At 43.0% G+C, this 72,089-nt stretch overlaps 1 protein-coding gene across 2 annotated transcripts; it reads right to left on the reverse strand.

The window, feature by feature from the left end:
• Positions 1-1,323: 1,323 nt before the first annotated feature.
• Positions 1,324-52,334, reverse strand: SPTLC1 (serine palmitoyltransferase long chain base subunit 1). 2 transcript variants are annotated; one of them, XM_025984127.2, is made up of 15 exons: positions 52,034-52,334; positions 49,280-49,387; positions 46,941-47,035; positions 38,222-38,315; positions 37,557-37,629; positions 31,330-31,462; positions 24,365-24,494; positions 20,587-20,676; positions 14,223-14,330; positions 11,993-12,088; positions 11,552-11,648; positions 10,469-10,523; positions 7,303-7,420; positions 4,321-4,394; positions 1,324-2,735 (listed from the first exon to the last, which is right to left on the reverse strand). In XM_025984127.2, exons 1-15 carry the CDS (start codon positions 52,088-52,090, stop codon positions 2,642-2,644), a joined length of 1,422 nt encoding a protein of 473 aa, XP_025839912.1. In that variant the 5' UTR covers positions 52,091-52,334; the 3' UTR covers positions 1,324-2,641. The 2 variants fall into 2 exon arrangements, with proteins under 2 accessions (XP_025839912.1, XP_025839913.1); XM_025984128.2 differs by lacking the exon at positions 52,034-52,334 and adding an exon at positions 51,385-51,515.
• Between the last annotated feature and the right edge of the window lie 19,755 nt (positions 52,335-72,089).

The raw sequence follows: 72,089 nt of genomic DNA on the forward strand, positions 1-72,089 counted from the left end.
CTAGCTCATTATCTTTACAAGGCACGAGGTAGGAAAATGAAGTTTAGATCTTCTCTACAGCATAATCCATACCGTAGGTGTGGGTTATGGATGATTTGATGTCCTCATAAGGACTGTGTTTTGGGTTGACAGAGATAACTGAGATATAGGTGGCCATAAGTGTCCTCATACATTTTGTCTTCTGGGACACTAAGGTTTTAATGTCCAAGAGGAAAGAGGGCATCAGGCCTGCACATCCAGTGATTATTGTCCTATTCTACAGATTTTTATTTTATTTTTAAAAAGATTTTATTTACTTATTCATGAGAGACAGAGTGAGAGAAAGGCACAGACACAGGTAGAGGGAGGAGCAGGCTCTACACAGAGAGCCTGATGTGGGACTCGATCCCAGGTCTCCAGGATCACGCTCTGGGCTGAAGGCGGCGCTAAACCGCTGAGCCACTTGGGCTGCCCTTATTTTACAGATTTAAAGATGCACCTTTTCCACACACATTTTTATTTCTGATATTGAAATGTATCCTCCAACTGGCATGTTACATTTCCGTAGTACATAAAACAAATGCACACGGTCTCATTAGTGAAATTCTAGATTTGAAACAATGCTCTCTCCTATCCCAACTTGTTCAGAGCCCCACATTTCCTGAGTTGGAAGCTAGCTATAGACGACAGAAGGGGAGCAGTCATTTGGTTCTTCCCACCCCTGTGGGAAACCAGTCCCCAAATGGTTTCCATGCTGCTTGCCCCAGCCAGGTCATGAACAGAGCCTTACAGAACCTTCTCACTGCTTCTCAGAGAAATGTGTGCCCTGCTTCAGATTTGAGAGTTTTCTCTCAGTGTTCTGCCTCAGTTTTATATAACTTTATTGTTCCAAGCATATTGTTTTTGTGGTGTATGTCACTGGGTGTTGCTGTGTAGTTTTAATAGAAAGACTTTAGTTTTATTTCGGCCAAAACGCTGATGTGTCCCAAGGGCTCAAGTTGTTTCCACCACCTTTTCCAGAAGCTTCTGTCATTTTTAAAACATAGCAGTGAATATATATCTAGATGTTGAAATGTTGATTCAGAAAATATTATAAAAATAGCTGAAAAGTTGCTATCACCACCTGCTAATAATGAAAACAACGGCTCAACCATCTGTGTAGTAATAGTGGCCGAGGCTCACGCCAGTAGGAACCCAGGGAATTCCAGATACTATACACTGAAGAAAGGTACTAAGAAATTTAATTATTTCCTAAACACAGACACCACGATTACTCTTCTATGTATGCAGATAAGTTAAAATCAAGAGACTATTCTGTTGAATAGATTACACATGCAAATAGACTGATTGTCAGGAATGTAGGTTTATTTCATTAAAAAATAAAGCAAAAAGATTCATCCCCCCAAGAGTACTGTACCCTTTAAAGCAGCAGCAATCACAAGGCACATATGTACGAAATACCTCAAGCAAAATAGAAACAAAATGTTAAAAAATATGTTATTTAAAAAGATGTTGGAAGACCATTTGTTAATATGAACATAGACTGTAAAAATGGCATTCTTAAACATATTTTTTAGAAGTTTTATTCCTTCACCTTTACTAAGAGAAGAAACAATGATGTAATATTTACGCACTACCTTGTGGCACAGAGCACAAACGTTTACACCACCTAACCTGGTTTGCTAAAGAAAAAACAGCTAAAGTACAGCTTAAAAACTTTATTTTTAGTGTGTTCACATTTTTAGATATTTGAAATTCATAAGCTAAAAAGTTATTTTCCTTAGCTTAGAAAAAGACTGTAGTTATATGTCCTTAGGCAAACCCAGTCCACAAAAGGAATACATTCAAGATATTTTAAAATATCAAGGACATGATTTCTATTCTAGCTAGGATCATCACAGTAACCCTCTTCCTAAAACAGATTAGAAGTCAACACATAAATGTGAAGGTCAATTATATTAAAATAAAGTAGAATTTGATTTAAATTATTGCTCACTTAGGAGCAATAATTCTCTGGTCAGGGCTGTTAAGATTATGTATTAAGAAATGGTGTAACATCAATATTTAGTGTATATAAAAATTCTAGGATTCAAATATATTATAATGAAAAGTTCATCATAATCACACAAAAAGTGTTTCCTTATATATTAGCCACCACTGAGCTGCACGGAACGAAGGCTGAAAAAGATGCGGTTGAATTAACTCCTCGAGAACAGGTTTTGTGTCCTAGATGGCGAAGTGTTCCTCCTAGCTCTAGTGCTGCAGAGACATTATTCTAGGAAACGTTAAGGAGTGCTTACACGCTCTTTACTATTAGAGGGAGGAAGATAAACTGAAGCTCCGTTTTTAAACAAACAAAAAAAAGAATATAAAATACTAGTATAAGAAAACATTTAAATAGTACTAAATCGCACAATTTAAATACTAGTTATATGCTGTCATTAGTTTTCTTCTTTAAAAAATCAGTTCCTGGGCTTTTAGATGTGTTTTCTTTTTAAAAATAACCAGCATCCTCCTCCTGGTTGGGCGCCAAGTCCACACCCATGCCGCCCGGTGGCCACCCCTCCAGGTACCCACAGGCCTCTCCTAGGTCACAAGGAAGTGACACAGAGGCCTGTGCGTGTGCCGTGTAGCAGCTGCCCACCGGGCGTTAAGACCCAGCCTAAAGCAGCACAGCCTGGGCCACCTCCTTGATCGTGTGCGCGGCTCTCTCCAGTTCTTCATCTGTTTGTTCCACTGTGACCACAACCCTGATGCTGGGAAATAAGGACACAGAAAACCGTCAGAGGGGCGAGTCTATGGCAGCTGTATCTGAAGTCAAGTTCTATTCTACTGGAATATGGCCCCACCCATCAGAGGGCCTACTGTCTAAAGCCACTTCCTCACTGCGCAGCAGAGCTGGGTGGCTGTGGCCAGGACCCTCCGTCCCAGAGCCTGGACACTGGCCAGTGACAGACGTCTGCGGCTCCCAGTCCCACTGGTGGGAACCTGGGGGTAGAGCTCTGCCCAGGGGTGCTGGGACCCCTGCCCTCTACATCATCTACTGCTCGGGCAGCACTAGGCCCCAAGCTGCAGTTCAACATCTCTCAAATCAAGGAGTGTGTGTGCGCCCACACTCATACTTACAATTCAGTAAGTCATGTGGAAGTTCTGTACTACTTTGAGGCAAGGCAGAAATTTTTAAGTTTTTAGGAAACTGAAGACAAAAACTATCAGCTTGACAGGGCAGTTCTACCTCTCTTCTCCCAGGCCCCTCTGCAAAAGTCGGTAGCATCCGTTGGACATGTTCACAGAGCTGTGCCAGGTGGCGCAAAGAGCCCTGCGGGCACAAAGCAAGTGTGGCTCCTGTTCTCCCACAACACAGGATTACACCTTCACCTGGGTACGATCAGGAATGTGAGGGCAGGATCTTTAGGGCGTCTCTGAGCCGCTGCCAGTGGTCTGCCGCCAGAATCCCGGCCTGGCCCTCCATGTGTGCACGGTGCTCGGGACCCCAGGGCCTTCCCTGTTCTCCAGGGCCCTCTCGTACATTCCCCCTAAGGTTGTGCTCTGGCTCCCCAGAGGCAGTTGAGGGTCCCCATCCCACTGTGCAGCCTGCAAGAAGGAGGATCGACGAGTCTGACATACCTGATCTTTCGCCTTAAGCTTCACCTGCTCTTGGAAGCCTGAGTCCCTTCCAGCCCGGAATGACTCGCGCCCTCCTCCTGTGACTCACCGACCTTGTGCTATGACCCTGAGCACTTCGTGTTCTGGGTGTCTACCCCCTACGACTACACTTTAAGTGCTGATGAACAAGCAACAATTTTCAATCAAGAGTCCAAGTACCCTCCTCCTGTGTATGGCTTCTTGAACCTCTCTAGATTTTCCCCACTGTTGCTGTTTTCCTTACTTTCCATCCATCCACTGGATGGTTTGTAAGTGTTTGCCAGATGTGGTACCACACGGCCTCTAGCCGGCAGTGGGGTAAACATCACCACCCAGATGTGCCCCCTGCACCAGATGGCCGTCGTGGCAGATGTGGCTGGACCGGCGCGTGCACCTCAGGGTCTTGGCAAACCTCTGCCGATCAGAACTGCGGCCATCCCAGTTCAGTCCTGGGATCTCAGACACTTCTCTGAGTTAACTGGGAGGGTACAGCGAGTCCTGGCAGGGCTTTAGAGTTAACAATTTTAAAATGGCTGGTTTAAGAGGAAAAAACATGATGTACTAGACTTTAGTACAGTACCTACTCTTCCTTATCCTATGATAGTCTTTCAAACGTTTTCAGAACAGAATGTATTTTATACAGAATTCTGAAAGGAGGAAAAACAAAAGTCAGGTCACATTTTAACGTCCACCAACCTTGGAGGAGGGAGGCACTTCTCTTCTTTCTCCAGGTAGCGTGCCTGAGTTAATGCGATGCTTCTGTCCATGCACTGTATGAAGAAGAGGGACACATTTGCAAGCTTGGTGGCAGACACTGTGCTCACTACGACAGGAAGGTAATCTGAAATGCTATCCTTAACGGCAGCATTAATTCATTTTTGCAATTACAGCTGCGAGAAGGCAATACCGAAGATGGTAATACCAGGACAGTCCCCAGCAGCACCAAGTGGCACGGACGTTCTGCGGTGGCGGCCCTCACTCTGCACTGCCCAGGGCCACCGCCGCAAACCGTGTAGCTGCCAGGCACCGTGAGACAGGGGTAGTGCCACCGAGACTGAACTTTTAATTTCACTCAATTTAAATTTAAATAGTCACACATAGCTAAGAGTTTGCATTTTAAACAAAGTAGTAGTAAGACACAGGGAAATAGTACCAGCAAAGCCCTGGAAACTAACCAAAAGTTGAATTTAATAGTAACGCCAGGATAGTTACAGAGACAAAGCGCTCACACTTCAAATGTTAACAATTCCTCTGATTTCCATGGGCTACCTTCGAGCAGGTGCTACCAGGCTAAGAGTCTGGTGTTCCCCCCATAATTTGCATAGCTTTTCCATACATTAACCATTTGTCAATATTTAAAAAAAAATCAAAACATCTCTATCAAAATAAAGTATAAAAATCAGATTGAAGTAATGGTTTATCAGGTTTTTTTTTTTTTAGATGAAGAAAATGTTTTGGAATGAGGTGGGTGTACTCAAAACTACTCAACTGTATTATCTTAAGAGGGTGAATTTTTTGGTACGTGAATTATATTTAAAACAGCATCAGTCAGAGCAAGGGACTCATAAAAGTAAGGAACAAGTATTCCCAGTGCTGGGCAGTGAGTCTGCTTAGAGGGCCCCACTGTCTGCCACTGGGCTGCTTTCCTGCTGCCTAAAAACAGCACACAGAAAACAACAGCAGGCGACAATGACAGACTTCTATTGATGCTACATCTGGAGTGTACTTGGAGAACCTAACTCCTCCTGAAAACATCTGGACTGGCTCTGTTCCTAGGCCTGGCTAAGAAATGTTATAAACCATCGTTCAGTTTATAAAAACAGTGTCTTGTCAAGCAACAAGAACTTGGCAAGAGCTCTGAGTTCTTTCTGCAAAGCTCACACGAGAGTCTCTGCACCGCAACTGTCTCCTCAGATACTGACCAGGGTGTGAAGCAGAGCTGGAGATGAGGACACAAAGACACTGTAAGACTTCTGTTCTTTGCGTAAACGCAGTTTCCAGGCTATATTTTGTCCCTGCCTGGAGCCCCTGCTCCCTGATTCAGCTCTCACAAGGACTTCTTGGAGACGGTCAGCCTTGGGCCGGGGCTCAGATCTGGCATCTGTGAGCTGTGCAAACTTTCGCCTTCTCTTCTGTTCTGAGGACAATTCGCACAAGTGTGGCCTGCATATCCGATGCTTCTCTAACTTGCCCTCTTCAGTGTCTCTGGTACAAGTAGAAGGAAGACCCTACTGCTGCAATCTCTCGAGGAAAGAGCGGAGGGCGAGGTCATGTGGAATAATCGCCCTGGCAGCCAGGGATGGCCTGGGTCTTGTGGCATGGAGCAATGCAGGGGGCTGTCTTGAGGGGGGTGGAAGGAGACTGGGGTTGGAGGGCAACAGTGATGGGACTTGCGGCTCCAAGAGGCTGCTCTACAGCAGCTGGTGTCCGGGACCCCAATGGGCAATCTGCTTAGCGCACAAGCTGTGCTGTCACACGAAGCCAGTATGATCGCTCTGACTTTTACTGCTGTGTCCATTTAGCTTGTATTTAATTTATAAACTATTTCAGTGCCACGTCTGTGTAAGAACCCTAACCACAAGGATGCTGTATTTTCTTTAACGTCTCTACACACTTACGTGACATTATAGTAAAAACACTGAGGTGATAAAAGCGCCTGTGAGGTGTTTCTTCCTTTGAAAGGAGTCTGTCTCTTTTCGTGCTTGCAGAGCTGTACCCAAGGGACATGTGTGGCACCTCTGCACTCAGAAGGTGTCGAGACTCACTCCAGCCGGACTGCCCATGATTCACACATTCACTTAGTGAGGAATCTCAGGGTCTGGGTTTGGTTTTGTTTTATAAGACGACGGACTCCAGAAGGCCACAAGCTGCTTGAAGCTCTCTCTCCACTATCTGTCCCCCTAGGTGATGCAGTTCACACACCGTAGGAGGCAGGATGCTAGAGCAAGCTGTGTAGCAGAGGCCAGCGTTGCCTGGTCTCCTCGTGGAGCAGCCATGTGACTGGGGAGAGTGGCCTAACCCGCTGGCCACAGCTGGACAAAGGCACACGACAGATGACAGCCATCACCCTGATGCCTGGAGCATGGCCTCAGAGCAAGAGCCCCTGGAAGGAGCCATCAGGACAGGGAGGCAGCACAAGCCGCCTTTCATCCTTGTGTGCATGCTAGCAGTCTGGAGGAGTCTCGTCAAGGTAGGGCTGCCCCGGCACAAGCTCATCGAGCTGCCACATCCACACCTCTCTGAGGAGGAGGAGGAGGAGGAGGAGCTGTGTGGAGGCAGGGGAGGGGGGCTCTAGGAAACACAACTCTACCAACACAGAGGGGCAAGCGGTCCTCCCCAGGGAGGCATATCTTAGTCAATAGCTAAGGTACAATTAGTAGTAAGATCACTTTCAGGAGATAAGCATGTTTAAATCAACTTCCAAATTAGGCCTGGGAAAGATACGGTCTTTCTTCCTTTCTGGTAGTAAGAGTATTGTGACTGGTCTCTCGGCTATGCTGGGGGTTCACCCTGGAGAGCTGTCCAGGGCTGTGTGTGATCGTTACTCATAATGTCAACCTGGCCCACACGTATGAAAGCCTGGGTTTGGAAATGCTAAGCGAATGGGTTTTCTGGAAGGCTAAGTATTTAGACATTTCAGCACTGTGTGGATTAAGGGTAGAAGAACTACATACTTACATGATTTACAATCTCCTGAAGTAGTTTAACATCTTTTTCTCGAGACCCAGTGCTGTCTTTTAGCTGCAGGTGAAATGCTGGAGAAAGGGACTCCCCCACCACTTTTAACCCAGAAATGCTGAAAGGAAACACACACACACGCAAGCGTAAGTCCCTTCTAGGCACAATGATATCCCACGTCTAAGTAATTGTATGAAGTCTGCATTAATGAGTGGAACAGAGGCTTGTGGCTTTTCTGGGCAGAATCATCTAGCGACTCCAGTCCTGACAGAGATAGCAGAAATCCAGCTCTGGTAGGGCTCGCTCATCTAGGATGCATCTCCAAGGCCACTTCTGTGAGTGTGGCTGTGTAGGTGCTCCCTGTCCTGGTGGACAGCTCTGGCTCACGCTGCACAGAAGATGAGAGTCATCCCCAGGCTCCCACCAGGAGGCCTGCAGGCTGCTCCCTCCCTCCATAGCCCACAGACCCCCTCCTCAACCGCCTCCTCCCCATCTCCTGCAATGACCAATAAGCCAGGTCCCAGCCTGAGGACTGCTTCCTGGGGCCTCCCTCCCAAACCATTCCCCTAGAGAAGCATCTACACCATGGTTTCTTATTACTGTTTCCTTCATGACCACTTATTATTGATACTGTTCCCTTGTTCATTATCTCAGTCTTTAGTTATATCTTGCCTTTCATAAATTATGCTCATATTGTATAGTTAGTTCCCTTATTTGTGTGTTTACTGTTCAGTTTTACTTGAATTATGATTATTTTCATCTTTCTTAGGATTAACAGAACAGACATCTGCTTCTGAGGGAGGGAAGAGAGACTTCTTTAGGAGTGAAATCCTGTATTTTCAAATGATTTTTATAGATGTCATGAGAATTGCAGGTCAGGTTCCCTTAAAGTCCATTTTTATCCGATACGATTAATAGTTTGATTTCTGACTTATCTCCTAGGCTACAAATGGTGACACATGACTTTGAAATTGAGCTAAGCACTTTTAAATTTTTTAAACATTTAAAAAAAGATTTTATTTGAGAGAGAGAGAGAACACGAGCTGGGGGGGAGGGGCAGTGAGAGAAGCAGACTCTGCAGAGTAGGGAGCCTGACCTGGGGCTCTATTCCAGGACCTTGGGATCATGACCTGAGTTGAAGGCAGACACTTAACTGACTGAGCCACCCAGGCGCCCCTAAGCTAAACATTTTAGATAAACTCTGTTTAGCAAGCTTCACTTAGAAAGATTTGCTTTTCCCTTAGAATAAAATTAGCACAAAAAACACTTCATAGCACATTTGATTCCTTAAGTCATTTAGGATTCAACAAACTTTACTGAATGACTGTGTCATTCAGTACGAGTACATACACACCATACGAGGTGCCAGAAGCCAACTTCACCTGCCTTTCAAACCACCAATGAGCACTATAATTTGTCACTTTTCTTTAAATGTAATGCATCCTACTAGACCTCTCAATAAACTAGGCTGCAAAACAGTGCAGTAAAACGTACTATAATAAAAGGGATTTACTCCAGAACGCAAGCATAATTTAATACCAGAAAACTGTAACAGTGTAATTCAGCATAAGACATATCTATGATTTTTTTTAAACGTCTTCAAATCTAGGAATAATTTGATAAATACTACCTATAGAAAACTTAAAGTATGATGCTTCATACTTCATGAAGAAATGCTTTCATACTGTGAATGACAGAAGAGGTGTACCGCCACTACAATGGAAGAATCACTAATGTGCTAGCGACTTACACCAATGCAGTAAGACAAGAAAAGGACCAAGATGTCTAAGAATCTGGAAGGAAGAGAAAACCATTATTCAGATAACAGGACTTTTATATATGTCATCATAAAGAGAATGAAACGAACCATTAGAATAAACAGGAGTTTGGAAAGACTGCAGGGTATCAGATCCCAAGGACAAAATGCAAACACCAGAGAAGACTAGCTACAAGGAGAAGCTGCAACTGGCTAGCAGCTGGAAGGGAAGGTGGGGTCCAGGGAAAAAGGTAGTTAGGAGGCTAGAGGATGGAGTGTATTCAATGCTAATCAAATGATTCCAGAAAGCATGACAAGAGGAGAGACAGCCAAAGGTACCGGGTCCTTGAGGAGAAAGGGCTATGATACCACGAGAGGAAATTCCTTCTTCGGCTGTACCTGGAGGAAAGACTGGTTCGGATGGATGGCTCTGTGTGTACAGGTTTGTGAGGGAAAAAATGGGAATCTGTGTGACAGCAATGAAGCCAGGCTGTCGTGGACAGTGGGCGGATACAGATAGGGAGTGGGGAAGGGATTGAGGGACTAGGGACTGGGGAAGGGGGAAAGATGGGGAAGAGAAGGAAGGTGGAGGGCTGGGCTTATAAAATGAAGACAGCAACACCACTAGACAGAATGAAGGGCATCTGAGGTTGGTGTTCCTGAATTTATAATGAGTCCAACATGCTGCGCTGTATTGGGATATCAATATTTCATAAAACAAAGTAACTGGAACCAACACAAATATCATCTCCTAACCATAAATCATGCAAGAACTTTTGTTACTATCATGTAGACACACCCAGAACTTTAATTATTTCTGCCCCGACTGTATCTGGAACAGCTGTGACCTGCTCATTTACTCACTGCCCTTGTCCATTAGAAGTACTCTTGTGTAGTTAAGACAAACAAGTAAAAACGCCTAAGGTTCATTTCAATTTCACCTGTTGTTCTTAAATTAATATAAGAACAGTATTTTCTAAAAAATAGGGCCTGTATGAATCCAACGTCACCTAATTCCATAGCGTATAATGATTATCATTTTATCTGTACGGATGTGAAGAGATTCTCCTGTGCGCACCTGAGTTATTTCTGGTGGTAGCATGTTTGGTGGTTATTTTCATCTTTGAAACAAATATATTGCTATAACATTAATGAGCTTTTAACCTTTTTAGAAAAACAAAGTCATGGTTCTTCAATGACAAAATGGGTCCTCTGGCTTCAAGCCCACAGACAAATCTGGCTGAACAGAGTTTCTCATTTCTTAGTTGCAGTTCAGCTGAACTGACCCAAGCCTATGGGTCTGAACTGACCCTGACTCAAAACCAAAGAGGTGACATTTAAAATTGTTCATGAGTTAATTAAATGTGGTATAGACAGACTTTAAGTTGGTTGACAATATATAAAACTTACCCTTGTAAAGCTTTATGAATTCGCTTGCACTTTTCCTTCAACACTGAAAAAATACCTGTACAGAAAAAGATGCACTTGAGAGTATATCTGCAACATCTGATACTACTAAAGATATTTTTAAAGATTTTAAAGTTCAAGTTCATCAATTTAAAATGCTGCAAAGCCCCCTACAGACTCCTAGCACACAGGAACACTTCCAAAGGCCCAAGCCTCAGTCTTCGACATATATCCTAGCACCTCCTCACCCACTTTCAGTAGAATCTAGGATGAGGTTTTCCACAACAAAACAATTGCTCTTGTTCTCATCAAGATAATCTGGCTAATAAAGGGTATAAACATATTACTTATTTCTGGACCCTTAACAATTCGGTAAAAGATACTGTAGGAACGTTCACTATCTTTTCCTTGCTATTTTCACTTTATTCATGGAAAATTAAAAAACTAAAATATCTAAGCAAGAAGCAGGCCTTCGGACAAGCAAGCGTATGAATGTGTACCCAGAAACACATTTCCTGATTCTCTGAATTAAAGCCATTAACAATTTACAAATTTAAAAAAAACAGGTAAGGCTTGCTTTTTCATTTCTGTTTTAGGCTTTGTGAGGAGGTACTAACAAAGCCTAAAGGCACATTTGAAATTTAGTCAAACTGGCCCATTAAATAAAGGAGCTTTAATGGTTGGTAAACTGGGTTTGGCTTTTGTATCGACTAATGAATCAAAGGCTGAAGGGAAAAACTGGATAAGCTATAAATTATATGTACTGAGCATCAGCAGCACACTTCAGTTAACTTCTCAAATGACAACCAGCCCAGAGCTGACTCCTCCTCCTGGCATTTCCGCCCATCCTGGGATCCAGTCCCACTTTGGCTTTGGCTCTGCCTCCTGGGCTGGAGAAGCTCTACACTGAATCTCAGGCAAGACAACATCTTGACTGCCATTCTCCATATAAACACCAGGTAATATCATTCACATGCACAGGTCTGTCTGGTAAACACTTTGCCTCTAGCTAATTCCTCCAAAAGCACACCACAACCAGGCTGACATAACTGCGATGTCTGCTGTCCTGGGTTCAGAAGATTATACCTGGATTCTCCTCCATGATGTTGAGAGCCTCCATCGCAGCAGCAGCCAACAGCGGGGGTAGTGAAGCTGAAAAGCAATATCCCTGGCCAGAAAGTCGCTGAGAAGAAACAAACAAGTTAAAGACATAAATATGCTTCTCATTTTTGTGGGCTAGAAAACCTAAAGGCACCAGATCTGCATCACCTCAGGTGAAGGTGTAAAGATCTATGCATGTATAAAAGTTATACATGTAACACAAATAAGGCTTTTTAAAAAAGAGATAATTTCAAATATAAATATTCTGAGTGATTCTACAAATTGACTTTTAAATAAAAATTGTGATAAATTAAGTCAGAATGAAATTCTGGGATTGGAAGTTATATGCTGAGTAACTTTCAGCATGACCAGTGGAGCAACTAGTTTCAGTTTCTGCTTTTGTTTTTAAAAAGTTTAAGAACCCACCTGGTGGTCAATTACAAAAGATCTGCCACAGCAGAAACCTCCAATAGAAGCCAGGGAATTCTCCATGTTGGCGCTGATAAGATCAATATCATCAATCTGCCAAAAAAGTGGGACAGTGGTAGTTATTCTTCAATTTAAAGAAAAAATAGGGCAGCCTGAGTGGCTCAGCGGTTTAGCGCCACCTTCAGCCCAGGGCGTGATCCTGGAGACCCGGGATCGAGTCCTACATCGGGCTCCCTCCATGGAGCCTGCTTTTCCCTCTGCCTATGTCTCTCTCTCTCTCTCTCTCTCTCTCTCTCTCTCTCTGTCTCATGAATAAATAAATAAAATCTTAAAAAAAAAAAAAAAAGACCCCTGTCAGGCCTAGAGACAAAATTTCAGCATTGAGCATATCAACACCTTGGTTCAAGCAAATTACCTTCATGCAAATTAAAAGATAAATCATACAAAATCTATTGCTACAAGGATGGATGTTTCAAAATGCACCTCTGAAATGGTCTCACTTTACACTTTTTGGCCAATTCATCATGCATGGACAATTTATTCACAGTGGAAGGAGGAAGAGAAATTAAAAGATGAAATCCAAAACTGCTTAGTATTAAAAATATTCAAAGGTACAAAATAAGATCATTTCCTTGCTTAAGTAGTAGTCCAGCTGGCCTTTCCCTAAAAGGTATTTGAGATAAATACTAACAAATCTATCAGAGTTTTGAGCATTTTACCCCTGTATTAAACTTACCTTTCACCTTTTCAAAAATAAAATCAATTACTGTGTGTCTTGTGGGCTTCTGAGTCCCCATTATCTTCTCAACTCCATGCTCTGCTGACCCTCACCTTCTGCTCCAGCACTAGCACCTGGTGCATGCTGGGCACACAGCAGCCATTCTAAAGCACTCACTAATGGTCATGATCACAAATGGTCTGAGCACATCTGGGGGTTTCTAAATGGTCCACAGACCCAACAAGGAAATCTGTGCAGTCTTTTTTTTTTTTTTAAAAAAACCTTTTATTATGAAATATTTCAATCACACATGGAAGTAGAACAGAGTATAAGTCCCTCATCACCAGATTTAGTAATTACCAGCTCATGGACAATCCTGTATCATGCAGAGCCCCCTGCTGCCCTCATCATTTTTTTGTAGCAAATCCCAGACTTCACATGGTTTCATCTATAAATATTTCATGTGCATTTCTAAAGGATACAGACCCCTTTAAAAACATAATCACAAAACTATTTTCACACCTAAAAAATGAATAATTTCTTAATATCGTCAAATATTCAGTGTTCAAATACCTGCCTCACAAAGCTTGTGTTTTGCAGTATTTGCTGAAATCAGGATCTAAATATAGTCCATATATCCTGCACTTTTCCTCAGTGCATTTACTCACCAAACAGCAGTCTGTCTTTGAGGAGTATGCATCAATCTAACTTCATATGATATTTGGTCTGCTCTCCAGTTTTCTCTGGACCATATGGGCAGTGGGATGGAGATAATCTAAGGTGATTTTATGTTTAGTTCAACTTTTTAACATAGGTTGTAAAACTTTTATGCATAGGATTTGCAGGCAAGTTCCCTTCAACTCAACCAGTTACACAATGGTGGGTGAAGACAGATCCTATGGACAGGCTGGCACTGCTCCTCCCTTAGGCTCCAGGGGCATAAACCATTAAGACTGGGAGCAGCTGCGACTCATTTCCAATCAGCAAAAGAACACATGACCAACTCACTCCAGTTGTCTGGGACCTTGAGGCTTTGTGTAATCTGTACCAGCACTGCTTTAGACACTCTCTCTCTCTCAAGAAGTCATAACTAATACCCTACACAGAAATAAGGGAGAATTCAGAATTATAAATATTAGAAAGAACATTCTTTCACTGCCATAATATTTTCTCAAGAACTACTTTAGGGAATTCTTACTGATTTTCAGAAAAACACAGCAGGCAAATTTACCTGTTTCTAGAGAAGAGACATTGAAAGCTAAGGTCAAATACTACCAGGTAAACAGACCACAACTGTATGAGTAGCCACTGTGAGTTATAGGTTCTGAGGGAGGAGAGGCCTCTGATGTGGCTGAGCTGATCCTCTACAGGCTCAGCAAAGTACCAGATACTACACCGCATGACCCTGCACACTGATGATGACCATCATCTTGTGCCCATGAAATGTATGCAGCAGGACGAACTGCATGTTTTCTATATGAGGAAATGTCCCAGAAAAGGAAAACTTACACTGATTCCAAAATGTTCTGTGACTCCTCGACCATGCTCCCCCAGGACTCCAAACGAAAGGCTTTCCTCCAGAAAGATTCTTGCTTTGTATTTGTATTTTAACTTAACCTAAGCGGTAAACAAAACACAACTTTAAAATACTGATGATTAGCACCCTAGAGGTTGTACGAGGAAGAACAAAGTTAAACAAAAAATGAAAACGTAGATCCAACACTGTTGGATTTGTACTTGTGCATTTGCTGACTGGCTGAAATTTCTTTGTAATCTATATGCAAGGCAGAGGGGGAAGCGGCAAAAACTGCATGTTCCCAGCTGAGTGTGACGACTTCTTCAGCTCATATCATAAACAAGTGTCCTTTCCAGGGTCTCTTAATTGCCATGTTTTTTGCATTTTGTACTTTTTGCTAGTGATTTTGTTTTAGGATGGCCCTGCACACAGCACTGAAGTGCTGTCTAGTGTTCTTAAGCTCCAGAAGGCTATGATGTGTCTTAGGGAGAAATGGTTGTGTTGGATCAGCTGAGTTCAGGCATGAGTTAGAGTGCTGACCGCCCTGAGTGCAATGTGAATGAACCAACAATATGTGTTAAATAAAGTGTCTTTGAGCAGAAAACACATAAAACAAGGTTACATACTAACTGATGAAAAAGCTGTGATCAGAGGCTTGCAGAGAACAAATGACATTTTTGCAGCCCATTTATAGAACATAACTATGTACGTGCACTTTCTAGAACATAACTACAGGTGGCCCTGGAACAACACAGGTTTGAACTGCGCAGGTCTGCTGAGATGTGGATTTTTTAAATAAATACCGTCCAGCACTGTATTTTCTCTTCCTTATGATTTTCTTAACATCTTCTCTTCTCTACTTACTTTACTGTAAGGACTACAAAATATGTTTTCATCAGTTATTTATGTGATAAGGCTTCCAGTTAACAGGAGACTATTGGTAGTTAAGTTTTGGGGGGAATCCAGAATTATGTGGACTTTCAACTGTGTGGGGGTCAGTGCCCCTAGGATCTGCATTGTTCAAGGGTCAATTGTACCACGATGATAAAAACATACTGTACTTTAAATGCTCTAAATTTAACTAACATAGCACAATGCCAATTTTTAAAGAGAGAAATATTAAGATATCTCTTGGAATAAAGACATGTAATCTACCTGTTAAATACTGTTGTGATTATACACAAAACTCCTGAGGATATGCACATATTCTTCCCTTTGTGGTACTATGTTTTAATTTGAACTTATGGCACTTTTTTTTTAAATCAGAAAAAGCTTTAATATGCGTTACAATCTGTTTTTCTTTTTGATTGTAGGCTTGTAAGAAAGTCTTTTCCTGTCAAAGGCTTAGATGTATATTTATCTGTAGATTCTTCTAATTATTTCATGTTACTTTTTTGTTTACACAGTGGAAAGCTGAACATATGCATGTTTGTATATGGTTTTTTCCCTCTAATGTCTTTTTAAATATTCATTCATTCATTCATTCATTCATGAGAGACCCAGAGAGAGAGAGGTAAAGACATAGGCAGAGAGAGAAGCAGGCCCCATGCAGGAAGCCTGACACAGGACTCGATCCCAGGGCTCCAGGATCACACCCTGGGCTGAAGGCAGCGCTAAACTGCTGAACCACCTGGGCTGCCCTCCCTCTAATGTTTAATTGCTTTATCTCTAAATAATACGAATGTCATCAGTTTCACAACTGAATTAAAATGCAGCTATTATTAACCACTAAATTTAGATGAATTTTTACTAACAAAGAATAAGCTAATTTGGGGGAGAATTCTATCTTTTCAACACTGTTTTCTATTCATTAATATGTATGGAACATTATATGAATATTTTCTAAAATTCATATTTCAGAAAAAATTTTATATCATGACAATAGTGGTACACAATTAGACAAATCAGTGAAACAAACAAGAATCCCAAAGTCAAACCCTAATTTGTATCCTATAACCTTTACAAACTCATTGCTAATATATACTTGACCCATTCCTTACACTTTACATTTGTTTCATGGTTTGGCTGTATATCTATCCATTGGTACTGCTTTACTATTAATAGTCCTAAATATGCAATGCTGGTATCTTTTGGTCTTCTATCACTCCCATATCCTTCTATCAGTCTTTGACACGAAAAGAAGAACAGGAAAATGAATACATCTCTTTTACTGATACTTAAGATACACCTAGATTTCCTCACGAAACAGTGAAAAGCTTTAAAAACAAGATATGAAATCCTTATTCTGAATCCTCATTCAAATGATGGACTTATAGATTCACATTTCAGTGGCTGAATGCAAGGGTTCAACATAGGAAAATGAACTATAGGGGATCCCTGGGTGGCGCAGCGGTTTGGCGCCTGCCTTTGGCCCAAGGCGCGATCCTGGAGACCCGGGATCGAATCCCACGTCGGGCTCCCGGTGCATGGAGTCTGCTTCTCCCTCTATGTCTTTGCCCCCCTCTCTCTCTCTGTACGACTATCATAAATAAATAAAAAAAAAAAAAAAAAAGGAAAATGAACTATATTAATAGGATGAAGGAAAATCACATGATCAACTCATCCACCAATGCAGAAAAAGCATTTGACAAAATCCAAATCTCTTATGGTATAAATACTCAACAAATTAGGATGAGGAGGGAACTTTCTCAACCTGATAAAGAGCATTTATAGAAAACCCACAGCTAATATCATACTCCATGGTGGCAGCCTGAAAAGCTGCTCCCTCTTGCCACTCCTAGTCAACATCGTATGGGAAGTTTTAGCCAGAGCAATCAGACAAGAAAAACAAATAAAAGACAACCAAATTGGAAAGGAAGAAGTAAAACTATCTCTGTTCGTAGATTATAGGAGTTTTATGTATAGGATAAGATCCACAAAAATACTATTTGAGTTATAGTAAGATCAGCAAAAGTTCCATGATACAAGATCAAAACACAAAATCAGGAGCACATGGCTGGCTCAATGAGTGGAGCATGCAACTCTTGATCTCAGGGTTGTGAGTCTGAGTCCCATGTTAGGTGTAGAAATTATATTAAAAGAAAAATCCTTAAAAAAAAGAAATAAATAAAAATAAAAAATAAAACAACTCTACTAAATCAGTATTTTTTATTGTATTTCTATAAACTAGCAGTTAACAACCCCTAAAACAGGTCCATTTATAATAGCATCAGAAAGAATAAAATACTTAGGAATAAATTTAACCAAAGAGATAGTAAAAGTCACAAAACACTGCTGAAAGAAATGAAAGATCTAAATAAATGGAAATACTTTTGTGTTCACGGATTCAAAGAATTAATTAAGGTGGAAATACTTCCCAAAACAATCTATAGATCCAATCCAATCCTGATTCAATACAATCACTATCAAAATTTCAATGGCATTTTTTTTTTTTTTTTTTTTTACAGAAATGGAAAAGCTGATTCTAAACTTCCAATGGAATTTCTAGGGACCCCAAAGAACCAAAACAATCTTATTAAAAAAGAACAAAGTTGGAGAATTCACATGTCTTGATTGCAAAATTTACTATAAAGCTACAGTAATTGAGATGGTGTGATAGTGACAAAGGCTAGACATACAGATGTGGAACAGACTTGAGATAAGCCCATCTCTCTATGGTCAATGGATTTTTGACAAGGGTGCTAATAAGACCATTCAATGGAAAATAATAGTTTCTTCAACAATTGTACAGGGACAACTGGTAACTACATGCAAAAGAATGAAGGTGGACACATGGCTCATAGCACATACAAAAATTAAGTCAAAATGGATCAGAGACCTAAAATAAAAGCTAAAACTATAAAACTCTTAGAAGAAAACATAAGGGTATATCCTCATGACCCTGGATTTGACAACAAATTTCTTAGGACACCAAATACAAAAGCAACAAAAAACTAGATAAAGTGTACTTCACCAAAATTAAAAAGTTCAGTCCATCAAAGGACACTAATCAAAGATGTGAAAAGATAACCTAGAGAATTGGAAAAATATTTGCAAATCATATATCTGGTAAGGGTCTAGTTTCTAGAATATATAAGGAACTCATAACTTAACAGTAAAAAGACAACAATCCATTTTAAAAAGGGCAAAAGACCTCTAAAGACATTTCTCCAAATATATACAAATGAACAAAAAAAAAGAGGTTCAACATCATTAGTCCTTTGGGAAATGCAAATCAAAACCATGTGCTTCACATGGCAAAAACTGAAAAAAAAAAAAAAAAAAAAAAAAACCAAATGAGTGATGAGGATGTGGAGAAACTGGAACTCTCCTCCACTGTGGATGGGGATATGTAAAATGTTGCAGCTTCTGGGGACAACAGTCAGGCAGTTCCTCAGTAAGTGAGACACAGAATTACCATTTGACCCAGCAACTGTCCTGCCAAGAATATACACAAAAACACTGAAAACAGGGCAGCCCAGGTGGCTCAGTGGTTTAGCGCCGCCTTCGGCCCAGGGCATGATCCTGGAGACCCGGGATCGAGTCCCACATCGGGCTCCCTGCATGGAGCCTGCTTCTCCCTGTGCCCCCGCCCCCTCTCTCTCTCTCTCTCTCTCTTTCTCTTTCTGTGTCTCTCATGAATAAATAAAATAAAATTTAAAAAAAAAACTGAAAATAGGGATTCAAACAAATACTTGTTCATAGCAAGTGTTCATAGCAGCACTCATAACAGCCAGAAAGCAGAAACAACCCAAATCTCTGTCCATAGATAGATAATGCAACAGGTCCACATGACAGACTATTATTTGGCATTAAAAGGTTCATGAATGAAGGACTGATATATGCTAAAACCGGATGAGCTATGAAAACATGGCAAGTGGAGGAAGCCAGACACAAAAGGTCACATGTTATATGATCCCATTTATCAGAAATATCCAGACTAGGTAAATCCACAGACAGAAAGCAGACTGGTGGTTGCTAGGGGCCACAGGCAGGGAGAAATGAGGACTGACTGTTTAGTGGGCAGGGGTCTTCTTGGGAGGCAACTAGAGAGCTGATGGTTGCATACCACGGTGCCAATGCTAAATGTTAGAACTTACTCTCTAAAATGGCTAATTTTATCTTATGTGAATTTCACCTCAATGAAAAAGAAATCTCAATAGTCATGGTTTCTAAAAACAGTATATTGTGGATGGAACTAGAGGATACTATGCTGAGGTGAAATAAGTCAATCAGAGAAAGACAATTATATGACCTCACTCGTATGTGAAATTTAAAAAACAAAAAAACAAAACAGAGGATCATAGCGAAAGGAGAAAAAAATAAAAGACGATGAAATCAGAGAGGGAGATAAACCATGAGATTCTTCATAGGAAGAGGGTTGCTGGAGGGGTGGTGGTGGAGGGATGACGTAACTGGGTGACGGGCATTAAGGAGGGCACGTGATGCAAAGAGCACTGTTTTTTTTTTTTTTTTTTAAGCACTGGGTGTTATATAAAATTGATGAATCACGGACCTCTACCTCTGAAACCAGTAATACATTATATGTTAATTGAATCTAAATAAAATTAAAATAAATAAACAAAACCAGTATATTACCTTCCCTGTTAAAAAAAACTGAGTTTTGAGGCACCTGGGTGATTTAGCTGGTTAAGCATCCAACTCTTGGTTTCAGCTCGGATTATGATCTAAGGGTCCTTGGTCCTGTCAGGCTCCCTGCTTCTCCCTCTTCCTCTGCCCCTCCCCACCACTTGTGCTTTCTTTTGTTCTCAAATAAAATAAATAAAAATCTTTAAACAAACCAAAAAAACTGTATACTTAAGGTAAATGTATTTGATTATTTTTTATTTTTATTTACTTATTTATTTTTAAAAGATTTTATTTATTTATTCATGAGAGGCATAGAGAGAGAGAGAGGCAGAGACACAGGCAGAGGGAGAAGCAGGCTCCATGCAGGGAGCCTGACGTGGGACTCGATCCGGGGTCTGGTCTCCAGGATCACATCCTGGGCTGAAGGTGGCGCTAAACTGTTGAGCCACGGGGGCTCCCCCTGATTATTCTTTAAAGACCAGGGCTGGCAGCACGTGGATGGCTCAGTCAGTTAACTGTATACCTTTGGCTCAGGTCCTGATCCCAGGGTCCTGGAATCAAGTCCCACATTGGGCTCCCTGCTCCACAGAGGGCCTGCTTCTCCCTCTGCCTCTCATGAATAAATAAATAAAATCTTAAAAAAAAAAAAAAATAAAGACAAGGGTTTCCATGTAATGTTAATCTACTTCCCTGGTATGGTCAGAACATACTTATGGTACCTATTGTGCAAAGCAATGAAGATGTTAGATGCTATAAAAGTTCATAAACAAAAAGCATTACTGCCCCACAGTCCAAGTACTAAAATACTGAGAAAACACAGTTGCTTACCAGTTCTGGAAGAGGACAGATAGTTCCGGTATTCATATACAGCCCTTCTGCTACAATGAAACGTCGTGTGACCCGAGCCTTGCGAGGATTCTTTAGAAGAAAAGAAAAAGACATATGAAATTTCAGTAGCTCCAAATGCAGACGCTGTTAGATGCTCCCGAGCACTCGACCTGATAAGATCTATCCATCTGAGTAAGTAACAGTCTGGGTAAGTTTCAAGTTCAAGGTTTCATACCCCTGTTATTTTGAGACAAAGCACAGTGCTTTTCTTCTCTTGTGTTTTTCAGTTCGCACAACCAACTAGGTGACCACACACATGCATGCACACACAAGTGTAGGCCCTCGGAGTATACTGAAACACAAACAAACCCCTCCAAACCCAGAATAACTGAGAAGGGGCCCGAGGGAAATTTCTGGGGAGATGGGCATGTTTTAGGTCACAGAAAGGCCATGACACTGGGGTTATTAATCGATCAAGATGTATGGCTAGGATTTGTTCACTTCAATGTCTTAAAAAGTTTATCTAAAAACAGAAAGAACTAAAATGATGATGGCCATCATCACAGAGATGAGGTGGGGAGTTTGGAAGAGGCTCGGACGATACAAGAACGGCAGGATGTTGATAACAAAGCTGAGAGAAGGGTACAGGGGCTTCTTATACTACTGTGCTTCCTTTGAATGCAGTGGAGATTTTCCAGGATAAAAAGTTAAATAGGCAAACCGTGCTCATCTTCATCTACCAAATAGCAGATAAAATCCTCTCCTTCCTTACTACTGGGTAAAGTAAAACTCAACTATGACCTCCTCCAGGCATGTCTGAGGTGGTGGCAGAGGGGCTATTTCAAACATCTCACTGATGGCAAGTCACTGATAGTAAAGCACTCACACTGGTGAATATGTAGACGCTTCCGGTGTGTGGGGCTGAAAAAATATTGAGATCCACAGCCAGAGTTCACACCATCTTCCTACTCAAAGGTTTCTTGCCTCTAAAGCTTCTAATTGGGGACATTTTAGAATCCACAGCAGCAACACTCAGAAGCCTGTCTGCTGCCGAAGTATGCACAAGTACAGCGGCCATCCTCACTCTGTTCTGAACTTACACTCAAATGCCACAGGTTTGCCAGGGGTCATGGGTGAGGATATGAGGAGAGCTGAGCCTCTCCCTACCTTTCCAAAATCAAGTATTTTTATTATGACTTAAAAAATATTCAATATAGAATTCTTGGGAAATGGGAAAGCGCACAAAATTTTTAACAAAGTAGTTACACCACACATTGATAACATTGGTCTTTCTCATGAAGATGTATCTTTATAAATGACTTGGTTCAAATCAGGACTGTACTGCAATAGTGTTAGGATCTGAGTTTTAAAAAATTATTTTAATTCATATTACTGAAAACATGATTTCAATGGAGATGTACTATTCTACCTATGGATATACTATATAGTAACTATTCCTCCAATGCTAGATGCAGGCCGTTTCCTTCCTTTTGCTTTTTTACATCACGTTGTGAGTATCTTTTATAGTTTTTAACACCACTTCTGATTCTTTTCTAAAGACAGCAAACCAGATATAGGTCCAAGGGTACAGACATTTAAGAATTCTGGAATAGGGCAGCCTGAGTGGCTCAGCGGTTTATGTCGCCTTCAGCGTAGGGCGTGATCCTGGAGACCCGGGATCGAGTCCCATGTTGGGCTCCCTGCATGGAGCCTGCTTCTCCCTCTGCCTGTGTCTCTGCCTCTCTCTTTCTCTCTCTCATGATTAAATAAATAAAATCTTTAAAAAAAAAAAAAAAAAAAAGAATTCTGGAATATATTTGCCCATTTACCCTCTAGAAAGGCTGTGCCAACTGGCACTCTCCCCAAAGTTATGGGAGGGCCTCTGTTCCTGTACACAGACCAGTGCCGGCATGGGTTATTATTATGAAAAATGTTCCCTAATCGGACAGGTGAAACCTCCTTGCCTAATTTTGTTAATTCTTAGGGAGACACAAGTATTTTTCACTTGCTCACATTTATTTGTATTTCTCCCAAGAACTGTTTCTACCTACTGCCCTTTTCTAAAAGAAAAATTAATATAGAATAAGAGAATCCTGTATGAAAGAGAATGAAAAAAACATCTGTGAACTATTTAAAAAACTGACACAAAATGCTTGTTCGGAACCTGGATGAAATCACAGTATTTTAATTCACTTTCGAATAAAAGATGAACATCTAAAGTAGAAAATATTTAAAAACTGGGCATTAGTACTAATGTGAAAATGAAATTGAAAAAAAATTCTTTCCAAAAACCAAAATGTAATGTTATTTAGAAATCCTACCCCTGCCAGGAAAATGTGGTATAAATTATTTAGTAAAAAAGATAAAAACTGTAAAATGGAAATAGATTTCAAGAGAATTTTGTCATTCATAAAAAAAAAAAGCTCTACAGATGATAAATCTCATAAAACAAATATGCATGCGTGTACACACACACACACACACACACACACACACACACACACACAAAACCTATTTTCCAAATGAATACAAACTCCCTTGGGAAAATATACTCCACAGAAGACTGGTTCATTGGTCACATTTTCAAGTCCAAGTTCTCCAATCTGGTAGCATTCTATTACTGAATCAGAATATGGGACATCTTTTTACAATTTGTCAAAAGAAATTCATCAGTGGAACGGTCAGTTCTAAGACTTTCCTGACAGATTTTTCTAAAGTATATAACTATGAAACATTCGCCTACAGCATATCTATCATCAAATAGTGAGAGTCTATGCATATTCATCAGGACAAAGTGTGTATTCATCAAGCGCTCCTCTTAGGCCATCATCTAAGTAAAGACAACAGAATCTTAAAGGAATAATGCATGTATCTTATCTGGAAGAATGAAAATTAATGAAATTAAGGAACATGATGTGTATTTTTTTATCCATTACTCTGGTAATGAATGAGCTGCCCTGGAAAAGTCCTCTGGAAAGTAGTGTTTGTGATGAAGGATGTGGTGCCCAGGCTGTGTACAGTCCCCACACAACCAACAGTTCGTGCTGCAGAGCCACAGATCAGAATTGCCTTCTCCAACCGTGTCATCAGGGAAGTGAGTGACAACTCTACCAGTGATGCTCTGGGCACCTCCCCACTGCTGCACTCTGATGGGAACACCAAGGAGCTGGTTCCACCCCCAATGCCTGCCCCTCAGAGGTCTACACCTGTGCATGTGCTTGGGAAGGGGAGGTGCCCACAGGCTGCGCCGTGGACGGAAATCAGGCTGGGGTCACTGTTTCCTGCAGGCAATAGCTGCTCAGAGCTCCCAGGGGAAGGTGTCTGGAGGGAGACAGTCACTTTGTTCATAAACTCATGTATTAGGATCTGCTGTCACTGTTTCTTCCAGTTAATTGATACATGATTTATTCTGTTATAAATAAACTTGTTTTGAATTCACAAGGTACATCTCATCACCACACTAATGCATTCTGGTGTTACTTCTGTAGAGTGCAGAGTACACCCCCAATCCCCCAACACACATACTGTTTTTCTCTTTTAGAAAGCTGCCTACATTACCTCTTCTCAAAGCTGCCATATGTAATTATGGCAACGATGAGGCAATTACAATCAGGCTTGGCTCTCCAACACGGAGTGCGTTTAATAAGCAGGAATGCCCTCACTTCATATCCAAATGTGATCCGCAGGCAAGTTTTCATGACAAATTACCATTTCATATATAATTTAGCTGGTTAGCAAGTACAAAAGAACTGTATAATTTTCTTCAAAAGAATCATACCTTTTGATCTTCCATCTCTTGTTCTTTTAGTAGGCGCTCCAGGTCAGTCATATCATTATGCTTAAATAACTTAATGTCACTACGTGATGCCTGTAATCCTTTCTGAATGGCAAAGCAGGCAGCTCTATCTCTGCAAGGAAGAGAGACACACCAAATTGGGGTTTTAAACGGCCTTGTCAACATTATCAGAAAAGGAATGCATGTTTTTGTAAGTTGACCAACATCCACTTGTTAACCTGAGCATGGCAAATCAATAAAACACGTTTGACCACTTACACACCATTGTTTGCATTTGACTCTGCAAGTGCTTTTCACATAGCTACCATGTTGATTCTACTCGACGAAACACACCCCTGCTGAATTTAACCCTCTCAGAATTCCGCAAGTATCTGACTATGGATAGCATGTCTGTTCACCCACAGCAATTTTCTCTTTCTGATAAACACATAAAACCCCGGTGATCTCACCCTCGGCAGGGTCACAGATTTGACCAGCACAAACTTGACATGCCTTTGCCAAGAGAAGTGATACTGATTTGACCCTGGGTCTTGCAGATGAAACTTCAGTAAGATCTAAATGGGGTTAACCAGGGAGGGAATTTTTTTTTGAAATTAAGTTGTATTATTTAAAAATATATTACATATAAAACAAACATAAAAAGACTCTGAAAAGTGGTAAGGTGAGATAGGCCAAGGACCTGAGAAATGACGTTCGTGGACTTCTCTTACTTGGAGCTGACAAAGTTGGCCAAATGGAAGTGCCAAGGGGCACAGGCAAAAATGTTCTCACAGAAGCCTGCTCTCTGTGGCCAAAGGGACAGAAAGGGGGAGGCCCAGCAAGCAGAAAGCACTCGACTGCTGCCAAGCCACAGAAAAACCTGGGCCCACCCCTCCTACACACACCAGCAGAGGCTGAAGGGTACCTAGATTCTGAACCTCACAAAGCTAAGAGGCACCCCAACAACTGCCATGGTTGTATCAGAGAAGGGATCCGGGACTTTTATCCCTGCGAGATGGTACCAAGTGGCCCTCATGGTGGTAGTGAAGAGCACATGGAGAGCCCAAACCTCCACTCCCCTGCAGAGAGGGGTACCCTCCTCTTTCTAGCTTGGGCTGTGTCAGAGGAGGCTCAGGGCAGAGTAGGACTTTCATTAACACCAGTGGAAGTGAGAACACCACCACCCTGGGGTCAGTGGAGGCAGAATGGGGACCCTGAACTTGTAACTCTATCTGGTGGTAATGAGGCAGTAGTGCCCCCCTGCCCCTAATGGAACAGTGATAAGGAAAGCCAACTAAAACGTTAAGTTTCAATAAAGCATAAATTGAATACATAATAAAATGTCCTGATTTCAAATATCACTTGTAATAAGAACCTGAAATAACAGGATGAAAGAAAATGATGAACAAATACCAATACTGAGTTGACAGATGTCAGGGTTACCTGATAATGACTTTGGAGCTGTCATGACAAAAAGGTTCCAGTGAGCACTTAGGACCATGCTTGCAACAAGTGAAAAAACAGGAAGTCTCAGCAAAGAAACAGGAGACCAAGAATCCCATGGGAAAACTAGAAATGAAAAACACAATGACCAAAAGAAAAAGTATAGTGGCTGAGAGCTGGTAGGCAAGACAGAGGAAAATCCGAGAATGGACAGACGTAACAACAGAAACTAGTCAACATGAGTAAACCAGAGAGAAACAAGCGCCAAAGAACAGAACCTCGGGGACCTGTGGAACTACCACAAAACATGCCACACTGGCCTCAGTGGGGTCCTGGGGACAGACAGAGGAGAGGGTAAGGCTGAACAGGGAGTCAAAGAAATCAGGGCTGACAATGCCTCAGATGTGGTAAGAAGCTGAAACCTATAAAGAAGCTGAACGAAATTCATATAGGTAGACTCAAACAAATAAATGCCAAGATTACAGTAAAGCTTCTGGAAACGAATGACACAGAGAAAATCTTGAAAATAGCTCCCCTAAAATGACACATAATGTGAGCCACCAATTTCTCATCAGAAATCATGGCGATCAGAAAAACATGTCACTCTGTTCCAAATACTTGGAAGAGGAGAACTCTGAACCAAGAATTCTATATAACAAGCAAAAAGATCCTTTAGGAGTAGAAGGGATCCAAGGTACCCCCTAAAGGAAAAACTAAAATGTCCCCAGCAGACTTCCTCTAAAGGAATGGCTGAAGGAAGCTCTCTACAGAAAAAAATAAGAAAACAAAAGAATCTTAGATTGTCAGGCAGGAAGAAAGAACACAGTAAGTAAAAAGTATGAACAAATACACTAGGTTTTTCTTACCTTCCTGAGTTTTCTAAATTACTTTGGATGACTTAAGTAAAAATTATAGCACTGTCTGATGTGGTTTTCAATGTATGCGAAGGAAATACTTAAAAGGATTATAAACAAGGAGAGCAGAGGAATGTGAAGGAAGGTAAAGGTTTCTCTACCTGAGCTGATAAAATGACAAAACCAAGAGAAAAACAAAAAAGAGATAACAAATAAGAAACAAAAAATATAATGTCCTCATATATCCAATAATTACCTTAAATGTAAATGGCCAAAATACACAATTTAGAGACAAAGATTGGCAGAATGAATTAAAACACGGCCCAAAAATATCCTGCCTATAAGAAAATATACAAGAAGATATATAATAATGTAGTAGTGGATGTATATATAATATATACAATAAATAAACCATGCCAACATTCATCAAGAGAAAGCAGAAGTGCCTATGTTAATATCTGATAAAGTAGACTTTGAAATGAAGAAAATTACCAGAGACAGAGAAAATCACATAGTGATAACCAGGATCAATTAACCAAGAAAATCTGCACCAAACAACAGAGCTACAAAAGATGAGAAACAAAAATTGAAATAAGTGAAAGGAAAAATCGATAAATCACAACTATAGTAACTGTAGAACTACTAGACAGAAAATCAGCAAGGACAGATTTGACCTCAAAACCACCATCAACTAAGATCTAATTGTTGGGATGCCTGGGTGGCTCAGCGGTTGAGCATCTGCCTTCGGCTCAGGGTGTGATCCCAGGGTCCTGGGATCGAGTCCCGCATCGGGCTCCCTGCGAGGAGCCTGCTTCTCCCTCTGCCTGTGTCTCTGCCTCTCTCTGTGTCTCTCATGAATAAATAAAATCTTAAAAAACAAAAAAAAAAGACAAAAGAAGATCTAAGTGTCATTTATAAAACAGTCACTGAACAATGTCTGAATATTCTTTTAAGTGACTAGGGAACACATTCTGAAAAAGACCACATCATGGGCCATGACAAAAACTGCAACAAATTTAGAATCTCCAAGCACCTGGAACTAAACACACTTCTAAATAATTTGTGGGTCAAAGAGAGTTTAAAGGAAAATAAAATACACTGAAATAAATGAAAATGAAAATAAACACACCAAGGTGTGTGGGACAAGGCTACAGGAGCACTTCCGTAGTACACAGCATTAACACATTAGAAAAAAGTCTCAAATCAACAATCAAAACTTCCAACTAAAGAACCTAGCAAAAAAGAAGAGCAAAAAGAAACCAAAAAAAAAAAAAAAAAAAAAAGAGAGAGAGAGAGAGAGAGAGAGAAAATGGTGGGAAATAATGCCAGAAAGCAATAGACGTGAAAACAAAAATACAGTGGAGAACAATCAGTGAAACAAAGAGCGGATTCTTTGAAAAGATAAATGAAATTGACCACCAGTAGCAAAACTGACTATAAAGAGTAGACAGATTACCAGATGGGAATGAAATGTGTGATCATTTTCAGGCTCTGCAGACATTAGAAGAATAAGGAAATAGTATAATTAACACTAAATATAGAAGTTTGACAACTGAGAAGAAATGAACCAATTCCTTGAAAAACACCAAACATCTTATCAATAGGACATTCATCATTTGACCAGCCTTTAAGAAGTAAGGAGATTGAGTTCATAATTAAAATACTTCCAAAAAATAAAGCCCAGCTGGCTTTACTGGAGAAGTCTACCAAATATTTAAGGAATTAATGGTAATTTTATACAATTTCTCTAGCAAATACAAGAGGGAATCCCAATAGATGTTATGGAAAAGTCTCCTGATGCCAAGACCAAAGTCCAAAAAAAGTAAACATCCACCACTAGCCATCAGGGAAATATAAATTAAGATCACAGTAAGATATCTCTACACTCCTATCAAAATGGCTAAAATTTTAAAAATGACAACATCAAATGTTTCTGAGGATGTGGAGAAAACGCATCACTTATATATTATTTATGTGAATGTAAAATGGTACAGCTGCTCTGGAAAACAGTTTGGCAATTTCTCAAAAAATTATGTAATACCATATGACCCAGCAATTGTACTCCTTGGCTTACATCCTGCAGAAATGAAAACTTATTTTTAGAGAAAACCTGTACATAAGTATTCACAGCAGCTTTGTTATAGCCCCAGACAGGAAACAGCTCAGATGTCCTTAATAGGTGAATGATCCAGCTAACTGTGGTGCCTATGTGCCATGAAATATGATTTAACAATGAAAAGGAGTGGGTTCTTGATCCATTCGACATGGATGGATCTCCAGACAACTAAAGCCGAGTGAAAAAAGTGAATCCCCAAATGTTACTTACTGTATGACCGTACTTGTATTAACAATTTTGAAATGACATTACAAAAAGGGAAAACAGGTTAGTGGCTGCCAGGGGATAAGCAGTAGGGAGGGAAGGGGGACCCTACATGTGTGGTAACATGAAGGATCTTTGTGGTGACGGAAGTGTTCTGTATCCTGACTTTATCCATGCCAATATCTCAGCTATGAAGTAACCACTGGGGGAAACTGGGTAAAGGGCGCACAGAATCTCTGTATTATTTGTCATAAATGTGTATGAATCTACAATTACCTCAATATAAAATATCCCATTAAAAGAGGGTACATGAAGTAACGTGCACACAGACTTAGCAGTGACAGGGACAAACTTAGCACATGACGATCCACTGTGCTGAGATGCCTGCTGGCACAGCTTTACCACTATTTACAAAGAGGAAAAAATTAAGCCCCGGACATATGGCCTAGGCCTAATAAATTTATCAAATAATTTATCATTACCTCTAGTGTTCCTAGTTCTGAATGAATTCTGGGCAGGATATTTAAAATTAAGTGTAAGAGAATAATTAAGCTGCCTGAGTAGCAACTGAAGTTCTTAGATATGGCATCTACATGTGGGGGTGAGCGTGGCCTGGGCCTCCCAGCATTTAAACTGGAGAAGACAAGACCTTATTCGTGGTCTGACAAAGGAAGTACACACGTTCAGCTATAACTATACGTTTTAGGGGCTTAAAATTAAAAAAAGATCTGCAAGTGAGGTGCTTGCATTAAATGACACCGAAAGCACTGGTTGTCTGCAACTGTTAACTAGAAAAAACCTAGAGATACAGTTTAAATCAGCAGCTTCAGTTGTGAGGAGTCTTATTTGATTTTTTAATTAACATGTAAAACATTAAGAGAATCCTGCTTTCATGGTCACATTGGGAAATGTTCACTTTGGCTCTGGCCGTCTGTCAGTGTTTCCAGGCTGCTGCAGGGTTGGGGAGAAGGAGGGGCTGCATGCTCCCCAAAGCCCAGGTAGAGCCGGCTTGCTGCACCAGCAGGAGCCCACCAGTGAGACGCAGGAGGATGGTTTATGGGCCACAGGAAGCTGGACCACTGGCCACTCAGACTCTGCTTCTAAGTGCCAATCTTATTTATTCACTGAGCTGGTGCTTACTGAGCACAGCTGAACAGCAAATGCTATCCTGGGCAATAAACTAGCATAGACTGATGAAAGCACGACAAAAGAAGAACACGGTGAGTCTGAGGCAAGATGAGCAGAGAACACGGAGGTTGTGTGGGTATATGTGCAGGTGCAGGTACACATGTGCCTATGGGAGTCCTGAGGAGCAGAGGGACTTTGATGGGCAGTATGAGCACCCATTTGATCATAGATTCACAAGAACAGCAAACTCCTCTGGCTGTAAGATTTTCTCCACATGCAGCTGAGGTCTTGGCTTGGTCTGAGAGGTTGGGGAGGGCTTCCCTACAGAGGTGATATGTGAGCAGGATGAGCAGGCGTACAGTAGGCATAGGGACTGGTGTGTGCATAGGCCCTAGAGCGAGAGGAAACTAGCACCCAGGGCCGATGAGGCTAAAGAATGAGCACCTGAAGAAAGGGTTACAACATGAGCCTGAAAAAGTAGTCCAGAGTGCAGAAGATGGTAACAAAGACTGGAAACTTTATTTCAGGAACAACAGAAGTTCTTAAGCATGACATAATCAGATAGCATTTTTAAAAAAGATTATTCTGGCTAAGATATTAAAAAGGAAAAGAGGAAACAAAAGTAAATTTGAGACCTCAAATTAAAAGTCACTTATTAGTCCACTCAAAAGAGGACAGAGGCTTGGGCTGGAGGGGAGGTGCCTGCGGTGGATGTAGCCAGTTGCTCTGCTCCACCCTACTGCTCTCTGCTCTCCACAAAAGTGGCGTTGCCAGTGCCCGTGTGCTCGAGTGTGCAGATTTGCTCGTGGCTTCTGTGATCTTACCAAGAGACAAGGACTCAGGGTGGGGCGGTGAGCAGTGGAGGACTTTGCCAGGTAATCTGGGTGACCCTGTGGGAGGGGACCATGGACTCTCAAGGACACCACAGTATCACAGAACCTCAGAGGGAAGCGAGGGCAGGGGCCTCACCCAGGATAAGTCTGGCTTTCCCAATAGCAACAAATGAAACTAATCAGTAAAAAAAAAAAAATGCTTTAGGCATCTTTCTAGTGACAGTCTTATCAATGCTGCACAATTACTTCACTGCAGTTACTTTGTATTTCTTTAAACAACAGAAAGTCAGCACTACTGAGGGCAGATAAGATCTAAGGAAGGAATTCTCTGGGAAGAGCACCATTCTTTCTAAAGAAACTCTGATTAGAAAGATGGGTAAAGTTACTCACACAAACACAATGTCCCCTCTCTTAGAGTAAGCGGGAATAGCACTGGCTATGGTGGCAAATCCGTAGGAGTATATAATGGCTTCTTCTGTCTTCATAAATTTTGCCAGGCGGTCTTCCAAATCCAAGTGAACATCTATAATAAGATGGTTATATTACATGGTTAAAACACCTTCCAATTCTTTTTCTTTAAGTAAAGAATAAAGAAAATAATGCAACCAGTTTAGTTTAGTAATACTGTCACCTCATGGCCAAAATGATACTGTTTTTGAGTTAAAAATTATACATTTGTTTAGGTAATTCTGGGCCAAAACTATTTCTAAAACCTGAGAACAGAATTAGCTACTCATCTGTCCTTACAATGCATTAGTGGGGTGGCTCCAATTCTGGGTTTTGCTTCTATGTCATTCTAGCTGGGATTCAAGGCTGTGACTTTACCTGCTTTAACTTCCCTCACCCAATCACACTGAGGCTCTACCAACATGTGACACATTTTTAAAGCCTTTTTGCATTTTAGCAGAAGGCACCATACCAGACATTAAGAAAACTGGTGTCCAGCTTTTAAAAGGAAAAGAGTAAAATAACCCCATATACTCTGCATCAAGACAGTGCTCCCTTTTTATAGCTGCACCAGCACACACCTGTGCACCTATCACTGAGGAGCACTGACTTTTCTGTCTCAATTTTTTCTTAAGTGTAATGGGGACTTCAAATGTACAGCACAAAGAGAAATGCAGTATTTTACAGACCCGCTTGAAAAGAATGTTGATGTAATAGCCGGGAAGGACCGTGCTTGTGAAACTGGTACTCCTCTCTCTTCCTGTGATGGTTCTCTACCGCCACTCCCCTTCCCAGGCTCAGCCACGAGGCTGCATGCCCTGGCATAGAGGGCCCAGCGAGGTCTAGAATCAACAGTGAACTGACCAGCTTTGAATCTGAAAACTTCAAAGTAGTCCTAAAATGAGGCAATACCCAGCAGAGAAGAGGATTTTTAAAACTTCCTTTAGCTCTTTTAACTACAGCAGGACCCAATCCTGGACAACAAACCAGAGTCCTGCCACATGCCCTGGCAAGCGTAAGGTAAGCATACACATAAAGTGTGCTTTATTTTACTTTCTGGGAATTGCTGCTAAATTTTTGGATTCCTCATTGTATGTCTCTTCTCATCAATTGGGGTTTAGTTTATGACACCCATGCATCCTGCCATCCTGGGTCCGGTAGCTAGTTCCCCCACCCACACCCTCAGCTTACAATCATGTGCTCTCAGTCTTCAGTCAGTAATCATGGCCCATGTGCTGTACTTCTGAGTGTAGAAAGGATCAACGTGCTTCTGGCCAGGAGGCTGAAGGTCAGACTAGGCCTGATAGCTTCCCCTGGGTGTGGAGTTCTACACCAGTGGCCACCTGCCTCTCTCTGTGGTGTCACTGTCAGGTGGCACACACACTGTGTTTCTCCTCACCCTGTGCTTATCAGACTACCTGTCTTTATGTGACAGTCACTGCACGTTTGATTATTAAATGAACTGAGATTACTGGACTTCCCTCATCTACTTTTTAGGATAGATTTTATTATTACTTGGTTGGAATAGGATAAACAACTCATTTTCACAATTCCTCTAAGACAAGTAGACATAAAAGACCAAAGACACTTCTTCCTATTTATAAATATATGTCAACTGAGTCTGTTACAAAAAGCAAACGAAGTGTTGTTTGATGTCCATTATCGAAAGGTCACAGTCATTGTACAATGCCATCAACATTACATAAGTGTGGGATTTTATAGTAACAAAGTTAAGATGACTATATCCCATCTGATCCAAATGGTATCAAAGGGGTGCTTGGGTCTTCAAGCATCAGACCTATGACATCACTGCCACAGAGGACATGACCCTGACTGCCTACCCTCTACATCATGCTGCCAGTGAAAGGTTTCAGAGAAAATTGGATGAGAATGAGGAAGTGGCCACATGTCAGAGAACTGGGCATGTCCCACGCTGAGCACAGAGCACTTCCCTCTTCTTTAGGGTGCTCTGGGCAGCCCACTACAGGCAAGTCCTCGTCACCCCTACTTCTGATCAGAGAATCCCCGTAGCAGGTCCTCAGTAGCAGGTCCTCGTAGGAGGCCTCCTATGAATGACAATGTGGCCTCTAAATCGGGACTATCTATCTCAAATCTCCATAATTTAGCTAGCAGATGGACAACTGGGAGTCCCAGAACTGCTCTTATCCAGTATCTCCATTTCAAAAAGAAAAAGCATGCTATGGACATAAACTATTTTAGCTAACCGCAAAAAACGACTTTAAATCATTCTGTGGACTCTACTTTAAATGACTCATTTTTTTTTCACTGATTAGCAATGAGAAAGTAAAACCATCTTGGCTCAATTTCAGGGCTTTAGGGTTAGTTACCCAGTTGATGAAAATTGCACGTTAGAAACATTCTCGTTGTTGTACATACACATAACTGTGTTTATATCACTGCCATAAAGTGGTTAAGAAGAATCTACAATAAGTCAATGTCTTACTGATTCTTGCCTTTCCCAAAAGTTTAAAGAAGACTGGCTTTGTTCTCCTCATACCTGAAGACGCTGGGTTTTAGCTGATGGCAGCCTTGCAAAGCAGGTTTTGTGACAAGCAGATACGGAGAGCTGCACAACTTCTTCTGATGTGTGATAGCTACTCTGTGCAATGAAAAACACTCTCAACCCAAGGCAGCAAAGAGGAAAAGTGCCAGGCCATGTTCTCCTACTTCTGATGTCTGTCTTCTGTGCAGATGATCCATTCCACTGACTGGTGCCATAGGTCTGCATGATGTGTAGGTAAAGCACTATGTCCTCTGATTCACTGCTAGGAACAAACATGGTAGGGGAGAGGCCACAGAGGGAGTTGCCCAGAAAGCTTGTGTCCCTCCCAGCACTTGCTGCCCTTTCTTGCACCTGCTCCCTAACTAGAACCTAAGAGAAGGGATTCAGGGCCGGTACAGGATGTCTGGCACCCAGGCGGGGCCTGGTCATGGCTGTCATCACAGGGGGTTCCAGATCTGGCCTCCCTCCTCACTGGGTGTGGACTCAGGGCAGGCCTGAAACTGCTCCATGAGGTCCTTCCTCTGTCAAACAGGTAACAGTTGGACCTGCCTCAAAAGACTGCTTCCAGAACCACGGGTCAATGCCTATGAAACACTCAGAGTAATGCCTGGCATGGAAAAACCAATATACCATTTAAGTGTTTGTACAATAGAATTATTTGTAGAATAAAAGGTTTTCTTTTAAAAGGGGGGGAAAAAAAAAAGCAGTTATGCTATCTTCTAATTAAGTTGTCCAAATCCTAGATATTTAAGAACTTCATATCATATTCACTTGTTCATTTCAGCTTCCCACTAGATCTCCTCTTTTATTCTGATAAGAGGTATCCCGGCCTTGGTCATCCTCCAAAGGAAAGACTTATAAAATAGTCAACTTTAGAACAGTTTAAAAACAACCAACTACAATTTTTTCTTAAGGCTTCTTTTGTGTTACATACTGCTTTTTTTAATTCCTCAAGACTCGGACAACTTTTCTTAAAAGTCCAAATAATATCACTTCTGCACTCATCAGAAAATAAATACAGGGCTGAATGTTTTCCAAAATGTTTTTATGTGCAGTATCTTATGTGATTCTTGCCAAAATGTTCTAAGATGTGCAAACAAGGATTGTTCCCCTCCTACACTGTAAAAACAATCCCATGACTGGTTAGTACAAACAAATGGCAGATCTAGGAACTTTATGACCAAACGTTCTCCCTAATAAAACATGCAATCATGATTCCGTTGACTGTTCTAAAACAAAGATAGAATATATTTTGAAAAATAAACTGAACAATTTGTTTACTAATGGCTGTTGAACACAGTTAAACGCCACTACCCCTCACCATGAAATCCTTCCATTCGTTGTATTCTGATTTAGTTTAAGACCTAAGTAAGCATTGTATATGCAAAGTGGATCCGGAGAAACTGGTGACAACCTCAAGCAAAAAAGATCTGAATGTATTCAAAGAAAACACAAGTAGGATAAGAGAAAGTACCAGAGTGCACAAGACTGTTAGCTCTAGAGGAATCTGACAAATACATTGGCTCTGTTCTCAAACACATATTCAAATAATAAAATGAGAAGGTGGAAAAGCTCGTGATCACACGGCCCTTGTAAGATTATCAGAACTTGTGGAGTTCTACTTGCCAAAGACAGGAGAACATGTAACCTAAAAAACTAAATGAATTTTAACTCAACCGTTCTTCGATTTTTTTTCTGTATTAGTCTTTTAATGTCATATATGTTATCATGAAATTAAAAAGAGAACATTTTAATAAGGAAATTTACAAGTGATTTACATTCACTATTTCAGCTTTGAAAATAGATGCCTGAATGTGTTACTTCCAGGATAAAAAAAAAAGAGATATTAAAAATAACGTTTTAGGAGGCACCTGGGTGGCTTAGTCAGTTGAGCGTCCAACTCTTGGTTTCAGCTCAGGTCAATATCTCAGGGTCATGAGACTGAGCCCGGCATCGGGCTCTGCACTCAGTGAGGAATCTGCTTAAAACTCACTCTCCAGATCCAATTTAAATTTCAAACAAACTTATTCTGACAGCAAGGTATAGAACACATGCAGTTTTGTAAAAATAGAGGGAAAATGTATGCATGGAAGTAGTTTGCATTTGCTGACAAAGTTTCTGGAAGAACTGACAAGGAACTGCTGATAGTAGCTGTCTTTTTTGGGGAGTGGAGTAATGGTAGGGGAGGGGAAGACTTTCACTATAAAGCTTCTGAAGTTTATCTCATGGGCTGAATTATTCAATCAACAATATTAACCTAAAACCATTAACTAAAGACAGGGAAAACTGGTTTTGAGGAGTCAAAAACCTTTCTTTTTCATGACTTGATTTAGCAATAAATCTGCTATCTGTTTTCTCAAATTAACTCCCAAGCAGGAGCCAAGGCCACAAATGCAAATAAAATCCACCTGAAAGAAAAGCCTTTAAGAAAGTAATTTTTTTTAAACCTAGCAAGCAAATCATAGAAAGTCTTGCTGATCAGATTACAATAAACAACCCATAAAAATGCCTTTTCTAGTTTTCTAATATTATGTATCTAGGAAATAATCCCTTACTAATAAAAACTAAGCAAACAACCCATGCTTGCACCAGACTGGGGTGAAGAGGGGGACTGACTGGCGCTCTGTAAGGTGTTGATCTTGCCATTAAGACTGATATCAGGATACCTGGTTTCTAGTTATAAGTTTGAAATTAAATGAGCTGTGTGATGTGAGGAAGTCACATAACCTCTCTGAAGTTTCTATGCTGCTTCTGAATGGCTACACTGCTGGAATGCAAGGTATTTCAGATCCTTCTCAGCTTAAAATGCTTGGACACCTATTCTGTTGTCTGTTTCCAACACAAATAATTTAACTGCTAAGCTAGCTAAGGAATAACGAAAGTGCTCCCTTAAATAAAAATATCCCAACTGTTTCAACGAAACACACAAAGGTCTAGAAATGGAAAAGGGAACAGAAGACAGAAGAGACTTTTCCACACACTGACGTGTGTAAGCCAAAATGTTATTTCCAATAACGTATTCATTCGAACAATTATTCTACATTTTCTCTGAGGACTCTGAGTTAGGGTAGGGACTTTGTAGTATTTGAAACCACACTCATCCTAATATATAGTTGGAAATCAATGACCCTTCCTCTTCATTCCAGAAAGAAAACAGCTACGTAATCAATCCTTTGTCCTGCCAAACTGTTCTCATCTTCCTTCCCATGGGAGGCGGCTGCTCGGCTGGAGTCAGCTCCCAGCCCTTTCACAGACAGGCTTGACCCAGGTTCTGGGCTCACCGCCTAGCTGGACCGTGGGCTGAATAATGTGCAACCCCCCGGTTGCATGGGTTCCTGCATGACTCTGAAGCATGGAGCCACCCACAACAGGGCCCTTCTCTTTCCAACAATTGTGCACGACAGAAACAAACTGGGTCCCCTTGTACCACTATCATTGGAGTGCCGGCAACAGCAGCTCAGGCTTCACCCTACCGACACGGTACACCTGAGGGACATTCAGTCCCGGTCCAATGTGTCTCCCACAAACAGTACTCATGCTCAGCATCACCATTAATCAAGGATGTCTTTTCCAAGGAGTTTTGAAATGAAATTGAATCAATCTTTAAAAGCAGTTAAGTAGTTTGAAAAGTATGGCAGAAACATACCAAACGTGCCATAAAATCCTCTAGGCCCACAAGTCCCCACGCCATACTTCTTTAGAGATGCCAAAGCTGCCGCCTTTGTGGAAGAAAAATCAGGTTTCAATAATATGTCTTTCAGGGTTCAAAACTGACATTTCCAATTTCATAAGCCACAACTTCCCCCCACCCCTGACTACTTTCCTTCCTTTCTTAGAACTGTGGCAATTTTAACAATAGGATATGAAGAGCAGACACATGTAAAGATTTAAGGGACAGAACTTAAAACATGGAAAAGTTGTATTAGTTTGATTATCAAAATGTGGTTAACTCAAGGCCTTTATATATATATATATATATATATATATTTTTTTTTTTTTTTTTTTTTTTTTGGCATTTTTGGGCATGTCTTTCCTCAGAACAGTTCACTGGCTCACAATCCTCACAGGACACGGAGAAATGTGCACATGTCTGACGATTACCTGGGTCTGGCTCACATGTTCTCTGGACGTTACCACCACTAAGCCACATCATTATTGCCCACCCTTTGTCAAAACCCAAGTCACAGCTATGCCAACAAAGAGCACTGGCAAATGCCAGCGGAGAGAGCCTTTTCTGATGATCTGCATGTGTCTTATCTCATGCCCAATCTCCTAAGTAGTCATGCTGTCTTCAGCATAGGTGCTACTTACCTTGACCCGAGGGTTATCCAGCAATCCAAGAAAATTAAATGAGGCAAAATTTACACATTTTTTTCCATTCACCACAATGTTGTGGCTGGGAGGGCTGGGGAAAGAGAGGAGAGTGGTATATTCACACAGACATTCACATTATAGGGCACACGCTATCACATCACCCTGGTGGCACACAAGACAGAAGTGCTATCACTACCCTATTTGTATACCAGTCTCCTAGCTCTTTACCTTAATTAATTATTTTAAAGATTTATTTCCATAGAGAGAAGTGTGAGTGCATGTGCTTGAATAGGGGGAGGGGCAGAGGGAGAGAGAATCTTAAGCAGACTCAGAACTGAGCACTGAGCCCACCATGGGGGTTGATCTCATGACCCCAAAACCATGACCTGAGCCGAAATCAAGAGTCAGCCTGCCTAACTGACTGAGCTGCCCAGGTGCCCCTCTTTTTCTTATTTTTAAAATGTAAAACCGAAAGTGGTGCATTAAAAATCAGCCATTAATTCTATTCTTATTAGGCTACCTTGCAATACTTAAAAAAAAAAAAAAAAAAGTGAGCTGTAATTCCAACACAGATCATGGCAAATCTTTGCTCTGATTTTAAAACTCATTAAGAAAAAAGTAGCTAAGTGAAAGAATGAAGTACCTTCGAAAAAAATCTGGAATAAGACAAACAGGAAGGAAATATACAAACATCTAGATCAAAAGCAAGAAGAGGCAGAAGAAGTTATGGCTTTACAGTTAGGTAGTTTAAAACTACATATTAACCATAGAAAGACACTAAAAAAGTAAGCAGAATATGTTTCCAAGTTCCAAAGTTAGGGTTGGAATACTGATAAAAGAGGAATTCCTTCCCTGTCCCTTGGGGAAAAAAAGGAATAGGGTGGCCAGCAGCACAGGAGCATGGATCTCAGTTGGGCTGGGACAGGAAACGAGCTCTTGAAATGACTTAGTCCTCTGCTGACAACTCTCCCAAAAGTCATGCTTCAAAAACAGGGCCAAACTGCGGGTCAGGAGCTAGTGAGGCCAACTTAGTCATGACCAGCCTACTGTAGTGGAAGGAAGCCGTGAGAACAGAGCAATACAGAGACCATCAGAGCGCTTGGCACAGCACACAGGGCCTGGGGTTGTGGGACGAACTTGCTTCAGGGGTACAAATGCCCTGCTGTGCACACAGGCTGCTCTGCTAGATGCACTACAGTCAGAAAAGACTGGGAAACCTTGCTCTCAGTAACATTTCAACAGAATCAGTTTTCTAGGAGAAATAGAAGATGCTGGAGAATCAATCAGGGAAGGAAGAGAATGACCCCCAGAAGCAGGCAGACTCACACAGAAGGCAGAGGACTTAGGGAAAAGAACACAGGGTGCAGTTAGTCAGATGGACTCCACATGCATTATCGCTCCCTGAGGCTTCAGGAGCCCGGGGCAGTCTGTGAGTCTCATCTTCTTCATCCTTATGTGGGGGGAACACCTACCTTTCAGGTAATTGCTATAGAAGTGCCTGGTCCATAAGAGGTGCTCTCTAAATATTCCTTCCTTCTTTTCCTTCAAACCACCTGCTCTGACTCTGAATCCACCATGCCATTTAGTTGCCTACTTCTCAAGGCTTCTTAGGCTTCCCAATATTCCTGGTGTGGAAGTGATGACACTCACAAAGAGATGCGAAAACAAAATCCCTATGGAGACAAGTCTGTACTAAAGGCTGCTGCTGGAACAGTCAAGGCCATTCTACAAAAACTAATATGCAGAGAAATCAAACCATCAAGAAAAAGTAGGCCCAAAACTCCTGACCAATTGATAAACTGCCAAGAGGCACTGTGATGTAGATACAGGGATCTTGTTTCCATTGGCACCTGGAGCAGAAGGAAACCAATTTCCGGTAAGAAACGGAAGGCTCATGCCTGTGCTCCACGCAGGCTTGCAGGGATGTCACACTGGACACGCAAATGCTGGAGCATAAGACCCTGAAGGGTCTCTCACAGAAGCAAATAGAGCCAATCTAAAAAGACAACTCTAAGATCAAAGCCTCAGAGAACGAGAAAGAGGGAAAATAAACCCCATTCCAATAAAAAACCACAACCTCACTATTAGTGACAGTCAGTATTGCAAAGTGAACTTAGAAGTAAGGGGGACAGTGCTTTCCCAGGAGACTAGTATTACAAAACCCCATTAATGATGGGTGGGGCACCAATGTGAGAACAGGCATCCAGAGTAATGAAAGACTCTAGAACTCAAGAGAACCAGTGTACATATATTAATACCTGGGGAATGACAGCAGTTGCCCCAAAAACTACCAAATCAAACACATTTCTTTCTCTATGGAGAAAAATAAAATTGGATAAACATGGACAAAGGTGAATTCTAGACATATTAAAAATCTAGAAGATATTATAGAAGAGATAATAGAAGAAAACGTAGAAGACTGTCCTGTGGCACTATGGAGTAGAAATGATTTCTGAACAAGTTCTCCCCACACTCAAAGAGTGAGACTAAATGGATGAATTAGAGTCAAAATTAAGAATTCTGGGTACGGGATCCCTGGGTGGTGCAGCGGTTTAGCACCTGCCTTTAGCCCAGGGCGTGATCCTGGAGACCCGGGATCGAATCCCACGTCGGGCTCCTGGTGCATGGAGCCTGCTTCTCCCTCTGCCTGTGTCTCTGCCTCTCTCTCTGTGTGACTATCATAAAAAAAAAAAAAAAATTTAAAAAAAAAAAAAATTAAAAAAAAAAAAAAGAATTCTGGGTAGGCGCCTGGGTGGTTCAGTTGGTTGAGTGTCCGACTCTTGATCTCAGCTGAGGTCTTGATCTCAGGGTCGTGAGTTCAGGCTCCATGTTAGGCTCCATACTGCCTGTGGAGTCTTACTCCACAAAAAAGAATTTTGGTTCAGTGAAGACACCACAGACAAAACAGACTGGGTGATAGACATTTACTGTATGTCACTGAATCTATGATGCTGTCACTGTTTTTTATGTACCATTAAGAAAGAAAAACAGTGCTGATGAAAATGTAATGATGTTTTCTTATGTGTGCTTATGATTTCTGAGTTGACAATGAGAAGTTCTACTAGGTTTGCATAGACACAGATTTCTGTCACAATGTCTGCACATCTAAAAGGCAAACCGTAAGATAAATCTGTCAACACATCCCTAACCTCTTTACCCAAGGCCCCCAACTGTTTTCTCCCTGCTGCTAAGCCATGGATTTCATGGTGCTCCTCCGATATGCTCCTTCCTGCTGTTGAGAATACCTGTCTCATGCAGGAGGATGCTCCCCCATCATCCCTGACAGGTTAGTGCCCCCATGCTTCAAATTGTGATGCTGGAACTTTCCCACTGGACTAAACTCATCATTCCCCTCAATCGAACTGCATTTCTGAAAGTAAGCTGTGATTATCAACAGGCAGCAGAGATTTACAAAGGGACGTTTGAAGCTTGAGTTGCTGCAGCCTGTGTTCACTGGCTTGGAGTCTGGGCCTTTCTCCTGCCGTACACTGACTTACCTGCCAGCAACATTCACGACTCAGTTCAAGTGCTGGCAGTAAGTTCATGGATACACAGGCAAGGACACCCTTGCTAACAACGGCTCTCAGCAACCATAAGATGCACCCCCATTTCAGAGATCTTAAAACAGGAAAAACAAGAGCTTGGGTCTTGAAATGAACATAATGGAATACTACATCAAAATCAGACCACAGATTAAAGTCTACCTTGTGTAAGAGGTTCTTGCAAATCAAAAAAGAAGCTAGGAATCCAGGAAAAAAGAGGTAAAAGATATGAGGAGGCATTCACAGAAGCTAGTAAGTATATGATATGATACTCAATGGTTCAAATAATCAGAAAAATACAAAATAAAACAATGTGGCCAAACAGGGCTATGGCGAATGTGGATCCCCATACAGTAACTCAGGGGAGCAGAGATGGATGGAGCTCCATGCAGAGAAGCCCTGCAGGGAAACTAGACAGGCACGTTCCAGAGAGACTCAAGCAGCTCCACAAGGGGACAGTGATGCCACCAGATTCTGTGTGGCAGTGGGGAGCACAGGCAGCTTTGGCATCCTGAGGGAAACAGCTAAGTACACCACGGAATCACGTGTAGCAGTCAGGAGGAATGAACACGAAGTATATCCAGCCCTCCCACATCTTCTGTTTGCCCTGTTTTGAGATTTTTTCATTATCACTTAACACCAGCTTGCATTCTATTTATTTCACTGTTGGGTTTGTCTGTCCCAGAACTGTGATTTACTGTATGTGCTCAGCATATTCCTGGAACAGAGTGGGCACTGAAATATATGCTCAAAAAACTAAGTGTGAATAAAAAAATCAGAATGAAGTCTGGAGCACAAAATTAAAAATATACATTCATAAACCGTTAAAATGTGGTTCCAAAAGTAGTGTGAAAATTGACACCAGGAAACCGTGCTAAAGTGGACTAGGGATGCTGGCAGATGGCCTGGCCAGGGAGCAAGATGGCTCCATGTCAGTCACAGGAAGAACTGTCCATTACAGACCCTCAGAGGAGTCAATCTCCAGTTACAGGTGGCAATAGGGAGAGATAGACACTGCATCTCCTACCAAGGATCCACCACCCCTGCAACTCAGCTAACGAGAAACCCTCACCACCCTGAAATCTTGCTTTTTCTCCAATAAACTTACATTAAAGCAACCCATCTCAAATGTCTCCTCTTCCTCCAGAAAATAATCTTCTTCTCCCTTGTTTGCTGGACTTGCCTATGGTTTAGCTTCCTGGTCCCAAATTGTAATTTTTATTCCCAAATAAACCCATTCCTGTTGATAAAAAGAACTATTTTTAAGGTTAACAATACATGCAAAATAAAAATAATAAAATGTATCATTTTAATCGTTTAGAAATATATGCCATCATGTGATGAGTGAAAGCTCAGCACAAGTATTTCCATGGAGTGGCTGAGTGGGTGCAGGTGAGGGGGCGAACAGATGAAAGGAGACAAGGGCTAATGCACCCGAGAGCAGAGCGCTGCCTAGCATGGGCGCCGACCAGCAGGGGAGACAGAGGACAGAGTCAGCACCCGTGTCCACAAGAAGGGCCCCATGGGGAGAAACTAACAGAGTCCCTGGCAAATCTGAGAATGGGACGCACACAATCACCACCTGCAAGGGACACATGGCCCACAGCTGAGCTCCTTTATACATGTGCACGTAAAGGGTGTGTGTGTGTGTGTGTTCCATCTGCCTATCAACTGCTTCAATTGAATTCAGGCCAATACATTCAAAGACATTAAGAAGAAATGGACAATGAGTAAATGACAGTAACCAAACCCTCTCAAGAAGGAGACCAGAGGGCAGCCCGGGTGGCTCAGCGGTTTAGCATCGCCTTCAGCCCAGGGCGTGATCCTGGAGTCCCGGGATCGAGTCCCATGTCGGGCTCCCTGCTTGGAGCCTGCTTCTTCCTCTGCCTGTGTCTCTGCCCCTCTCTCTCTCTCTCTCTCTCTCTCTCTCTCTCTTTCTCTCTGTCTCTTATGAATAAATAAAATATTAAAAAAGAAAAAAAAGGAGACCTGAGCAGCTAGGAGGACTCACTGAAGACATTAATTCAGGACAAAAGATCTAGGCCCCAGCTTTTATGGAGCACAGGGCATGGTGGTGATGTCACAGGGCAGTTCTTTAAAGTGGGGCCTTCTGTACGCCAGTGGTCCCTACTAGTTCCCCTAAGGTGCCTGATGTACGGAAGGTGAAAACAAGCCTTCCCCCTTTCCAGTCAGTGCAGACATTAACCTCCGTAGAGCTTGAACACGGAGCCCTGAGAGAGGTCACTGAACAATCATGAAGAAGACAGAGGGCCAACGACGACAGTCTATGCGGTCAGCATGCCTACAATACAGTTGATAAGAAAATGTTAAGACCAACTCTACCAGGCACAGTCAGGGCAAAGAAGAAAGAAACAAAACTCCTCTGTCAGCACACAGGTTATTAGCAACACCAATTGGGAATGTATAAAACTAACCAAACAGCCACGGTTAAGTAGACCTTATTCCAGGAAGGTGAGAATTAATAGGAAAACCCATCAGTGACTTCTGGTAAACAAAACAGGATGAAGAGAAAAACCCGTCAGCCTTTTGTTCCTTCTAATGGCACGTAAAATGCCTCCAAGGTCTAAATAGCTGATGCTACTAAGACCATGATGCAAGGAGAGATGGACAAGTTGTATCTGAGAAGTCAGAGACCAGAGGGGAAGCTGCAGGTGGGCTGACCATGAGAAGCTCAGCCACAACACCTGGAGAATGCTCCCACACTATGGGAACATCTCCCTGTGAGCATGCAGATGGTTCAGAAATCTTATAAGAAGCAGCCGTTTGCTCAGATCTCCTTCCTGCTCTGCAGAAAGACAGGAGATTTACTCTCTGGAAAGGCTTGAGCATAAACTCAAAGTCCTAAGGACAGCTGAGAGAATGGGGCCATGGTGAAAACAGCAATCAAATATACATCTGCATCATGAAAAATGGGGACACTGAGCTCTCCTCCTGGAAAACAAAGGAGTAAATCTTAGTAATTTTGGATGAGAGAAGGATTTTAAGATCTAATACAAAAGCACAAGCAAGAAAACAACAAAACAGATAAACTGGACTTCATTAAAATTAGAAACAATTGTGCTTCAAAGTTCACTGTCAGAGAAGTGACAAATCCATAGAATGGGGGGAAATCTTTGAATTTCATATATTTGATAAGGGACTGGTATCAAAATACATAAAGAGCTCTTGTAAGTCAATGATAAAAAAGACAACTCAATTAAAAAATGGCCAAATGAGTTAAGTAGTTATTCTCCAAAGAGAGTAAGTGGCCAATTAGCACATGAAAAAATGCTCAACACTATTAGTCATTAGGGAAATGCAAACCTAAACCGCAGTAGGATACCACTTCCTACCTATGTGGAGAGAATGGGACTCTGGGGTGAGGAAGGGTGGCATGGTGGACTGTTTTTCTCTGAAAAACTTAACTGCTGTGCATCATTTAGAAAAACCTATCAGTATAATTTGACATAGTAACTGATTAGAGCTGGGAAGTCTACCATCATCTCAATAGATACGGGAAAACATGGGATAATATTTAACATTCTGATTTAAAAAAATGAATGAAAAAGTTCCCTTAGCAAATGCAGAAGAAATAGGAAGCCTGTAACTTGGTATAGGTTATCTCCCAGAAGCCACCGGGACACTGAGGTCTCCGTCACCACTACCATCCAGCCGCACGGGAGGTGTCCTAGCCAGCATAGGTAACACAGGAACAGAAGAAAAAGATGCTCCTCATGACAGCATGAACACACCCTGGTTCCTAGAGATGAATGCGTTAAAAGATACATAACATTCATGTCCTGGTTGTTAAGCAGGCGTACGGTGGGTGGACACTAATGAAAGGTACGTGGGATCTCTCTGTATTACTTCTTACAACCGCGTATGAACCTACTATTTTATGTCAATGTAAAAAGTAAGAAAAAAAAAAAAAGAAAAAGAAAAAGATAGGCAGTCTTTATGAAGAAAGTTACATAACTTTACTGTAGGACATGAAAGACCTACGTGATATACCAGGTACCCAGTGATAAGATTCAGTACCAGAGAAACTCCAATTAATCCAAATCAGTACACTGCTAGTCACAAACCCAAACTCTTTTTCTGGTCAAATAAGATCAGTTAAACTGAAGCTCGAAAAAGAGAGCCGCAAACAGCCCAAGCCATTCTGAAGGACAAGGAGGTGAGGACTTGCTCTAGTCAAGGCCTATTCCTAAGCTGTGCTATTTATATGAAGTTCTGGCACAAGGAGAGACAAATACACCGAAAGGATAGAAATAAAACCAGAAACAGACCCGACAGAAGGGCACACAGGATACCAATAAAGGGGAATTTCTACTCAGTAGGTAAAAAAAACGGACAATTCTACCAAGAACGCTAGGATAGCTGGCCACCATACAGAAACAGGAAAATCCGACCTCTGGGGTGAGGAAGGACTTCATAACCACCGTATTAATGATGAGTAAGTCTGGGTTCAGAACATGTAAAGATTGTCTGACTAAAGAAATCCATAGAGTGAAGAAGGCAAGCCTCCCTGAGAGTAGACCAGAAGTGGAAGTATATACTCGGGAGAACGTGCTGCATCACACTATCAGACAAAGTACCGAATACTTTCATGGCATCAAGAATATGTGTTATAAGTATAAACATAGGGGAGACTGGGGGGCTCAGTTGGTTAAGCATCCTAGTCAATTTTGGTTCCAGTTGTGATCACGGAGTTGTGAGTTCAAGCCCCATGTCAGATTGTGCTGTGTGTAGAGCCTGCTTAGGATTCTCTCTCTCCCTCAGCCCCCCCCCCCCCACTCTTGGGCATGTGCTCTCTCTAAAATAATCTTTTTTTCTTTTTTAAATATGAATATAAGTGAAAGAAAGACATCCACAAACTTTGTGATAATGGCTATCCTTTGTGGGAGGTAGGAGTAAGTGGTAGATGGAAAGGGGTTTCTTTATATATATTTGGAATGTTTTATTTAAGATAGATTAGAAACAAAGAAAGCAAAATGGTAATGCCTATTAATTATGGACAGGGGGAATACATGTGTCAGATATTTCCTGTAAATTTTTCTGATCTTCAGAGATTTCCGTTAAAAAAGAAATAATATGTAAACCTCTGCATGCTTTGGCAAGGATACCTACAGGAAACCAAAGATACATGTCCTTCAAGAAGCAAACCAATTTACCCTGAAACGATGTTGTAGTTGAGAGCAGGATGGTCTTTTGAGATGGGAGGAACAAGAGGTTCTGGCTGCCACTCTTCAATCAGTTCTTCCTTTTCCTACAGGAGAAAAGAAATTAAAATACAGCAGGGTACTAGTCACAGGACAGTGACTTATTTTGTTCCTATACTTCTGTTATCAACCAACCAATAAATTCCTCATCTGTCCACCTGTGACCATGAAGACAGAGGTTAGAAGCCATTCAAACCTCTCATACTCAAGAAACTGCAGATCCATAAAACAAAAGGACACTGTATCTAGTTGCCAAAGTTAAGCTTTAAAAACACACAGTTTTGTTTTTCTTCCATGGCTTTTAGGGTAAGATGTCTGTGATTACCAAATCTTGCTAATTTTGGCTTTCAGAGGATTACTCTAAAATTATGTCTAGTCATTCTCTTTAAAAAATGTGTAGTATGGGGATCCCTGGGTGGCGCAGCGGTTTGGCGCCTGCCTTTGGCCCGGGGCGCGATCCTGGAGACCCGGGATCGAGTCCCACGTCGGGCTCCCGGTGCATGGAGCCTGCTTCTCCCTCTGCCTGTGTCTCTGGCTCTGTCTCTGCCTGTGTCTTTGGCTCTGTCTCTCCTTCTATCTCTCAAGAATAAATAAATAAAAAAATCTTAAAAAAAAAAAGAAAAAGAAATCCCTTTGCCTGGTTAGTCACAATATTAGTTTAAAAAAAAAAAATGTGTAGTATGGATTGATAGCTTTATTTATTTTTTAAAAAAAGATTTTATTTATTTATTCATGGGAGACACAGAGAGAGAGGGAGAGACACAGGCAGAGGGAGAAGCAGGCTCCATGCAGGGAGCCCCATGCAGGACTTGATCCCGGGTCTCCAGGATCACGCCCTGGGCTGAAGGCGGCACTAAACCAGCACTAAACCGCTGAGCCACCCGGGCTGCTGATTGATGGCTTTATAAATAAAAACTCAAACTACTTAAAAAGCTAAGCTAGAAACCGGTTTCATGGCCACCTGATCATTCACAAGGAGTTCTGAAACACCAAGGGAAACAGCAGAAACAGGACCTCTGTCCTGGACGGCCCAATCTTACTGCAATGATATCAAGAGTATTCCATGGCACACTAATCCCACAAGGCAGTCAGGACAAAATGGTGGAGGGAGGGAGGGATCTGTGGTCAAGGTCAGGGCATCTCTCCAAATGGAGGTTCAAATATCCACTGGCCCAGGAAAGGTTACACAAAATCATGCAATAAGACATCCCCTACTCTGCTTCAGCCAGGTTTCCAGAACGTACTGGCCCTAAGAACCACAGGCTGCATGTCCTGTGGGGGACACTGCCTGACCATCCTCCAGTTATTGGTAACGACGAGGACAGCGGGAGCCCGTCAGTGCCAGCAGGGAAGCAACTGCCGCAAGTCTGCTTTGATTTGACACCATCTTGCACTTGTTCCCCTGAGTGCTCCATCTCCATGATCTCCGAGCTGCATTCAGTGCACCCGCTTTGTGAACAAAGCTGTAGAGATTTTTGTGGAAAAACCTTTTTCACAGTCACTGGTCTTTCTAAACATTCTGGCCCAAAGCTACAGGGGCTAGACAGGGAGATGATGGCAGTGACAGCAACGACAGTGCAGTCAGAACGTGCTTCCCTCTTGCTCTGGGCCCAGTTCCTAGGTGCTCCCACCTGAGCAACAAGGGTAAGCTTCTCTTTTACCAGCCCCCTCATCCTTCCGGCTAACGGAACCCCATGTGGGCAGTGCCACGGGTCCTCTATACTTCCACTTCCTAAGGTTTGCCTGGCTTGGGCTGGGTCCAGAGAATGCATCACAATTCAGTTTGGGGTGGGGAGATGAGAGGATTCTTTCCAGCTCAAAATTTCCTTTATGAAGAATACAGGGAAATCCTTCATTTTCCTCATAGTGCTCCTCATGAGCAGCTCATGTAATTCTGCACATTGGCAAGAGATCCTGGAGATCCTGTCCCTGTCCATGCTTCCCTTCTGCCATCTATCCCTAACACTGCTGATTCCCCTTGACAAAGTACAGAGCTCTGTGGCAGGGTGTTCCTCTGGGTGTCTACTTTATTTCTGGCTTCTACAGCTTTGCTTCCCTGATATTTCATTTCCCTTGATTTTTTCACACTTGATTCCATTGATTTTTTCATTTCAATTGTGTCTCACTATTTGAAATATTATCAGGAGCGTGTATTGTTTCACAAAATATTATTATTTCACTACAGAAAACATTTCAACATATATAGGTAAGCTACCACAAATACTCTTTGAAAAGATGTAGCAACTGTAATCATACACTGAGTAATAAATAAAAGAGATTTAATTTCTTACCTTGACTGTAAGATCAGATCGTTCTTGTAATTTGTAAGTTTTAGAGAACAGGAGTCTGATTATCCAGAGAATCAGAATTCCTTCCAAAATAAGATGGTAAGCAGGAGCCTAAGAATGAGTCAAAAACCAAAAAAAGAAACAAAATAAACACTTCCAAAATCTGCACATAAAATGTAATGCACCTGTATATACTGTCTTCCATGACCTTTAACCTATTACTTCTTAAGATTAAAACTTAATCTTTAAAAAAAATAAAACTTAATCTTTAAAACTCCTTTCATTTCTACTCACTCCTTTCCCCATTTCTAACAGTTGGCAATTTCTCTTTCACATGGAAAATCTTTAATAGTAAACCTTTAACACCTTTATATGAAAGAAATTTAATTCTTAAAATAAAATCTGATGCAGAATCCCAACATGAGGAACAATGTCAACTATCAGATCCTTCAGATAATGTACATTTCTACTGGTAGGAAAGAACAGTAACCAACATTTCACAGCTCCACGAGCCTTCTAGCGCCCCAATACACCACGGATGAGTTAGGAGTTATCAGAAAATCAGTTTCCACAATTCTTGGAGTTTTGCACATTTTACTATATTTTCCGAATCCCCGATAAGCCTCTTTAAAACCTTCTTGGATCCTGGCTGAGAAAAAAAAGCTTTATAAATGCCAAAAGGAATGGCAGGTCTTTTTCCTATAGCAGTTCCCCAAAAGTATGCGGTTGCAGTGTGTTCCATGTCAACAGGCCTAAAGACACCTTACTAAAATTATCCATGCCAAGTCTTCTTTTCAACTGTGCATTTCCCAGATAAAGGCCGGGCTTTTACGTTTTGCACAACTAGACACTCTAGCTGTGTGTGGAAGATTCCGACCTTTGTAACTGACTAAACCACAGTTATAAAGTGATCCACTCCAACAGGCTGGCACTGGAAAGTCATTTAAAAGAGGTGTTTAGAACATAATTACAAATCATTTTCAAACATTAGACAAAAAGAAAGTGAAGATGATTCCTCATAGTTTAAAAAAATCTAGAATGTGGACAGAAGAAAAGCAGACAAATTCGAATGTAGGTAAATAAGTCAATACACAAATAGTTTTCTAACTACATACATGTCACATACACACACTATTATTTCTCTTTTGGGTACAAGACCCCTCAAATTCTACACACTAACTATATAAAAACTGGAAACAAGAATGGAAATCTCGGGGATCCCTGGATGGCTCAGTGGTTTAGCGCCTGCCTTTGGCCCAGGCTGTGATCCTGGAGTCTGGGGATCGAGTCTCTCATCGGGCTCCCCGCATGGAGCCTGCTTCTCCCTCTGCCTCTCTCTCTGTGTGTCTCTCATGAATAAATAAACAAAATCTTAAAAAAAAAAAAAAAAAAAAAAAGGACTGGAAATCTCTCTTTAAGATGATTTTTAAACATACTGATCCCCCTTGAATACAATTCATTTAAGAATAAGGACTGTGGTCTAAGCATTCTTTCGGTTTTCTCAACAATTGCACTCTAATCGGCAAGCATCTGCCCAAGTCTCTAAGCATCTCGCTCCACAAAGAAATCATCCTAAGAAAAGCTGAGATACTGTCTAGTGAATTAAATCAAAATCACAAACGCAGCTTCTTTCCCTGGGAATGTCACATCTAAGAGAACACCTCACTCTTGGTCAGTTAGGTAGCCTTCCAAAAGGAAGCAACAACACAGAAAATTGGTCATTAAAAAAAACAAACAAACAAACAAACAAACAAAACCCTTCAATTTCAGAGGCTCTTATCTCAGTTACCATAATTAGGTTAAGGTGGGCCATCACTCACACCACATCTGTTGTCAATTCTTTTTCAGGAAGTCCTGATAAGTCCCGCAGTGGAAGACACCAGGGTCTCCCCTCGCCAGTAAGCAGCTATGTTCAGGTTCTACAGAATTATCAGAAGAAAATCTGAGGCTCGCTTTCAATGAAGAGGAGCTCTATAATATAGCACAGGAATTTTTGCCCTGTTTGATCAGTGCACTAGCCCTCGCCTCTAGATCCGTAGCCACCCGTCACCACCTAACTCTGTAAAAATATACATCTAAACGAAATCAAATTAAAAATGTAGTCCCACCGCTTGCACTGGACGCATTCCAAGGGCCCAGCAGCCACATGTGGGTAGTGGCTACTACACTGAACGGCTCCTGCACCGGGTAGCGCGGCTCAGCCAGCCTTTCAAAAAACCCTTAATTATCCGGAATAGCCTTCAAAAAAAAAAAAAAATCTCTAAAAATTGTTGTATCTTTACAGGACAGAAAACGGGGCGCATGTGGAAGAATGGGAAACGATTTCGTATTCCCAGTTCCTGAATCGTTCGGCTTTCGTGACCCCTCGCCCCGACAAAGCCAAACTCCAGTCTACAGCCCTGTCCCCTGTCCCCTGTCCCCTGCCCCACCGCCCCCACGACCTTCCCGGGCTGCGATCACCCCGTCTTACCATCACTCCCAGCTCCACAGGTTTTCAAGCCCAGCCTCGCTCCGGGCCCCTCCCACCTGCTCCTCTCCTGAGCGCCCCTCACCCTCCGCCCCCCTCCGCGAGCCCAAGGCGCCCCTGGGTTCCGGCTCCCGCCGGTGCTCCCCTGCGAGGCCCTCCAGCCAGAGGAGCCGAGGGTCAGGGCGTGACCCAGCCAACCCCGCGTGGGCCGCAGACCGCGAGTCAGCCAGAGCCGCCCCACGCCTGCGGGACTGGGTATGGTCGTGGGCCGCTCGGGCCGCCAAGCTCACCTCGTAAAGCGCCTGGACCATCTCCACCAGCACCCACTGCTCCGCGGCGGTCGCCATAGTCAGCCACTGGCGCTTCCTTCCGGAAGGCGGGTCGCGGGCACGTCAAACAGCGCGCGGCGCAGCCCAGTGACGCAGCAGCGCCTGGGGGCGGGGCTGGAGAGACTGGGCCCCGCCCCTTGGCGCTTGCGCGCTGGAGGAACGCGGGACCCCAGGCCTCAGAGGCGTGGGGCTCACCTGGCGGCCGGGAGGGATGAGAGCCCAGAGGGGGTCCTCCGACAGGTGTTGTGCCAGGACCCGTGCTGGGCCCTCGGGATGGAGGCATTAATAATAAATGGCCCCTGCCCTGGGCGGGGAGTGTTCTGTAATCATAGATGTGCTCTTTACTTGTAAATGACAGAGGAACCCAGGAATGCATTATCATAAAAAAAATATAGAAATTATTATATATCATATATATAATAAACATATGTAACCTCTTATAGAGCACTTAGGGTGTGTCCTGCATAGACCAATGCTTGGCGAGAATTAAGCCATGCAGTACTTTGGTGTGCAACCTTCTAGAACCTTCTTTGGCACATGCAAATGTGGTGTGCACACACTTATTTACTTGGCTTGGATGTCTGAAATCTAATTGAGACCCTAGGGATAATAGTGATCTACAATTTGCTTTTTTTTTTTCTATTTATTTTTTTCTTGGGGTGTTCTTCCCATTCATCCATAAATCTTGCATTTTTCGTCTTAAAGAAGACTACGTCTTGGAATAACATGTTATAAATACATATTTCTTGTTCCATTTTACTTACATATTTTCCTGTTAGTGGACACTTAGGTTGTTTTCTACTTCTGCCTCTGTTACCAATAATGCAGCAGGAAGCATCTATGTGCATGTATCTTCCTGTTCATGTGGGAATATTTTTTAATGCAATTAGCCAACATATAGAACATGGTCAGCTTTAGATTAGAGTTAGTGATTCATCAGTTGCATGTAGCACTCAGTGCTCATCCCGTTACATGCCCTCCTTAATGCCCATCACCCAGTTACCCCAACTCCCCACCCCCTCCCCTTCAGCAACCCTCAATTTGTTTCCTGTAGTTAAGAGTCTCTCATGGTGTGTCTCCCTCTCCGATTTTTTCCCATTCAGTTTTCTCTCCCTTCCCTATGATCTTCTGCACTGTTTCTTATATGCCTCATATGAGTGAAACCATATCATAATTGTCTTTCTCTGACCGACTTACTTCACTCAGCATAATACCCTCCAGTTCCATCCATGTCGATGTAAATGCTGGGTATTCATCCTTTCTGCTGGCTGAGTCATATTCCATTGTCTATATAGACCACTGCTTCTTTATTCATCTGTCAATGGACATCTCAACTCTTTCCATAGTTTGGCTCTTGTGGACATTGCTGCTGTGAAAACTGGAGTGCAGGTGCCCCTTTGGACACTACATTTGTGTCTTTGGAGTAAATACCTAGTAGTGCAATCCCTGGGTCTTGGGGTAGCTCTATTTTTAGCTGCTTCAGGAACCTCCACACTGTTTTCCAGAGTGGCTGCACCAGCTTGCATTCACGTGGGAGCATTTCTGAAGATCATTCTCAAAGTGGAGTTTTGGCCACAGAGTATGCACAGTGTTAACTTTGGTAAATACTGCCATAGTGTTCTCCAGAATGGCTCAAACACTTTAAAATGTTTGAAAGTGTAACCATACTCTAGCTCATTGATAGATATAATCAATCTTTTAAAAATTTGCCAACTTAATGGAGATTAAATGACACCTCACTGAGTTTTCTTATCATTCTGGTTGTTCATGAGGTGAGCAATTTTTTATTGGCATTTGTAGCCCCTCTGTGAGTCGCCAATTCAGATCCTTTGCTCATTTTTCTTTTGGTGATTTTTCATTTTCTTATGGATTTATAGGAGCTCTTTCTACATTCTGAATATCATATATTTTTCCTATTTCATATGGGATGTTTCTGCCTGATTTCTTTCTAGCTGTTTATGTTGTCCTCTATGTTTTAGATTTTACATTATGTGTCAGCGTGTTCCCTTACTGCCTTTGGATTCAGATCTTGCTTAGAAAAGGTATCTCCAGCACACCTATGCTTTGCTCCATGCCTGCATCAGCTTGTTGTTGTTTACAATTAGCTCTTTAATTACTCTGAAAATTATATTTCTGTAGGATGTATATTCTGTAGGATGAGACATATGGGCCTTATCATTATTTTTTCCTAAAGGAACAACTGATTTCCCCAATGCCATTTATTTGAGTAATCTTGACTATCCCCAATACTGTGAAATGGCACACGCACTACACAACCCTGCTGGAGTGTTGGGGTGCCCCTGTTTCCTGCTGTAATGCAAAATTGAAAGGATGTGGACACATATAGTTTCCCAGGAATCCCTTCACGGGGTAGATGACTCTAGGCTTCTGGGATAGAAATATTGCAACTTCCTTGTGCCCCATAGCAAGGTGACTCTGAGAGGTCAACTTCACCATCTCCTCTGGGTTGAGTCAGTTGCACTGTCTGCAAACTCTTTGATATGCCCATTAAGAGGCAGAGTCTGTGCTCTCTTCCCTTGAGGCTGGGCGTATCTTTGCCATAGCTTCTAGAGTAGAATGCTGCCGCCATGTAGAGAGATCATGTGGGTCCGTGTAGAGGGAGAAAGAGATGGCCAGGAGGCCCCGCCGAGCTTCCCCTGCACCCAGCTGTTTGAATCCTACTAATCCAGGTTTCAGACTTGGGAGGGAAGATACCCTCAGGACAGTCCCAGCTCTAGCCACTGTCTGGTTACAACCCCCGAGAGACCCTGAATGAGTAATGTCTAGCTAAGCCCAGACAACCCCCAAATATGTGAGCAAAATAAATGGTATTATTTTAAGCCACTGCTTTGGGATTCTTTTGTTATATGGCAATTATCTGCTACAGTAGGTAACTGGAATAGGTACTCTGTCAGATTTTGCTGGCTTTTGCACGCTTGCTTCCAAAGATTGCCAAACAAATTATCACAAACTTGGTGGCTTGAAACAGAAATTTATTATCTCACAGTTCTGGAGGTCAGAAGTCCAAAATCAAAGTGTTGGTAGGGCTGCATTCCCTCCAAAGGCTCTGGGGAGGAGCCATTCCTTGTCTCGTCCAGCTTCTGTGGGTCTTCCCTAGCTTGTGGCTGCATAACTACAATCCCTGTCTCTGTCCGCTGTCTAGTCTACTCTTCTCTGTCTGTCCACTATATGCCTTTTAGCAGGCATGTGTTGTTGGATTAAGGGCCCGTCCTAATAATCCAAGGATGATCTCATCTCACGGATACATCTGCAAAGAAACTTTTTCTTTTCTTTTTTTTTTTTCTTTAAGATTTTGTTTATTTGACAGAGAGAGAGAGTGAGAGCGAGAGACCACAAGCAGGGGGAGGGGCAGAAAGAGAGGGAGAAGCTTAAAACAAGAGTAATTTATTCTGTTATAGTTCCAGAAGTTGGAAGTTCAAAATCCAAGCATCTGCAGGGCTGCTTGGGGGGCTCTTAAGGCTCTAGGGGGGAATCTTCCCTTGTTCCTTCTAGTTCTGGTGGCTCCATGCGCCCTTTGGCTTGTGGCTGCTTCGCTCAGGTCTCTGCCTCCACCTTCATGGAACCTCCTCTTTCTCTGTATGTCTCTTCTCCATGTTTCTTCTAAGGACACTTGTCATCAGAGTTAGGGCCCATGTGGACAGCCCAGGATGATCTCATCTCGGGATCCTTAATTACACAACCACTTTCTTCTCTTCCTGATTCCACCATTTAGCCAATATTGCATAATATTAAATAATTATTGTATAATTTGATATAGAATATTGATAATATATCATATAACAAATATTACATAACTATACAATATAGGATGCATCTATATACATACTATGATGTGAGTGCCTAGCACTAAGTTTTTGATTGCTGAGACATCCGTTTCAAATAAACATACTCCCCGCTGCATCACACAGCTACTAGCAACACAGCCAGACAAGAAATGAGGCTGTCTCCACTGAATTAGGATTAGGGTTAGGGTTGGAGTTAGGGTTAGGGTTGGGGTTAGGGTTAGGGGCCAGGGTTAGGGTTAGGGGTTAGGGTTGAGGTTGGGGTTAAGGTTAGGGTTTCGCTTTCAGAAAGCCCTGGGTAACCTAGACATCTGACCCCTTGAGTGACCCTGCTTCTCTCTCCCCACCCCCTAATTCCCTAATATTTGCAAACTATATAGCTGATTAGAGATTAATATCCAGAATACATGGAGATTAATGAGTGCAACTCAATAACAAACAACGAAACAATCCAAGTAGAAAATGGGCAAAGGATTCCAACAGACATTTTTTCCAAACAAGTACACAGAGTCCCTAAGCACACTAGGGGTGATTTATGCCACTGAAACGTATTCTTAAAGGTAATTAAGATAGTAATTTTTTTTGTATATGTTTTATCACAGTGAACAAAACCTACTTTTCCTTTATATGTATATACTTATCTTTTATAAATTAACTCCCCCCCCCCCGCCAAATTTCCGCCTTTTGTCCTTTCATGCTTCATCTTGCTAAAATTTCTGGTGTTGGTATTCCAGTCCACTAATTTTATCATGCACCTGTGCAGATCAGTGTTTTTAGCTTGAATTCCAGTGATCCTTTCAAGGAATGTTAATTAGAATTCGCTTCATTTGTTCATCAATAGCTATGTCCTGAGCACTCCCTGGGGCACTGCACCACAGACTAGTGATGTCCCTGACCTCCTGGAGCATATGCTGTTGTGGGGAGTCAAATAATAAACGTACATCACTGAAGATGCGGTTTGAGGTCATGAAATACTATGTGGAGATAAAGAATTACAAAAAATTGGGGCACTTGGGTGGCTCTGCAGTTGAGTGTCTGCTTTTGGCTCAGGGCATGATCCCAGGGTTCCGGGATCAAGTCCCACATCAGGCTCCCCACAAGATGCCTGCTTCTCCCTCTGCCTGTGTCTCTGCCTCTCTCTATGTCTCTCATGAATAAATAAATAAAATCTTAAAAAAAAAAAAAAAGAATTACAGAGAGTGGACAGGGCAGGCCTCCCTGAAGACACATTTTTTGGACAGAACTCAGTAAAGTGAGGGAAGGAGACCCAGGAGTGCTTTGTGAAGGAGTGATGCAGGCAGAAGGAGATGATGGGGAAATGCTAGGAGGGTTCAAGAAGCCCCAGAGTGTGGTCAGTGTGGGGTGAGCACAGCTCCTGCTCAGTCCCTAGCAGTGCTCGTGCAGGTGGAGCTGGTGGGATTGGCTGCTGTGGGTGGGGGAGAGAGGAGACCAGGGATGCCCCAAAGTCATCTGCCCAAGCCACTGTGTGAATGGTGTTACCATCTCTAAAATGGGGAAGATGGAAGGAGAGCAAGTTTGGGGGTGGGCATTGGACATCCATGTGGAGATATGCCAGGGACAGGTGGATGTTGGTGTCTGCAGTTGGAGGAGAGGTTGGGAACAGAAATGTAAAGTGGAGAGTCTAGTGGCTGGAAGAGATTCTAAAGCCCCAGGGAATGAGTGTAGACACAGGAGAGAAGAGGTTAGTGCCCCTGAGCTACTGAGGTGGGTTTTCTCAAGAAGCTCCTGGGTGATATACAGCTCCCCAGTGAGGGAGCAAACAAGAAAGAAGCCAATGTGGAAAAGCTCATCGGGGAAAGAAAGGGAGGAGATCCCAGAGGGCAGCCAGGTGTGGGGGGGTGGGGTGGGGCAGGCCTACCTACCATGTGACTAGGTCACACTGGATTAAGGGGAATGGACCTGGGTGGGTCCACCACCATGCAGATTAAGAAAAAGAAGCAAGTAAGCCCAGAAGAAAAACCTTACAGAAATAAAATCATTGTTGGGTTTAGTAGTGAATGACATTTCAAGTCATGGAGTCATGAAAACATGCAGAATGAACTTTAAGAAATGGGCTGAAATGACACTGAGAAGATGGGAGCTGGTGGAGTGTGTGTGAGGGGTGAGGTGAGACCCTGGGATCTTCGCTTTCGCCAGTAAGTGAACAACAGCAAAATGCAAGCATCATGCATGGCAGGATAGCGTGCCCTTTTTTTTTTTTTTTTATTTATTTATTTATTTATGACAGTCACAGAAAGAGAGAGAGAGGCAGAGACATAGGCAGAGGGAGAAGCAGGCTCCATGCACCGGGAGCCCGATGTGGGATTTGATCCCGGGTCTCCAGGATCGCACCCTGGGCCAAAGGCAGGCACCAAACCGCTGCGCCACCCAGGGATCCCAATAGCGTGCCCTTTAATCACAGGAGGTAACTAAAAGAAATGATTGCCTTTTGGAAGTGAGAACCTGGGTGGGGTAGGATGGGCTACGAATGATGTTTTTTTGTGATAAGCCTTGTGCTTTTATTTGAGTTCTTAAGCTGTAGTATAGGTACTACTTGGGGGGAATCAAAATTAAACCGTAGTGCATCTTTCATTGTCCTTTATAATACTTTACCTAACATATTTAGTGCTACCTGTAGGTCACTATTATTAGTGACTTATGTGTATGAACCAGTGAAGTAATGTGTAGAGATTTCTGTTTAGATCTAAAGTCAAAAAGATTTGTTAGTAAAATAAAATTAATGAAAATCCCCTAATTCTCCCATAACTCTACAGGATGTCAGATATGTAGTTTCGTGTGTGAGTGTATATATATATATGTATATATATATATAGAGAGAGAGAGAGTATAAGAGTGTATATATACATACACTATATACACTATATGCGTGCACTCTCTCTCTCTCTCTCTCTCTCTCTCTCTCTCTCTCTCTCTCTATATATATATATATATATATATATATATATATATACACACTCTTGAACCTGTTCCCACAACTTTTCCTTAGTGTCATAAGGGCTTTCAATTCCGTACTGTTGTGTCGTGGGATGTGAGCTGAGTCATCCTGGCTGCTAAATGTGTAGATCACTTGTAGTTCGTCCCTCCACGCATTCACTTGTAGTTCGTCCCTCCACGCATTTCTGCCTTTTTGTCCCAGGTTCGCACTTCTACTCCCATCCCTAGTCCTTCTGGACACCTGCTCCAGCATCTTTGAGTATACCTGTAGCCTTGCAAAATTGATGTAGGGGCATTCTTCACTCACCTCACTTAAAAATGTAAAAAGCGAGGTTCAGGTTGTCCCTGGAGAGCTCCGCTTCTGTGGATCAACAAAGCCACTGGAGACTGGTTCTTCTGAGATCTCTGCTCCACTGCCCAGAGTATTAACTTCTTTTCAAGACCAACTGCAAAAGCATCTCAAGACTAGTACTCCTCATTGGCCGTAAGACCTCAGTCAACAGCAATCAGCTCTGATGGATCCCATTTTTGTGTCCAGGTGAAGAGAGAGATGGGTCTCCTGATGGTTTTTCTTAAGAGCAAGGAACCAACTTTCTCAGAGATCTTGAGCTCTGCCCACGTCTCCCCAGCCTGCTGTGGTTTGGGTCTGCCATTCCTGAGTCAGTCAGTGTAGAGAAGGGATGACTCATGGCTACACAAAGGAGGGACAGAACAGATATTGAGAGCTCATCACAATCCTCTAAAGCAAGCTCACTGGTCTCTCCATCTTAGCTTGATCTTGTTTCTCCTCCAGTCTGTCCAACACAGCAACTATCTATGCCACCCATCACTTAAAATACTTTGATGCTATGATAGCTAGTCCTCAAAGATGGCCATCGCATGGAATTACACCTCCTGGTAGTCTCACCTTGAATCTGGCTTTGCCCTGGGATTTTTGTTTTCCCGATGCAAACACACGAGGGTTTATTTACAAGCTCAAGCTTGGGTCCAAGTATACCCGACACGGCGGAGCAGGGACTTGGACCTGGGATTTGTTTTTGACCAATGATTCTGTGTGGCTTCTGGAAGTGGCTCATAAAAGACTTTGCTGTTTTTGCCTGGGTCTCTAGGAATCCCCCCCCCCTTTTTTTTGAATGCTCACTCTAGGAAACCAACCACCATACTTGGAGATACTGAAGCCACATAAGAGGCCATGCATGGGCACGATGGTTGACAGCCCCAGCTCAGGTCCCAGCCAGCAGCACCTTAGGCATCTAACCCAGGTGAGCCCTCAGGTGAGTGCAATCCCATCCTCCCCACGACTGCAACATCTGCAAAGACCTCAAGCCCTCAAACAAGAACTGCCCAGCTGGGCAGTCAATTTACAGAACCATGAGAGATAATAACACACGGGTCTTCATGCCATTAAGCTCTGGGGTGGGTTGTGACCTAATGGTGCATCACTGAGATGAATGCTTTCCCATGTAAATCAGTTCAAACTGCATTTGTGAGCAAGAGGGTCCCCGGCCAGCAATGACTTGCCTGAAGGTGCTCAATGACCCCACATACCAGGATGCCTGGGAGAGGCAGTTCCAGGATTTGATCAGTGGCTCAGCAAGGTCAAAGACCTAGACTTTTTCTGGTTTCCATTGTGCCATCCTCGGCATGGTGGCTTTGGGGTGTTAGGACTGTCACGGATTCTGGATGACCACCGTGCCATGCGGTCACAGGCAAGTAGGACGACAGAGGCAGGGCAAAAGTCCTCTTCTCTTGAGCTCGGAGGTTTTATCTGAAGACCTGATTTTTCCCAGTAACTTTCCATCCTTCTTCACTCTATACTTTACTGGTCAGCACTGGCCATGTGCCCACCCACATGACCAGTTCTAGGAAAAGGGGTCAGACTTAGCCAATCAATTATGATTCATCCTCTGGGTCTGTAGTCTGTCCTCATGGTGATCAAGGGGTCTTTGCCCACTGCCTGGATTAACTGGGGTTCTGTTTTCAGGAAAGGGGTGTGTGGGACTGGATGTGCCATCATGTGTGCCACACCAACAGATCAAGCCCTGTCCTTAGCCAGGCCTGTGTTCTGAGCACCATCCCCACTGGCCTCTGAGTGTCTTGGCACGTGTACCTAGGAGGTATACTCTGTCCCTGGAATGCTCTCTTCTCCAGCCATGTGAGATACGCATGCTTCAGATACCAGCTCAAACACCACCTCCTCCGGGAGCTGCGCACTGAGCGACGTGCTGTTTCAGAACCCTGGATTTCTCGGTTTCATGGAATAAAACTGAGGTCTGTAAGTGTGCATGCGTGGATTAAGGCCTGCCTTCTCCACCAAAGATGTGAACTGTGACAGTATCTTTGTCACTAAAGTCACAAGTACCTAATAGATACTCCATCAATAACTAGTAACTTTCTGGACGGTGCGGTTTGCTCCGTGAAATTCCCCCCACCTCTGTAGGCTGGTGCTGTGAAAACACTGAAGGCATTAAAAAAAAATTGTTCAGGACCTTAAATCCTGAAAAACTTCAATGGGGTGACCTTAAACTACTCCTATGGTATGTTTCATTTTGCTTAAACTGGAGTTTATTTAATGCTTGGTGAACTTTTTAACTTTCAGTTTAGGATGCTACAAATAAGCAATTTATAAGGATATGGAAGCCTGCTCATCCTTCAAGTTTTGGATAACTATGTTACTCATTAAAAAAAAAAAAAAAAGGTCCAAGGGCACCTGGGTGGCTTAGTGGTTGAGCATCTGCCTTTGGCTCAGGATGTGATCCTGGGGTCCTGGGATCGAGTCCCATATCGGAGTCTCCACAGGGAAACTGCTTCTCCCTCTGCCTGTGTCTCTACCTCTCTCTGTGTCTCTCATGTATAAATACATAAAATCTTTTAAAAAAAAAAGTCCAGATTGACATGATTTAAGTGAATTCCCATAAAGAGGACAAAACTGAGCTCTAGAAACAAATGCATTTTATTAATAGCCTCACCCTGCAGTGCTCAGTGCTCAGAATTTATTACAAAGAAGGGGAGACATGGTTCTAAGTTACGGCTTGTGCTTATAGATGTCTCTCATGCATCTCCTGGCTGTGTGGCCTTGGGTGAGTTGCATAACATCTCTGTGCCCCTGTTTCCTCAGTTGTTAGAGAGGGATGCACCGTTGTGAGAATTAGGCTAGCTGGCACACGCAGAGTGCTGACAGGAGTGGTCAGGCCCTGGCAGGTACGGTCCCACCGTGGCTGGTACTCCACAGTGCAGCTGTAAGCACTTAGCATACAGTACAGTACTGCTCTTGCCAGACACCTCGGCCACTTACAGGCCAGAACCACATTTGAGGTTCAAGCTCAGTCATTTTTCAGAAGAAATGCCTGAGCGCCAGAAGGAGAGGGATAAGGTGACTGTGGAAAGCCTCCCAGCAGGGCCCCAGAACCCATCTGTGAAAGAGGAGCCTCCCTGTGTTTGGTGATAGATATTTTGTTTCATCATGTTAACCTTGTGCTCTTGCCCAGTGGCCTCTCCTCCTAGGGACTGGCCCGTCCTCCCTGAAGTCCTGCTGTTTAACCAGCGAGGCGCAGAGAAGCAGGCAGCTAGTCCCCCTAATGTGTCACTGTCCTTTGGGTGCCCTGTCACAGGTGGCGACTGTCCCCTGGTCCTCTGCGGGGGAGGAGCTGATGGCTGGGGCAGCTCTGGGGGACCCTGGGGCAGAGGCACCCCCAGGGCCAGAAGTCCCAAATCCTTAGTAAATCTCTCTCTCTGTTCCTCATCCTGGGCGGAGTTGGAAGGTCCCTTCCAATGGCTGCATTGGTTTTCAGTGAGAATCTTCTTTCAATCGATGACCTGCAATATTGCTATCGTGGTGGACTCTCTGCAAAAGGCTCGAGGGCCCTATCAGATCAGTACCTGGAATGTGGAGAAAACTCCTGGTGCCTGATGTCTCTTGGAGGTTCACTGAGGCATGTGGCGTCCAAGTGACCCCTGTGTGGCCAGGGAGTGTGCAGGTGATGGCACTAGACAGTGGCAGGGCTGGAGGCCGATTGGGGGCTCATTGGGGTGAGAGGCCTGGGACTGCTCCTGCCCGTGACTGCGGCCCAGGGTGCTGCTCCTGCATCAGGCTGGACACGGGCCTGTCACCTGCTCCAGTGGCCCTCTGCCTGCCTTTCTGGGGTGGATGCTGCTCTGTTCTTCCAAAGGGAACAAAATGTAATCAAAGTAGACTTTCCACAACAAAACAATTATAGAATCTGATTTCCTAAGAACGTTAAAGATGAGGAGGTCCCCGGAGGCCGGAGGAGTCAGAGGGAGAAATGAATCGGGACCCCCAGGAAGAGTCAGCATAAGAGAGAGGCCTATTGGCAACCTGGGTTGGCCCATCCCGGGGCTGCATCCTGGCGCTGGGCTGGGCAGGGAGCTCCAAAACCAGGGGAGCCCCGGGGAGGCTTCAGTCACATGGCCATGCTGGACCTTGGACCTTGAGGAGGGGACCTCCCAACCCCCCAAGTCTGTGCATAGTGTCAGGGAGCAGGGGGCACAGGGTGGCTACATGGTCGGGGCCAAGCCCCACATCTCCCTCTCTCACTGTGGGAACTAGGGTGACTTCCCAAACCCTGGTGCCTGGTTTCCCTGTCAGGGAGGACACCACAGTCACCTCCTTGTGTGACTGTGGGGATAAAGGAGTTGCACACACCAAGTGTTCAGGACTGTGCCGGGCACCACCCTGACACCTGCTAGATGCATAAACTGTGGTTTATGTCCAGGAAAAACCCTGCTGTTTTAAAATGGAAGATTTCTTAAAAAAAAAAAATCTTACATTTTTCCCTTTTGCTTCGTGCTCTGTGTTATTTTCAAACCAAGTCCCCCTGGTCGTCATTTCTGAGCAGCCAGCATGGTGCAGATTTGGTGCAGGTTTGGTGCGGGGAGCTTTCGGGTCGCTGATTCATGCAGCAACTCACAACCACCCCAGCGGGCACGGCGGGGGTCAGTGCAGGGCCCAGCAGGGTTTCCCACAACAACGGAGAAGCAGATTGTGAGCTTGCTCAGAGCAAACCTCCTGCAAGAGGCGTGAGCTGGGCTACGTGAGGAGGCGGTGGACGAAGCCAGAGAGGCTCTCAGTAGAGGGGAGAGCGAGGGTGGGCGCTGTCCTCCGGTCACACGCTGTCAGCGGACAGGAGCAGTCAGGCTGCTCACATCCCGCCAGGCGATCACGGTCACGGGTGCCCGCTCCCCGGGGTGACGTGGGTCAGTGGCGTGTTTTCATTCAGGAAGCAGCATTTGAGATTGAGCATTTCCATCCGTTTCTGAATGACTCACGCACGATCAAGGAGTGAGCGCGCTGGTCTGAGGAGCACCGGGGGTTGCACGAAGGGCTGAATCACTGGCTCGCACACCTGAAACTAATATGATGCTGGGTGTTAACTAACCGAAATTAGAATAAAAACTCAAAAACCCCCAACAAGCCCTATTAAGGGGCAACTGGAACCCCACCAGTTTGATACATTCGGGTGAAATGGGTACACACCCCTGCAGGCACACACATTCCTCTGTGCATGTGTGCGTGTGTACTGACGCCTGCCACACACCACAACAAATACCCGATTTAAAGAGGTTCTGCTTCACTAAATCCCTTCCCCCCATCCTGTCTTCTCCCTCCTTTTCTTGGATGACATTTCCTTGTTAGACAAAGATGCTGAAACAAAGTAACCTGATAGGAAAGGACACTGAGGCTGGGGTTCCAGCTTGATAAGAGCATGGCATTTTAAAAAACAACTGAAGTGGGATTCTCGTAGGAGGTAGTAGGGCAGCAGCGGTCCCACATCTGGAGCTGGGATGGAGACAGGAGGCTGAAGCCCACCCCCCCAGCGGGGAAGCCCACCTGGGGGGGGGGGGGCCCAACCTCCAGTCCTGGCTTTTAGGGTTTCGGCAGGTTTTTAAAAAAATCCCTCCGCTGCCTTGCTCTTCTTTTTTCCCCCCTCCTTGTCTATACCATGGGAATGGGAATGCCCTCTTGGATTATCAAGAAGATAAAATGGTTTCAGATATGTGCAGCACCTCGCATAGTAAGAGGTAATGATTGGAGGTGGTTGTCAATAGCAAAGTTCTGGTTTCACTGTGGACAGAAGGGCAGAAAGCCTTCCTCGGGTTGTGGGAGGATGTACTCAGAGCCAGTTCAGGGAGAGGCCAGGTGACCTGATGCGACCTCCAGCTAAGGTGCAATAAGACATGCATGCCAGTGACCTCATCTGGGTCATGTAGGATGAAGAAAGCATTCAACCATACCCTGAACAAAAATATGACCAGGACTCCGTGACACGCTTATGGTTTTATCTCGCCTCTTCCTCCCACATCGTTGACTGGGGTTTCAAGGAAGGACTCAGACAATTAGCACAGTTCACACTGGCAAGAGTGAACAAGTGTGACCCTTGGGCCACTGACCATGCTTTTGTGCGTGGTGCTCGCTCAATCAGTGCCCTCAGGTGAGTCATCCCACCTTTCTTGACCTTTGCTCCTTACCTGATCCGTACACCAACAGGGTCTGACAGAGCACTTGCTAAGATTTCCTACTGCCCCCTCACTTTGGTGGCCATCGGCGAGGACTTTGACTCTGTGGGTGAGCCTTGGAATTGGTTGACCTGAATTCAATCTACCTGGGAGGCAGGGTAGACTCAGCCACGTGTGAAACGGGCCAAAGGCAGTGTAAGAGCCCATCATGGGCTGTCATGTTGGCCCAATCTGTAGGTGCTCAGAGAGGAGCCCCAAGAAGTGGTAGGGGAACCAGGGCAATGCTCTGGGGAGCCGGTGGGGGGGCCTCTGAGCTCCTCATCATCCCTATCAGTCCCCTCCCCACTCCCCACATTTTCCTGATTTGGAAAGTCAGCTTGTTTGCCATCTTGTATGAAGATCACAAATGCAAGGCCCAGCCCCTCCCAGATGGAGACTTGCAGTCACTCCCTTCATCTCAAATCTGGACTGAGTTGAATTCAATTAGCTTTTGAATGTGAAACTCTATTGCACTTTTAATTTTTTTTTTTTTTTTTTTTTACTGTTACAGACTGAAGGAAATTAGTAACCCATCTTTCTTCATTGCAATGTGTGTGTTCAGGTATGTGGCAATGTGGTCTTCAACCCAGAGCACTTCTTGTTTGGGTGGGAAATGGAGAAGGAGCCAAGGAAGGTGGGAGGGTCCTGTGTCTTCCTGAATATCTTGATTAGAATTAAGTGCAGGGTTTGTGGAGTCCAACATTCAGGATCCACGAGGAGCTGGACAAGTTTGACAACATCATGTTCTCCTTTGCTAGATTCCTTTGAGCTGCATTTCTCAATAGCAGGTTTGCACAATAGCATTTAAGAGGCCTACAGGGCTGCCTGCTTTAACACTGTGCTCCCTGTTTATTCCTCTGATTAAATGTGGATTTAAATCCTGGAACTGTGTTTTTAGGGAGTGTAGGAGGTTTTCCCAATCTGAACTGTTGTTGTCGACACACGAGTTCTAACACCTTTCAGAATTCCTGAGGAAATGAGAAGGTGGTTAGGAATTTACTGACTAGCATACCTGAAACATTTCCTCCTCACTCCCAATAGGGACAATCAGCAGTGAAATCACCATAAAAATAATTGCAGAACAATGTTACTCATGTCCTCGTTACTCGTGGTTATGTTTTTGTCAACTAATAAACTGTTTTTTTTTTTTTTTGAGCAGTCTTAGGTTCTTGGAGAATGCTGAGAAGAATGTACAGATATTTCCCATATAGCCCTGCGTTCCCCACTATTAACATCCCCGCCAGAAAGGTACACTCGTCACATCTGCTGGACCTATGCTGATACAAGGTGACCACCCGAAGCCCAGAGTTGACCTGGAGTACCATACATCCTGTGGGTTTAGACGAACATACGATGGCATGTTTTTACCCTTGAGGTACTACGCAGAATAGTTTCATTGCCTTAAAAACTCTCCGTGCTCTGCCTATCCTACTCATGCCCCTGCCCCCTCCAGACCACCCCGATCTGTTTACTGTCTCCAGTGTTGCCAGAATGTCCTAGAGTTGGAATCATACGGTATGTAGCCTTTCTCTGATGGGCTTCGCTCACTTAGTGATACGCTTTTAAGTTTCCTGCGTGTCCTTTCATGCCCTGACGGTCAGCTCATGTCTTTTTAGCGCTGAAAAAATTCCATCGTCTGCAATGCAACATAGCTCCATTCACCTACCTGGTTGATCCCAAGTTTTGGGAATTATGAATAAAGCTGCTATCAACATCCACATGCAGGTTTTTTTGTGTGGTCATAAGTTTACAAATCATTTGAGTAAATATCAAGGAGCATGATTCTTCGGTTGTATGGTAAGAGTATCCCTACTATATGCCCATCCGTAAACATACATAAGTATATATAATCAAATACATTATGGCTGTTTTTATTATTTTTTTAGATTTTATTTATTTATTCGTGAGAGACACACAGAGAGAGGCAGAGACACAGGCAGAGGGAGAAGCAGGCTCCCTGTGGGGAGCCCCATGTGGGACTTGATCCCAGGACCCTGGGATTATGACCTGAGCTGGAGGCAGATGCTCAACCACTGAGCCACCCAGGTGTCCCGATGGCTGTTATTATTTTGAACAAACTGTTATCTGTTAGATCACAACAATAAGAAAAATAAAAGGTTTTTTTTCATTCCTTCTTTGGTGCTCTTCCTTTCTTTAGGTAGATCTGAGTTTCTGACCTATTTCATTTTCCTTCTCCCTTAAAAAACTTCTCTGATATTTCTTACTAGGCAGGAGTACTTGCAACAAATTCCCTCAATTTTGGTTTCTTTGAGAAAGACTTTATTTCCTCCTCATTTGTATATGCCTAAATATAGTTTGTTTGTTGTTTTTTTTTTTGTTTTGTTTTGTTTTTTTTTTTTTTACATTTATCCTACCTGTTGTTTTCTGAGCTTCCTGGATCTCTGTTTTGGAGTCTGATGTCAATTTGGGGAGTATTTCAGGCATGATTGCCTCAAACTTTGCTCCTGTTCCTTTGTCTCTTTCTTTTCCTTCTGATGTTCCCATTACATGTATGTTACAGCTGTGCAGTTGTTCCATAGTCCTTGGATATTCTTTTATATTTTTTTCCAACTTTTTATCTTCAATTTTCAATTTTAGAGTTGCTATGGTCACATGCCCAACTCAGAGAGAGATTCTTTCCTCAGCCGTGTCCAGTCTACTAATGAGCCCATCAAAAGAATGCCTCAGTCCTATTAAAATGTTTTTGATCTCTGGCTTTTCTTTTTAACCTTTCTCAGAATTTCCATCTCTCTGTTTACAATGCCCATATGTTCTTGCATATTGTCTCCTTTTTCCATTAAAGTCCTTAGCATATTAATCAGAATTGTTTTAAATTCCCCAGTCTGGTAATTCCAACAACCCCTGCCGTATCTGAGTTTGGTTCTGATGCCTGCTCTGTCTCTTCAAGTTGTGATTTCTGCCTTTTGGTATGGCTTGTGATTTTTTTTTTTTCTAGATAGCCAAGCATGATGCATTCGACAGAAGAAACTCCCAGAAACAGCCTTTAGTAATGTGGTCCTGAGGTGTGTGTCTTGGCGGGGGGGAAGGTGTTCTCTAGCCTCATGATTAGGTCCCCGTCTTTTGGTGAGCCTGTGTCCCCAGACTATGACTCCCCAGCTTTTATAATTATCCATATGTTTACCTTTATTGAAATCTTTGTTTCTCTACGTAGCTTTGAATTACTCTTTGACCTTTCATTGCACCTTGCAGGACTCCTTTGACACCCCCCCCCCTTTTTTTTTTGCAGAGCAGGTCTAGTCACAAGCTCCCAGTAGCTCCCAGCTACTGTTTCTTTTAGAATGTTTTGATTTCTCCCTCACTCACAAAGAACACTTTAGATATGGGATTTCTTGGTGACAGTTTTCCTGTTAGCACTTTCCATATATCAGCCCACTGTCTTCTGGCCTTCCAAGTTTCTGATGAGAAATCTGCTTGCAGGCTTCCTGGGGCATCCTTGCTTTGTGTTGATTCACTTTTCTCTTGCTACTGACAAGACTCTCTCCTTATTGTTATCTCTTGAAAGTTTCATTATAATGTGTCTCATGCCGGTCTCTTTGAGTTCATCTTTCTTGGAGTTCACTGAGCTTCTTCAATGTTTATAGTCATGTCTTTCTTCAAACTTAGAATTTTTCAGCCATTATTTCTTCAAGGAGTCTCTCTGCCCCTTTCTCTGTCTCCTCTGTTTCTGGGACTCCTAGGACATGCACACTGGTCCTTCCAAAGGTGCCCAAGTTGTCCTGGGTTCTGTTTGCTTTTCTTCAATCTTTTCTCCTTTGTTTCTCAGCCTTGATAACGTCCAAGGTTGTCTTCAAGTTCACGGATTCTTTCTCCTGCCTGCCTAGCACAGTCTTCCAATGCTTCTCCCACCTTTTCCATTTCAGTTACTGTACTTTTCAGCTCCATTGTTTCTTTTTGGTTTCTTTGTATGTTTTCTGTCTCTTTGTTGATGTTTCCATTTTGTTCACAGGTAGTTTCAACTTCCTCTATGTCTTCTTTTAGCTCTTTGAGCAACCTTAGGAGCATTATTTTTTTTTAAAGATTTTATTTATTTATACATTAGAGACACACAGAGAGAGGCAGAGACACAGGCAGAGGGAGAAGTAGGCTCCCTGCAGGGGGATGCAGGGCTCGATCCCAGGACTCCAGATCACCATCTGAGCCAAAGGCAGATGCTCAACCACTGAGCCATCCAGGCATCCCAAGAGCATTCTTTTGAAGTCTTTGTCTACTAGATACCCTGTTAAGTCTTTTCAGGGACAGATTCTGTTGACTTACTTTTTTTCCCATAGAATGGGCCATACTCTCCTGTTTCTTTGCATGCCTGGGATTTTGTTTGTTTGTTTAACACTGGACATTTGAATTTAATAACGTGATAACTCTGGAATTAGAATCTCCTCCTTCCTCAGGGTTTTAATTAAAACACATTTTTAAAAAATTGTAGCCTCTTTGTGCTGAGGATCAGCTTGAAGGATAAACATAATTTCCTAGGTCTTTTCTAAGTCTTTCCATTTTCTACTTTTCCCTGTATATGCAGTTGTTTTTGAATGCCCTAGTCTTTAATGTCTGGCTCCTGAAGAGGAAAAGGAAAAATATGAAGGGAGAATAAAATGGAACTGGCTCTTGAAATCGCCTGGATGGCTTTTAAACCCGAGAGGAAGTAGTTTGTAACACTGGGGGAGCAACAATACAGTGGCCATTGCCTCTTTGCCTGCACATCTGTGATCAGAAGCAGCAATCAGTGATGGCAGCACAGTCCCCCAATATTTGGAGGACAGAGTCCTTCCTGCCTGCTCTGTGTCCTCAAGCTGTGTGTGAGCTGCTGCAGGAAACATGCACAGCTGTCTGCCACATGGCTGGGGGTAGGGAAGGGGTAGCTGCTACTGTGTTAAGGGCCAAAATTGCTCAAAATTCAATGCAATTTACCATCCAAGCCTTCTCCTGGAAGTTGCAAGCCTTCAATAGACACCAGATTTCCAAAAGAGTTACATCAGACAGATTCCACCAGTGCAACTGTCCTCTAGGTGGGGAGACAGATTCCTGGGGCTTCCTACCTCACTATCTTTCTAGAGGCCTCTCCTTTGTCGACAGCAACTGCTGCCTTATGCATTCCCTCCAGCAGTGTATGAGTGTCTCAATTTCTCCATGTCCTTGACAACACTTGTTATTATCTCTCCTAAAAGGGGGATGGGGAGGAGTGGCAGGGACCAGGGTCTGGAAAGGCTGTAGGACACTAGGGCATGGACAGCGGCACATAAAATAGAAGGGGACAGACAAAAAACAATGGTGGGCTGGGACAAGGCCACAGGAGGAGAAGAGACTGGACAGATGTGGGCATCAAGGCCTGTGGGGATGTTGGGGACAGGAGGCCAGAGGCCAGGGCTGTAATTGAGTGTGGCTACAGCTCCACGGACAATGGCTTGGAATTCTGTTAAGGAAACTCAAGCCAGCCTGGTGTGTAGTGGACCCTGGGAAAATACCACTTTGCAGGACATAACTTCTGGGCATTTGTGCTGTGACAATCCTCCCTTCATTATGGAAAAGGTATATCTGATAAGCTGTCACTCAGGGAGACCACAGGGCTGGACTATTCTCTTCCCAGGAGGCAATTTATATGAGTTACAAGGGAAGGAATGAGAGTCTGGTGAAGCCTGAATGTCTGCTTTTTGGCATGAGAACTTGTATGTGTTTCCTACTTGGTGTTTCTCTTAGAGGTGGTTCCCCTCTCTGAGTCCCAAATGAGTGAAGGAGTTAGGATCAGGTGCCATTATTCTCTGTCATCTCAGACATGAATGAGGGAGGCAGGTGCTCAGCTTCCAGATCAGGTCTGTGGACACACATCTGTCTCTTTGTCTCCGAAGTGGTGGGTGGTGGCTCTTTCCATGAAACCACTCAAAGAAAGAAATCTCCCCAGCATAACACACACACACACACACACACACACACACACACAAGAAATCTCCCCAGGAGAATCCTGATTATTACTTAATGTGAGTGGAAAACTGAACAAGCAAGGCTGAAAAATCCTTCTGATGGGGCCTGTCCTTTGCTGTTCTATCTTTTCTCTCCTGTCTGCTCTGGAGAAACAAGCCTCCCTGAGGTCAAGTGCATTCACCTCAGATCTCCTGACACAGTCAGTCTGCAGCATGAGGCCCTAGGGAAACTGGGCATTGCTGCTGTGTTGCTGGCGCTTCTGTAGATTTGAGATAATTGCTTAAAATATGGTGGGTTAGTGTGTGTCTCCTTTCTCTTTTTCCTTTCTTGTCTTTGGTGATCTTTTAGAACAGCTAAAATGGAGGACACTTGGACAGGGCTGAAGGAAACCCCCAAATAAGAATTTCCTTTCCTCTAGGGGCCAAATATGAGATCCTTTCATGGAACCAGAAATGAGTTGGATGGAGAATGATTCCAAGCTTAGCTACAAGTGTAGGTAAAAAGAAGTTTTGAGAATTCAGAGAAGCACCATACAAGACACACATCAAATGAACAGTCTTTAAAGAATCCTTGTGTTTCTTGGCTACAACTTAATTTGCAGTGTTTAATTTTTATTTCTAAAAATTTTACAAACAAGGGGCGCCTGGGTGGCTCAGTCGGTTAAGTGTCAGACTCTTGATTTCAGATCAGGTTGTGACCTCAGGCTCTTAAGGTCCAGCCTTGCATCAGGCTCCACACTCAGTGGAGAGTCTGCTTCTCCTCCCTCTTCCTTTGCGCCCCCCGCTCATGTTATTTCTCTATTTTTTTTTTAAGAT

This window comes from Vulpes vulpes, chromosome 1, assembly GCF_048418805.1.
Source record: "Vulpes vulpes isolate BD-2025 chromosome 1, VulVul3, whole genome shotgun sequence".
Taxonomy (NCBI): Eukaryota; Metazoa; Chordata; class Mammalia; order Carnivora; family Canidae; genus Vulpes; species Vulpes vulpes.

Bases quoted from the DNA above. Each gene is read 5' to 3' on its own strand.
- SPTLC1 (XM_025984127.2), bottom strand. From the start codon at position 52,090: ATGGCGACCGCCGCGGAGCAGTGGGTGCTGGTGGAGATGGTCCAGGCG. The intron at 49,388-52,033 runs GTGAGCTTGGCG...ACTCATTCTTAG, and splicing joins TGGTCCAGGCGCTTTACGAG to GCTCCTGCTTACCATCTTAT. The intron at 31,463-37,556 runs GTATGTTTCTGC...ATCTTATTATAG, and splicing joins AGGATTTTATGGCACGTTTG to ATGTTCACTTGGATTTGGAA.